Below are 69,995 nucleotides of genomic sequence, written 5' to 3'. Positions count from 1 at the left end.
AGACATCTAGAACTGGATATCCCATCTTAAACTCAACATGCCCCAAACTGAACTCATTCCCTTTCCCCCAGTGCTCTTCCCACTTCTAATTTCCCTATTACTGTTGAGGGTACCACTGTCTTTCTGGTCACTTAACCCAGATGTCTCCCTCTATTCCTCATTCTCTCACCATCTCCAACCCCCACAGCCAAATCTTGCTGATTTTATCTTCCCCAAAACTCACCCTCTTCTCTCCTGTGATCCTTCCATCACTTTGGCATAGGGTTTTTATCACCTCATTCCTGGACTATTGTAATGGTCTCCTAGTTGGTCTGCCTGTCTCAAAGCATTCCTTACCCTAGATCTTCCCCCACTCTGCTATCAAATTGATCTTCCTAAATCCAAAGACTGATCCTATTTAATAAACTCCCTAATACCTTCAAGATTATATATGAAAATCCACTGTTTGCCTTTTAAAACCCTTCATAACCTGGTCCCTTCCTACCTTTCCAGTTTTCTTATACCTTACTCCCACCAATACTCTTCTATCTAATGGTACTGGCCTCCTAATTGCTTCTTATACAAGACTCCCAGCTGCCAGCTCAGGTCATTTTAACTAGTTATCTATCCCTCATACCTGAAATTCTTTCCTTCCTCATCTCCATCACTGTCTTTCCTGGCATCCTTTAGGTCCCAGCTAAAATCCCACCTTCTACAAGAAATCCTTCCTAATCTCCCTTAATGCCAGTATCTTCCCTCTTTTGATTATCTCCAGTTTATCCTGAATATGACTAGTTTCTACATTGTTGTTTGCTAGCTGTGTAACTGTGAGTTCCTTGAGATCAGGGATTGCTTTTCCCCGCTTTCTTTGAATCCCCAGCGCTTAACACAATGCCTGACACATAGTAGGCACTTAATAATTGGTTTCTGTCTTGTTGACTACAGAGCAGGATACACAAAAAAGATTGTACATGAAACTATAAATCTCCATTTCATACATTTTGCTTTAAGAATATAGTTAATTCAATATATTATTTTCAGTTTTGTTTGTTAGCAAGTACTTATTTTCTTCTTTTTTAATTTTTTGATTTTGTTTGACTATTTCTTGCTGACTCATGGAGTTACCTATTTTTCTTTGATCCATTCTAACTTTCAAGGAGTATGTGTCTATTACTTCAGTGAGTTTACTACTTTCTCTTCTAAGTTATTTATTCTCCATACAAGTCTTTCCTCCAGAGCTCTGATTTCATTTTTTTTTTTGTATCTTAGTTCATTTCTTCTAGGTATCTGTGGATAGATGGAACAAATAGAAAAGTTCATTTGTTCCTCTGGGCATCTGGCTTGCAATCACCAGTATCACTGTCTCCTTCTAGGTTGAATCTATTACAATTCTTTACAGTGGTCATATCTTCTTTTTATTCCTATCTCTTGCCTTAGTTCCTGAATTGCGGCTTTATTCCAAGGTCAGACTCTGCACTCTGCTTTGGGTGAAAGGGATGGTTGGCCCTGCTTGGCCTCAAGTTGGGTCATCTGGGTTTCACCTCTGAATCTATAGGTGAAAAGGCCCTCAGATCTTTAAGGTTCAGAGGGTTGGGCCCTTCAGGGCCCACAACAGCTTCTCAGGACATAAGGTTAAGTACCTGCACATGGGGTGTTGTGGTCTCAGTGCTAACATATATGGACAAGTTGCTGAGTTCAAATTAAGTCTCTAACACTTACTACCTGTGTGGCCTTGTGCAAATCACCTGACTGCCCTGACCACTGATTTCCTTACCTGTTTGAAATGAGGTTGTTGGACTAGATTATCTCTGAGGTTGATGAACATGATGGATTGATGATCCTATGACTTTAACTGGAAAAAGAACATTTCCCAGGTACATGCTCCTAGAGTGTTCATACTGATGGAGTACTTCTCACAGCTCTGTCACAACTGATTAAGCTCTTCTGCTCTGAAGCTTTTAGAACCCCACACAATCTGGGCCCAACCAAGTCCCTCTGCTCTGCAGTTGATTTTTCCTTTCTGTCTTCAAAGCTGCCATGTGGCCTCCTCTGCTGAGCTATTTGCTGTCCTATACTAGAGTTTTCCACGATAGGGGCTTCTTCCATGCCTCCTGTATGCCGCAGTTAGATGTCACAGTGGACAGAGTGCTAGACCTGGAGTCAGGAAAATGTGACTTCAAATCTGGCCTCAGATACTTTCTAGCTGTGTGACCCTGGGCAAGTCACTCTGTCTGCCTCACTTTCCAGAAATGTTAAAATTAAAACTGTAAAAATACTTTCCAGAGCTATTGTAAGGATTAAATAATATTTGCAAAGTGCTATATAAATGCTAGCTATTACTGTTAATAATAAGCTAATACTAAGTAAAAGCCCATGGAAACAGCAGAAACACTTACTACATGTCTGTTTCAAGATTTGGATCAAGAGAAATTCTGTGTTGGCATTAATAATATCTGAGAGACGGAAAGATCATTGGAGGAAGAAACTCACCTTAAGGACTGGTACATCCTCAAAGCATGGGTGGGATCAGGGGTTGTGCCCATGGGTTGTGTCCAAGGAGAATCCTCCCTGGGGACAAGTGTTCAAGGACCTCTCCTGCTAAGAGATGGAAAGAAAGCCTCAGAAACCATCTTAAGGAACTGTAAGTCAATAATGTTATCATGGAGTCCCACAGTGCCTCACCCTTGGTGGGGTATGAAAAAAGACCAGGAAGATCTGGTTGTGTTTTGACTTCTGCCCATGTAACAGAAAAGCTAAAGTGGATCAGTACATAGTGCCATGAGCTCAGGATGCCCTTGACTGTTTCCAAATCAGTGGTTTTCAGCATTAGACCTATAGAGGGGATACTAACAGATTTCCATGGTAGAGGAAAAATATGAAGATAGACTCAATATGACCAGCAGGACACTACCAGTATGAATGTATGCCCCCAGAGAATTTTGATGGTTTCTGTCACTTTTCAATGACTTGTGTGGAAGAGTACATGAACTACTTGGATACTGTACCTGTGTACCTGGAAGATCTTATTGTTTTGGTGATGTGGGAAGAATTTGAGAAAAAGAGGGGTAAAAATGTTTGATTGGCTAGAAAACACTGGTCTGAAACTCTTAATCTCAAGTGACAGTTTAATAAAGTCTCTACCAAGGTCACAAAATGTCTGCGAAGAATGTGGACTTCATACTATTGTATGCAACTGTTTTATGACATTATGTGTTACATATTGTATAAGATTTGTTCCCTCAGTCTAATATATCTAATCTTGTCATATATACTTATTATATGCTATGTATTATGGTTTTCCACATGTACTTCAGACTCACAGCATGCAAATATAATTTGAATGCCATGTATAAGTTGGAGGGGGCCCCAGTTCTGGACTTAAGCAAACTGGGTTCAGTCTATGGAAGGAAAAAAAAAACTTGTACTGTGAATTTATTTAGACAATGACTGTCAGAGAAAATTTATTAGATATTTATGAGCACTGCTGCTTGGAAGGAGATCAAACCAGCAAGGTTTCCCAAGCTAATTAGAATTCTCTTTGCCCTAAGCAAAGTTACATTTTATAGTACTACATTAGGCTTACATTTTATAGTGTTCAAGAAACAAAAGACAAAAATTCTTCAGTTAGACAAAACAAAGGTACAAAGTTTAAATTCAGGCTTTTGATTTGCCTAAATGGAACAACAGCAATGTCTATAATGGGGTGCACTAAAAGAAATTTTTTCCCTCAAACCAATTACTACTTCTTTAACCATTCTCTCTAAGGTGTCCCCTTCCATTCTGGTCAAGGGAAACTCAAGAGAGCTCTTAAATTTTATTGAACAAAAACATTCCCACTTTGAGGCTGCTTAACTACCCTAATCTTAAATGTGAAGAATCGGGATTCTTTCCTGAACTTAAGTGATCTTTGTACAAGAATAAATGATTGAGGTTTTGAGAAGAATGAAATCAACAGTTTTGGAATTTGTTATGGTTTCTATTCAACAAAGAGGTTCATAATATTCAGACTTCGCCATATTATTTCTTAATATTTCCTAGACGAAAAAGATGCCTTAGTGGACATGCTTCCAAAGTCCTAGGGGAACTTCATCTCTAATGAGAATGGTCAGACTCTTTCTCATTGTCCCTGCCTCAGATACCCCGACCCTGGGACTCAGGGAAAACCCCTTAAAACTTAGGCACAGCTCATTTCTAGGGTCTCCCCAAAAGGCACTACAAAGGTATTCAGTGTTCAATATGAGCATCATGTATAAAACTTAATTTTCTCTGCATAAAAGTAATGTTTTAAATACAAAAAACTTATGAGGATGCTTTGACAAAGACTTAAACTATGAAATTTCTTCAGCAAGATAAAGCAAAGGTTTTATTGAATTTATTAGGTGATCACTCCTATTATATTTTCCCAGAAGGCTTATATGTAAACAAAACATGAAAGCAATTTCTTTGAGTTTCAAATCTTCCTGTAAGCCAGGGCTGATAGCCAGTTTCTATGGGAAGGGGAGAGTTGTAGAAAATTCCCCCTGCCATCAGACGGACTCTCGGTGCCCTATAGTGCCACTCCCTAAAATTCTTTCTCTTACAATTACTCTTCCTTACTTATATTCAAGAAAAGAAAGGAGCAATGGGGGTCATCAGTAGCCTAAAAGGAGTTACAGACTGCCCCCAGGACACAGACATGCTGTACTAGTTTGCATCTCCAGATGTGGTTGAGTTGTTTCAATTGTTTGGGATTTTCTTGGCAAAGATACTGGAATGGTTTGCCATTTCCTTCTCCAGCTCATTTTATAGATGAGGAGCTGAGGCAAACAGGATCAAGAGACTTGCCCAGAGTCACACAGTTAGTAAGTATCTGAGGCTGGATTTGAACTCAGGTCCTCCTGAGCCCAAGCCTGCTACTCCATCCATTGTGCCACCTAGCATTTCCAGATACCTTTCATTTCAGGAATTGAGAGATGGACAGTAGTAACATCAGAGGCTGGATGACATGCTTTGAAGTTAAAAGAGAAGGGACTTAATAGAGCCCAAGAGCAGGGCAGTCCTCTAGTTTTGGGCCTGTCAGGTCAAACCAGGTGAGCACAAGACCAGTATTTGACTTACACCTCATTTCAGTCCTCGGGGATGGGGGTTACAGGGACAGATCAAGATCCAGCAAAACTGATCTTAAGCAAATTATGTGGAGTTTAGCCAAGGAAAAAGTCCCAGGAAGGAGGAAATCCTGATTCCAACTGCTTCTAGAGCAAGGGGTTCTGAGTCTGGGGTTTGTGAGCTTATTCTGTTTTTTAATATTTTGGTAAATCCATTTCAATAGAGATTTCCTTTGTAATCCTATGCATGCATCTGATTCATTAGTCAGAAAAGGGGTCTGGGTGTTCAGCAGAGACCACTCACTTCAGCCAACAAGGGGTTTCAGCCTTTCAGACAGGATGGGTCTAGGAGCCATCAAATCATAGCTGTAGATCTGGAAGGGACTTCATGGACCCTTTAGTCCACCTCATTTTACAGATAAAGAAACTGAGGCCCAAAGAGGTTGTGATTTGCCCTTGATCACACAGGTAGTAATCAGTCAGTAAGCATTTATTAAGTACCTACTATGTGCCAGGCACTGTGCTAAGTGCTGGGGATACAAAGAAAAGCAAAAGATGGTCCCTGCCCCCAAGGACCTTACAGCCTAAGTATGTATGTAGTATGCATGAGAGACAGTATTTTGTGTGACTGCTGAGAGAACCATTTCCCTTTCTGCTTCATCTAGAATGTGAACCTGGCTTTAGACCCAGTGTTCTTTACATGATACTATACTTTCTCTTAAGCAGAGTATATGATCTATGTCTAGAAGCTGAGAAAGGCTTTTGCTTCTGTTATCATTTTTCTAAATCCACTAAAGGTTTATTACAGGATGTCCTGTAATTAGAGGTGTCAATGAGGAACACAACTAGTGATGAAGGAAAGCAGCCAGGAGGTAAAGACCCAGTCCATTGTTGTGATGTGTAGAAACACTAACCCACCCCTTAGAACAGAATGTCAACTGCCAAGGGATGGATCTGATGGATGGCCAGCTCTCTGACAGTTAGAAAGGGGCCCCAGGAACTTGACTGCACCCTCTGCTTGTTAGGAGGTACGCAAGGTCAAGTGAACATCAAGTCAAATCTATTGTGCCAGGCATTGTTCTAAATCATCCCCACCCTTGAGTAGTTCAGGGATCTAATGAGGAAGCATGGGGTGAAGTTGAGCCCTTGACTGACTTAAAGCACTGGTCACAGTTTTAAGCTGGGCATCTATCACTTCCTACTCAGTTGGAGGCTGGCTCTTACACTGCCTCTGCAGGCATGCTGCTTCTCCTTCCCAAAGCCCCTGGAGGTCTTGCTATGACAGCCCAGAGGCCTGGGGTCATCCAGCCTCTAGCACTCTCTCACTTAGGGAATCTAAGATCAGCTAATTTAACCATCTGTGCTTCAATTTTCTCATCTATTAAGTTGCTAAAATCACTACCTACCTCCTATCCTGGCTCCCTAGGACATCCATTCATTAGAATATACGTCGAATGAGACATTTATCAGCTATACTATATGTTAGATGATAGGGATGAAGATGAAAGAAAAAAAACCTAACAGGCCCTGTCATTCCCACTACTGAGATAAAAAGAAACACAAATCAGAGTAACATATGACAGATTGTGCTAGGGTCAAAAGAAAGTACACTGTAGGAAAACTTGAGGTTAGTTTCAGTGGAAGAATTCAGGAAAAAATTCTGTACACAGCAGTGCTCCCTAAGTTTTCCCTTGCCTTGTAAGGCCTCAGGGAAGAGATGGCATCTGAGTGACACTCTAAAGGACAAGAATTTTAGACATGAGGAGTGTTATTCAGGCATGGGGAACAGCCTTTGCAAATTACACAGAGAGAGGAAGATACGTGATAAGATCAGGAAACAAAACTAGCAGCTGATTATAACTGGAATACAATTTGTGAAGTGGAATAATTTGCAATAAGGAAGAAAAGAAATCAGAGGCGGAGGCTCTTAAAACGTCAGAGAAAGAGGTATTCATTTTATCTTACAAGTTAAACCGAAAGTTGGATAGCAGAATGACATGATTAGACCTCTGCTCTGGCTGGGAGGCTCTCCTTTTCCACTTGGTTTCCTTTAAAACTCAGCTCAAGCACCACGAAGCCTTTCTGATTCTTCCCAGCTGCTGGTGTCCTTCCTTAAAATGACCTCATTTTGTCTATATTCCACACATTCTTTTACATGTGCATGTCACCTCAGGTTAAAATGCAAGTTCTGTTAGAGCAGGGGCAGTTTGACTTTTGCCACTGTATCTACAGCAATTAGCACAGTGCCCAGCATGCAGTAGGTTCTCAATAGGCTTTTTTCTTTTCTTACCTAGTTTTAATCATGGATTGGGCATTACCTCAGTCAAATTGAGACCTGTTAAAGGCCATTAAAAAGACCAAGGTCTCCCAATGCATTGGGGCCATCTCCAGTCATTCTCATCTATATTTTGCCACTGGACCCAGATGGCTCAGGAGGAGAAAAGTGAGGCTGGTGACTTTGCACAGCCCTCCCTCACTTAAATTCAATTTACAGCTTCTCTGATGTCTTGAGAAAGAAGGACAAACAACAATCGGTTTATTGATTAAGATTACTTTGACAGATGTGTGGACAGGAGAGGTGAGATATGGGACCTCTTAACGTTAGGAAACTATTATAATCCAGGGATTGAATTAGGGAGGTGGTAATGAGTGGAAGAGAAGAAATATGGGAAGTATCAAGGAGAAAAATTAGACAGAACTTGATGTAGATGTGGAAGATAAGGGAGAAGGAAAAATCAAAGATGGTGCCAAAGTTTTGAGTATAGATGACTGGAAGGATGGTAGTCTCAACATGAGAAATAGAGTAGTTGAAAGGAAGATCAGGTTTAAAGGGGAATATGGTGAGTTTAGCTTGGGATGTGGAGTTTAAGGTGCCAATAGGGCACTGAGGTGGAGATGCTGGAGCTCAGGGGAGAGATCAGAGTTGAATACATAAATAAGGGAGGCCACTAAACAGAGATGATAGGTGAAGCCGTGGATTGGGAAAAGAAACCCAAAGATACAACTTTGGTAACCAGACACACTTGGGGCGAAGGGGAAGATCATGCACCAGCAAAAGGGAGGAAGCCCTCCTTGGAGATCTGATTAGGAGAGTAAGCTCACAAAAGCAGGGGCACTGTCAGTTTTATAACCATAGCTAATGAAGCGTTATACTTTATGGCTTGCAAAGTACTTCTGTGTCCTCATCTGGTACTACAGCATGACAGATGTTGGCTGAGCTGGGCCATACTATCTATCAGTCATCAGCAAGCACTTCTCAGTCACCTACAAGGTGCTAAGCCTAGGAGGGCCTGCCCCTGCATCCTCTCGGGTGTGGCAACAGGAAGACGTGAAGAAATAAAAGGTAATTTGGGGGGAAGGTACCATTGCCCAGGCCCTGCCCTCCAAGAGCCGACCATAGCAGTGGGCGGACTACAGACTGTTGGGGGAAAGTCCCTTCGAGATCACATTTAGTCCAAAAGTCCCTGCGGTTCAGGTCAGGAAACTGAGGCCCTAGTGGGAAAGATGGCACACTCCCACGGCTAGTGAATGGCAGGGATGAGATTTTCGCTCCATGTGAAGCTGCCACTCTAAGGTCCCAGGAGTCAGGAAAGATTGCAGAGGTCTGGGAGGATGCAAGTGGAGAAGGTTCGGAAAAGAACGGGGAGGAGCCCGCGCCGAGCCCCGCCCCGCCCCGCCCTCTCTGACATCATCGTCCCGCCCCCTCCGAACGGCGGCCGTTGCCCGGAGCCTGGGGCGGCCTGCACAAACGGCCCTCGGCTGGCCGAGGGCGCGAGGGGCTCGGTTCCTGCTAGTACGATCGGCCTCCTGCCTCTCGCGTCCCCAGGGCGGGACCGACCATGTCGGGACTGGTTTCTGGAGGAGGGAAGGGCTGAGGGAGGGAAGAGGGGAAGGCGGGCCGACTGCCCTAGGGATGAAGGCGGCTCGCTTGCCCACGGCCGAGGGCGGGCCTCGACGCCCCAAGCTCCGGCGCCCCAGGTCCCAGCACAGGGACCCCGCCAAGGAGGGGCTTAAGGCCCAGACCCGAGCCAAAACGCGCCCCAAGGGCAGGCCCGGCCACCGTTCCACGCTGCTCTTCTACTGGAGGAAGCAGAAGAGCAAGCCTGGGTCCGGCCCGCAGGAGAATGGGGCGCCCGGGGCCTGCTCGGAGAACACCAAGGAGGGGGCGGGGCTGCGCCCGGAGCCCGGGGCGGTCTCGAAGGCGGGGCTGGGGCTGAAGCTGGGGATGGGGCTGGCGTGGAAGCTAAGGGAGGCCGCCCGCCTGCGCGCCTACAAGGCCGCCTATCCCAGCATTCCTTGGGTGACCAAGATGGCGGCGCCCGGCGAAGGGCGGCGTTTTTCCCCCGCCAGCTTCTTCTCCTTCCTGCCGGGCGGCGCGCGGACCCAAGAGGCCAAGGAGGCGGCGGCCACGGAGACGCCTGAGGCGGCGGGAGAATCCGCCGCGCGGAAGCGGCCCTGCCGGGCCTGCGTCGACTTCAAGACGTGGATGAAGACGCAGCAGGCGCGGGAGACCCCGGAAAGCGAGCCCCGGGTCGCGGTGAGGCCCGGCCGCCTGCAGGGGGGCGGGGCACCGCTGCGGGGGACGAGAAAAGCCCTCCCCCTCGGCCCCCAGTCTGCCGGCTCGTCGGGCCCCACGTCCGGGGCTGCTGAGCCAACCCCGCAGTCAGCGCCTTCCCGAGCCTCCGCCCGTGCCCACCCCCCTCCCCCCAGGGGCCAGCTGCTCCCGTCACTGGGTGCCCCCCTCCCCCCGCTGGGGCCGGCTTCCTCTCCTCCCCACCCACGCGGCGGGGGCCTTCTCAGCCTCGTGGTTTAGAAAAGGTTCGGAGGTTCTTAGTTACCTCCCCTCGCTCGGATCCCCGCCCCGCCAGCCCGGAAAACTCCCGTGTTCTTGGAGCTTCCCCGTGAATCCCAAGCCAAGCAGGCGACGGGAGCTGCGAGAATGAATGAAGTGATCTTGTCCGAAGGCGGACAGAACGCGGGATTTAGAGCCCTGAAGCAGCTGGGCCTGGAGGCGGGAGGGCCCGGGTTCCAATCCAGCCTCGGACATGTGGCCGCTGCGGGTCCTAGGCGGTGCCTGGGGCGGGAGCCGCCGCATCTTCCCCTCCCTGGCCCCCCTCAGTTTACAGACAAAGCGGTGTGCGGTACCGGAAAGCCTTTGAGGCGTGAGACTGAGAAGTCCCAGACTCTCAGAGCCTCAGTTTCCTGTTGTGTAAAGTGAGAATGCGCAGTGACCGCCTGGGTCACGCAGGTTATCGTTACAGGAGAAAAGGAGCTCTGAGGGGGTGCTGCACTCAGAGCCCCTCTAAGATAGCTTGGGGCCACGGAGGCCTCGGGGGCTGCTGTCTCCTTCCCCCTTGTCCCCCCCAAACAGCGGGTCACCGCTGGTTGTGCTTTGAGATCAGCGCCCCCAGTACTCTTTGGGCCGGCTAGTCCCTTGTTCTTTTGGCTAAAATAAGGTAGACTCCAAGAGGCGAGGTTTCCAAGTGATTTGGAGCCTTCTGCCCGTTGCACAAAGGGGGTGGTTGTTAAAGCGTTGGGCCTCTGGGAATCAGCTTGAAATCTCATTTCTAAGCCTGTATCTCCCTTCTTTCCCAGTTGGAAGACAAGTTGCCAGCCGATTGCCCTCTGGATCGGGAGGAGCTGGGGCGGAACAGTTGGGCTTTCTTACACACTATGGCTGCCTATTATCCCGACTGCCCTACCCTAGACCAGCAGGAAGAAATGGCCCAGTTTATACATCTATTTTCCAAGTTTTTCCCATGTGATGAATGTGCTGAAGATATAAGGAGAAGGCAAGTTGAATATGAAATGTGACAGGAAGCTGATTTCCCATCTTTTAAAGGCTAGAGCAGGGGAGAGGGGTTTGGGGAAGGGAAAGGGAAGGGTTACTTATGCATCATTTCAGCTAGTTAGTGAAGTCACACGGAGACAACATTCTAAAACCTTAACCGTAGGGGCCCTGTGAATCTTATGAGGTCTTAGTGCTATGTCTGAAGGGTTCCAGCTCGAACCCTAGCCTAAGAAAGAGTTGAAGTTTATGGGGCCCAGAACCATCATCAGTGGTAGAATTTAGGTCATATATCTTCCCAGGCTTTCCTTTCAACCTTCTGTCCCACCCAGGAACTGGAGGTGGGCTGAAGGGAAGTAGAGGTGGTAGCTTTGGATCACATTTATCAAGGTTTGGCTTCTTCAACCTTGGGATCTGGTTGCCCCTTGACTCTAACTCAGAAGGCAGTGTAGAGGGAAAACTTCTTAACAGTTAGACCTGTCCAAAAGTGAAATGGGCTGTTCTGGAAAAGCAGTGAATTCCTCCCTCATTGAAGATCTTCAGACAGGCTGGCTGCTCACTTGTACACAGTGCTGTAGGAATTCTTGGTCTAGGTCCAAGCTGAAATAGATGACTGCTAAGATCCTTTGTAATTCTAAGATTCTATGTTTCTCTAACCCTTCCTTTATCCTCATAACTGGTGACTATCCCAGAAAATTTCCCAGAGAGGATTTCCCTTTTCATGCCCACTTTGAAAAAGAATGGTGACCTCAGGGGACTAGTGTCTCACTTTTTTGTTTAAGAAGTTATGGATTAAGTCCTAACCTGTTTCATGGTTTTAGCAGGGCCTGAAGTTGTTTCCCTTAGTTTACTTATTTTCTCACTTGGATATGATAACCAGGAGGAGATTTTTGCTCACTTCTTGTGATCCTAAAGTGTTAGAGGCCTGTCTCCCAGGAATAAGACTTTCTAAGCTCAGCTATTGGTAGAGATCTGCCACTGCTACTTATGCTTTTTGTGAAAGAGAATGTAGTTGGCATTGATGTACTGGGGCAGAAGAGAGTTCACAGAGGTTCAGAAAATAGACCTTTGTTCATAGATGTGTGTTAACTTGCCCTATCCCTTCTACTCTCTGCCTAAAGCCCCAGGGAAGAGTTTGCAGGAGGTGCCTTCCTGGAGTTAAGAGCTTATAAAGTTCTGTAATATGAGCTAATGACCTGCCTGAGGCTTCATAGTTCACTTTCCAAGGATTTTATAAGATACATACTGGATATGCTTATTGGATGGAGGTGTTAGGAGAAAAATACAGGTTTCCTAAGAGCGCTCTGCTTTTAAACGCCTATAGGGATATTGAATAGTGTTTTTCCCATAAATCTACCTGATTCTGTTTGCCTTCTTCTGTGTCCGAGGCACCTTCCTCACTCTGCTTTTGTTAAAGTGCCTTCAGGGGAACTGAACCTAATTGTGCAGGGTTCCTCTGTGATGTCCAGGAACTTCTTCTACATGGTTGGCAGAATAGTCTCCGACAACCAGGATTGTTCATCAATCCAAGGAGAATTTGTCTCTTCAGAGTCCCAGGACCTAGCTTTGGGCTGAGCCTGCCCTCTTAGGTGAAAGGTGCTATTCCACACCTAGAACAGGAAAACTTCAGTAATATGGTAAGGGCAAAAAGAGAACTGTTGCTGTCAGAGTATTTCAGTCTGTCCTCTGTCCCCATCAGAGAAAGGGCAAGCATTGTATCTCTGAGGTGCCATATAGACTCCGTTTGGAAACATTTGGAAAGTTGGATTATAGACTAGAGGATCCCAAGAAAAGTGGACCTCTCCAATGTTGTATGGGAACTGAGATTTAGGGCTTTCTTAGAGAATCAGATGGTATGGGTCATGCAGGGTCTGGTGTCTCCTGGGGGGGGGGGGGGGAAGGGGGCAGTTTCATATCCAGGCTACTTCAGGGATTGCATCAGTGGGATCCAGGCTTCCCTCATAGCCACTCTTTCTTGATCCTCCCTATGCTGCCCCATTCTCCTGCAGGTTGAGCAGAAACCAGCCAGACACCACCAGTCGGAACAGGTTCACCCAGTGGCTCTGCCGCCTACACAACGAGGTGAACTTGAAGCTAGGGAAGCCTGCATTTGACTGTGCTCGTGTGGATGAGCGATGGCGGGATGGCTGGAAGGACGGCTCTTGTGATTAGAGTGGCAGGCCCCCAGGGGGAGGAAGGCATAAACTAGATTGTAGCATCCTTCCTCAGGGCTTGCTCGGTGTGAGATTATTAAAGGGCAATGCAGTGAGTGCTGCTGTCAGTGTCTTGGCTGACAATGTCTGTGGACTTCATGGGCTGACAGGCTTCTGAGGAACCTCATTCCCCAAGTCACTTCTTCCTCTTTGGTTCAGGAATGAACCAGTCCTTAGATTTCCCCTCTCTACTGAATCTGGTCTGCTGCTTCATGTTTGTGATAACTTCTAATAAGCAGAGTCCCTTCCCTCAAAGCTCAACCCTCTCCTCTTCTCATCCCCTGTCCACCTCTGAGAGGGGCCACTAGAGATGTCTGTGGCCTTTTTGCCCTTGTATCTCCTATCTGCAGCAGGCACCTGAGGGGACTCTGGGTTGGGGTGAGTATGACTGGCCAGGAGCCTCATCAAAGTCCTCAGCTGCCAGCCTCTGTAAGTGAATTCCCTGGCCAAGCTCACACACATCCTTCCAAAGTTTTTGTGTACCCACAACCCAAGATGATCTTAAGAGGGGCACAGAGCCTGGCCTAAGATACAGCTCCATTGTAGTTTGCATTTTTGGAGAGAAGCCTCAGATAAAAATGTCTCCATTCTGGTTTTTCTTCCTTAAACCATTTTACATTTTTCACGTCATGATTCTCTTGATGTAGTTCTCATTGTCTGCAGAGAGTCTGGCGGTCATGGAGCTGAACATGATATATTTTCTGTAACATGATTAAGGTTTTTGTAGTTTGTATGGGCTGGTGGGTGCCAGGCTCAATTTGGATGTGCCCCCAAGGGCAGTGTCTCTGTGGTAGAGTCAAGAATAAAATCAAAAGTTGCTTTGATTGAGGCTTCTGAAACTACTGATGTGTTATATGACAGCCTGGATTGAGAGCTTTTTGCAGGGGGAACACACATCAAGTTCCTTCCTGTTCTGCAGATATAGCTCTCTATGTGTGGGGGGAATAGAGTCTTTAGATTATTCTGGTAGTAGGGTCCTGGTTAATAGGAGTTAGCCTGACCAGTTGTTCCCCAGGAATTGTCTGCTCCCTCAAGCAGAGTGACTGCTGCTGTATTTCATCACAGGGACTTATAGTCCATAATTGTTTGACTTTCCAGCCCTGGCAAAGCCAGTCTGGTAAGGTCCTGAGTTGTGGCTGAGGTTAGGGTGAAAGTAGAACTTGCCCCAGGTAGCAAAGGGTCATTGATCCCAGCCCCAGCTGATGCCAGAGATCTGGAGAAGTTAGGGTATTATCTCAAGCCCCTCAATCTGCTGTCATCTCTCTTGACTAAAGAATAAATCAAATGCTTTATTCTCTTTAGTTTGGCCTGACTGATGTTGAAATTTTTTATAAAGCTTGGAGAAAGAGGGCCCTGCCAGGAAAGTGACCTATGGCTGTGAAGAGTGTGTGTGTATGTGTGTGTCTGTATGTCTGTATGTGTGTGAGAGAGAGATCAGTTTACAGGAGTGAGGCTGCTTGTACTACCCTCCCCACTGACTGAGGTGGCGGTTGATTTTGTTTTTTTCTTAAAATTTGACTAGAAAATCATGGGAATATCAAAAATTCCAAAAACCTGAAAATGGCCAAGGTCTAGGGCAGAGAGTCTTGATCCTGGGGTAGCTATAGATTGTTCACAGATGGATTGGTCATCTTCATCCCTCCTATGAGTGTCTGCTTCCATGCCCTGCATCCACACCTTCTCCTTTCAGCTTCCTACTTATAGAATCATAGATACTCCCAAATTAGAAGAGACCTTAAAAGATAATCATAATGTCACATTTATTTAGCACTCTGAGGTTTACAAGCTATTTCCTCATGGTGGCCACACTATGAGATGGGGTTGAGTTTGTTAGGGCAAGGAGGAGAGTCTGAGCTGTGGTTTCAGTGGTCTTGGGGGCTCAGTACAAGTCAGAGGTAGGTTTACTAGCACTACTTTTTATGAGGTAGGTAGGGAGAGTTATCCCCTTTTTACAGGTGAAGGAACTAAGCCTTAGAGAAGTTGTGATTTGCCCATATGCAAATTATGCCCAATATGTACATGGGCATAAAAGTATTTTTTGGAGCTGAGATTCAAAGAGACTTCTTAACTCTAAATCCAACATTTCATTTTACACTCCACCATCACCCTCTAATTTGCAAAGGAAATGGGCTCAACAAGTGGGGAAGGCATTTGCCCAAGGTTACCCAGCCAGGTAAAGCTTAGCTGCTTCCTCTCCAGACCTAAGAGAAGCAGAAGTGTGTGGGGGCAGTTTGCATCGATAAATAGATCCATTTTCCTTTCCTCAGTCATATGTAGAGCTCACAGACTATTGTGTCTTCTACTTTCAGAGCCCAGGGATTTCCCACTATATTTCTTTTGGGTGTTGGGGATGCCTTGAGCTCTCAGATGATTTTCAGAAAGGAGATAATAGAGACTTTGAACCTAATAGTAGCCTCAGACCTGTCCCAGTTCAGGTTTTCTCTTAACTCACTCTGACATAGGCTCTTCTTCCGAGCTCCCACCACAGAGTACACTAGATTTGAAAGTAGACAACTTGAGTTTGAGTCTACTAGTTACTACCTGTTTTTTGACATTGACATAGTTACTTTATTAATTTCTTCCTCCTGCTTAAAATTAGGGAATTATATTAGGTGATCTTTAACGATCCCTTCCATCTTTCATATCTAAGGACATGATGAAAAACATTTTTATACATAAGGTAACTAGTAAATTTCCACCCACAGAGTATGAGAACCCTGGCAAGAGTCTAGAGGTCTCAGTTCTTGTGCAGGCTTTCTCACTGCCAGCAATTCACTGTATCTCTTATTTTTTAAATATGTTTTTATTGTTATTTTCTGTTTCTTACATCACCGTAATATCCTGTGTATTTCTCCCCCTCCTCTCAGACAGCCGTTCCATTTGACAAATAGTACTATTTGGAGAGGGGCAAAAAATTAGTATGATTGATACTTTGGAAAAGTCTAAGAACGTGCAGTGTGTAACAGCTGTGGACCTTTCACCTCCACAAAGGAGTGGATTGGGTGTGTCTGCTAATATCTCTACACCTAAGACCTGCTTAATCTTTGCATTTCGTTACATTTATTTACTTTTGATTTAGTGTCATTGTTCTTTTCACTTACACTGTTTAGTTGTTGTGTATATTATTTTCTTGGTTCTGCTTCGCTGTGCATCAGTCCATAAATATATTTTCCATGCTTTTCTGTATTCATCACACACCGTTTCTTACAGCATAGTAATATATTCTGTTACCCATTCACCAGTTAACAGGCATCTACTTTGTTTACAATTCTTAGCTATCACAATTCTTAGCTATCTGCTTTGGATAATTGGAGTATATGAGGACTTTTTTCTTCTCAATGGCTTCTTTAGTGTATAAGCCCACTAATGGAGTCTCTAGTTCCAAGGCTATGGGTATTTTACTTCTTTGTAGACCTCAGTTTTCTTCTTTATAAAACGAAGAGCTTGGAGTAGGTGACCTAAGGACCTTTTCAACTTTGACATTCTGTGATTATTTAGGTTGATCTTCATCCTTATTCTGAGGGCTGAAAAAGGAACTTGGCCTTCATCTACATTCACCTAATGGAACAGTGTGGGAAGACTGGCCCTGTGTGATCCAAATGTGCATCTGATTTTGCATCATGCAACTAACTGGGGCTAGGTTTGTGCCCTGCAGAAAATATTGCGAGATCTTTTTCCTGTAGCTGAAGGAAGAGAGGAAAATCACCTCCACCCAGTTGAATGTCAGGACCCTGTAGAGTCCTGGATATAGGCAGTGTGGTATACAGGAAAACATCCAAGCTAGGAGTCAGGAAGGACCTGAGTGTTGATCCCAGCCCTGATAATCTAGCCTTGGATAAATATTTTTACCTTTGAGCTTGCATTCTTATTGGAAAGTGGGGTTTATAATCTCATCTTGCCTCTCTCAAAGGGCTGTTATAAGGATCACTGTAAATTGGAGCCCTGTGTTCAAAGTAGGCTTCAGCCTCTGGCTGATCTGGGAAGGTCTTAAAGTAGGAGCTATAATTTTGGTGTGAAGGGGAGCTTCCACCCTGCCTCTCCCAGTGAAGTCCTTGACTCCTCCCTGTCTCACACCTCATATCTAAGCTATCACCAGTGCCTGTCAATTTCACTTTTGCAAAATCTTTCAAATATGCCCCTTCTCTCTGACACTGCTACCACCTTGGTACAGGCCTTCAATCACTTCACATCTATACCATTGCAATAACTTGCTGGTGGATCTACCTGCCTAAAGTCTCTCCCCACTGCAATCTAAATTCAGCCACCACAGTCATTTTCCTAAAGCATAGGTCTGACTATATCAGTCCTCTATTCCATTGCCTCCCTATCACTTCCAAGATCCAATATAAAAGCTTCTTTGACATTCAGATCCCTTCAAAATCTAGGTCACCTTGCCTCCCAACTTGCTAGTCCTCTTACACCTTGCACCCGTATTCTATCTGGTCACACTGGCCATCTTGCTGTGTCTTGCACAAGACCCTCCATGTCCTGACTGGACATTTTTTTACTGGTCATCTACATTGTTCTCCCTCTTCCTATCTGCCTCCTGACTTCTTTCAGGTCTCACCTACAAATCCCACCTTCCAGTTATCTGTGTATAACTTGTTTGTACATGTTTGTTTACATGTTGTCTCCCCCCATTAGACTGTGAGCTCCTTGAGGGCAGGGACTGTCTTTTACCTTTCTTTGTATCTCCAGCTCTCAGCACAGTGCCTGGAATACAGTGGGTGCTTAATAAATGTTTGTTGACTGACTGACTCTTGGCAACAGTCCTGTCTAAATTCAAATTCATAGAGGTAATAGATTTTCAGTCTTTGTGTTAAGGACATAGTAAAGCCTAATATGTAATAGAAGCAATATTTATGTCATGCTTTAGGGTTTACAGAGCAACTTTACATAACTCACTTGATGAAAGGTCTGTTTTGGACAGCAGGGTCTTCTTGATTCTGTAGCCATCCTTTTCCCTCCAGTGCCTAGGTCAGCTCACCAGAACAGCTGTCCTGCTGTCCCCACACGTCTTTAGTCTGTATTTGACTGTCTCTCAGCCTGAGCTGTACTACTCAAAAATCATTTCACCCCTTGACTAGACTCAGGTGGGATGTGTGTCCAAGGTCTAGTTTATGAAGTACAAGATTTTTATCAGTTTAACAAAGGTTAAGTGCTTATCACATGAAAGCCTCTGCAAGGCTTTGGGGATACAAAGAAAAAAGGAAACATCCTCTTGGAGCTTACATTGTTGGGAGGTGGGGAGAAGAGGGCAGATACAACTTGATCACAGATGAATAAATGTAAGATAATTTGAGAGAGAAAATACCATCACCATCCTAGAGGGGTCTGGAAAGGCACTGAGTAGGAAGCACCTGAACCATCTTTTGGAGAAAGAGGTTCTTTGAGATGGTGGTGTTAGGTGGGGTGCACATGTGGGCATGAGATATGCAGCAGCATTTGGAATGTTTAGGAAATAACAGGCAGGTCAATTTGGCTTATGTCCACGGGAGAAGATTTAATACATGAAATGTCTGGAAAAGTTCATGGGAGTTAAGATTGTAGTTCATATTTTATTCCAGAGAGACTAGGGAGCCATTGAAGAATTCTGAACAATAAAGTAACATGGTCTGACTCATCTTGGAAATACTCATTTAGCAGCTGTGTGGAGATTAGACTAGAAAGGGGAGAGAGACAAAGTAGGGAGATGCATTATGAGGGTATTGCAATAATTCTGGTGAGAGTCTATGAGATCCTGAACTTAGAGTAGTGTAGTAGTAGCCTTGGGATTGGAGGGAAAAGGGCATGGATGCAAGAGAGAGATGCAAAGGGAACTGACACCTGATTGGATAAAGGGATGAACAGGAAGGGGAAAATGGGCAACACTTAAATTTGCCATCTCTTCAGAAAGCCCTTTTTAAAACTTAAAAGCATAGAAATAGGAGCTCTTACTAGGATCAGGAGGAGAACAAAGTTGCAGTGACTTGTTCAGGTTTCATAGAGAATACTTAGAGCTGTAAAATTAAATTTAGGAATCCAGTGCTCTTCCCACTATATCACAGTTATTAAGGACAGAGCCCGCCTTTTTGCAGCAACCCCCAGAGGTGACCTCCCCACCCCTCAAGGACTCAGATCACTAGCTTTAGTTTCTTTTCCATCCAGGAAAGAAAAGTTGGGACATTCCAGGGCTGCCAGTTCAGGGACAGTCAGGAGGAATTAAAGGTAGCATGAGATGTTCCCATTGGGAACTCAATTGCCTGGGGTCACTGAATGATACTCTTCAGGAAAAGGTGAAAATGTTATTGGATTAGTTCCAACCTTATTGCTAGCATGGAGGAATAAAGGTGCTGATAAGATGCTTGGCTTCAAGGGCCAGAAGGATTGCATGCCATGGCATGGTGGGCTGAAGACCGGCAGGTCCCTGTCCCGTAGAGTGTGCTGTGGAATTCAAGAGCCAGGGATGGCTTCTCTTGGCCAGGATCAATGCAAGTCATATTGATTCCTACCATGGTCTCCAAATTTGCTGACTCTGCTTTTCTTACACTACACCCTTCCCTTTCTCCTCCCAGTGTAGTCTCAGGCTGCAAGGACTCAGGTAAGCTCTGGAAAAACAAGGGTTGAGTAGTTGTAAACTTTGCCAAATGACCAATCAGTTTGTGGAGTGAGTGGTCAGTTTGCAGTGTCCACTTAGCCCTAAGGCTCTAGATCCCTGAAAATCCCCACTCTAGCTTACCTGCCTTTCAGATTCCAGGATGCCAGGATGTCCATCATCTGTTCTGTATGATCTCACCCACTTACCCTAACTCAGATCTACTCCAGAAACATCTTTTATACAACTGGCATAGGGATTACCCATGGCCCTTCTATATATGTATGCATATATATGTGTGGATGGGTGGGCAGCTACATGTGTGTGCTTTAGTCCAGCCCTCCTGCATCAACTGAATTTGTTCCTATCCCTCAGAGATGTGGAAAGTGAAAGATGAACTGAGAGAAAACTTGGAAACCACAACTCAAACCTGTGTCATCCCAGTTCTTTTTCCTGAGACTCTGGTCTGGTCTCTCTATTCCCCTATCTTCCCTCCCTTGGGGAGATGGCTAGTTTCACATCCCTATTTTATTGGATTGTAACTGAACTGGAAGAGGATGCCTCCTGGCCTCAGCCAAACAGAAGGAAGCTGGCTTTACTTGGGGCTGGAATCTCAACATACACCCAGCGCCCACCAGAAGTTACCTCAAAGGTACAAAAAAATCACTGTCATGAGCAATGAGATAAAGCAATTTATAAGTCCCTTAGCCATAGTGGAAACTCCCCCAGTAGGACAGACTTATTTTCCCAGGCACAATTGCACACCTTCCCTGCACACTCGAGACATGTTCCCCACAGACTCACATTTTGTCAGGTGCCATTTCTCCATTGCCATCCATCCAATTAGATCTCCTTTGGCACTGAGAAGTAGAGCTAGGGAGAGAGAATGGGGATCACCCAGGACCGTCCCTTGTGTAACCTGAGAGACCAAAATGGGTCTTCTCTGGACCTCTGCAAACCACTTAGATGAGTCAGTCATGGGACCTCAGAGCTTCTAAGAAATCAGCCCCAAACCCTCATTTGCAGAAGAGGAAACTGGGCCCAAATGACATGCTCAAAGTCATGCAATCAAGATTTGAGTTTAAGCTATCCAGCCCTCAGCTGCATGTAGTGAAACAAGGTTCTGGGCCATGTTGAGGAGACTAGTAGACTTCCAGGTTGGGAGCAGGGAGGCTGGGAGGCACCTGACTGGCTCCAGAAGTAGAGGGTGGTCATCTGATTCTAGATACAGAAGCCAAGTGGTAGGATCCCAAGTAGTTAGGGGTGTAGACTCTAAGGCCTTGCCTTGGCTCCCACAGGGCCTAAGCAAATGTCACTTCATTCCCATGTGAAATGAGTGGAACTTGGGCTCCTATCATTTCCGATACCCCTCTTTCCTCACTGCAGACTTCTGCTTTCCTATTTCCCACCTCACCCTTTTCTGCAGAAAGGTCTCAGTTCTGTCCCTCACCAGCCGGTTCGGAAAGTGACCAGTACTGGCTAAGGCTAGGTGGGGGGCAGGGAAGCGAGTACCTTGACTTCTAAGTAATAGGCAAGCCAACATCTGTAGCTGTGAAGGAGGTTACTGGGGAATGGTTAGTAAGGAATATCCGGGGTCAGTGGGGATCAGTGGGGAACAGTCCCTAAAAGTGTGCCCTGGGGGTGGTCAGGAACAGTCCGGATGACCAGTGGGGGAGGCTCAGCAGAGGTGCTTAGAGGACAAGGACGACCCAAGAAGAATGGACAGCACGTCCGCGGGGCGCTTTCAGCTTCCAGCGGGGCGTAGTTCAGGGAGTGACCCAGCCCTGAGACGGGGTGAGGAGCAGACTGGGGGGGTGCGGGGTGCCTCTGCCTCCGCACGCTCCCGTGGTCTTTGTGCGCACGCCCGCGGGAGGGGGCGCGCGTCAGGTTAGGGACTCGCGCTGCTCGGGCGGCGGCGGCGGCAGCATCAGTGGCGGTGTCGGAGGCATCCTTGGGCGCTCTGTCCAGGGCCGGCGGGACCGACTGACGGACGTACAGAGAGTCGAGATGGAGGGGGCTTCTTTCGGAGCCGGCCGGGCTGGAGCCGCGCTGGACCCCATAAGCTTCATCAAACGTCCCCAGACCATCCTGCGGATCACGGCCTGGGTAAGCGCGCTCGCTGCCAAGCCAGGAGGGCCCCCTGGAAGAGGTGGGGGTAGATGGCCCGGGTGGGGGCGGCGGGGCAGGTGAAGGTGAGCCCAGGGTCTGCCTTCCCCGGGGAAGACCCGGGGTGGGGGAGGAGGGAGTGGTGGCGCGGAGACGGACTCTAGCGTTCCCTTTGCCCCGTAATGCGTAGGTGGGGTGGGGATGGGGTGGGGTGGGCCATTTGAGGGGTCGTTGAGCCTCTAAATGGGGAGTCCAGTGTGAACAGGTACCGAGTCCCTGAACCTGGGGTGGAAGGACACTGAGCGTCCCTCCCTCCCTCCTCCCGCCCCTCTCCTTATTTCCGCAACCCCCTCCCCGCCCAAGCCCTCCTGCTTCTGGATTCTGGGGACTGGCAAGGAAAGGGGGGGCAGTGAAGGGCCGGCAGACATTTTTCTTCCCTTTCCCATCCTGGCCCATGCACACATACATGTGATGAGGTTTGGGGGTGGTGCACCGCATACATGGGTCCTGGTAGCACCAGGTGACTCCCTCACTACCTCCCACCACCACCTCTACACCGAGCAAGAAATGATCCACCTTTCCCCTCTTCCAAGCAAAGCCAGGAATGATGTCCTCACTGAGATCCTAGATCCCTCTGAGACCCTTTGGGAGGGGCCCTCAGAGGTTCTGATGACGTCACCACTCAAGGGCTAGACCCAGGACTTGGGGGCGGGGGCAGCTGCTGATCCAAGGGTGAGCTGTCCACCGACTTCAGGAACAGGAAGAGGAGATGAGGAGGGAGAGGATTTGGAGTCACTTAGTAAGATGCTCTAGGACCCTAAGGAGGTATCTCATTCACCCCTCTCTTAAAACCTTTAATTCCCTCTTCCTAATGAATGGTAGGCATCTTACCACCTCACCACCCTCCACCTCCATCCCCTAGCTGTACTTAGGTTGGTAGGCTCCCTCAGGGGGCTCCAAATTCATGTGTCTGAATCATCTCCTCCCCCCAGCTTTCTGATTTTTTAAGTCTCTCCCGCTGGACAATAGGCAGGTTTCATCTCCCTGAAAGGTGAGCAACCTTCTCCCTCAGGTAAGCCTGAACTGACCTCACTGAGCACTTCAGAGGGAGGCAGAGGAACATGTGACAGCTTGTCCAGTCCCCTCGGTGTTGAGATGAGAGGAGGAGTTTCTAACGCACCCTTCCTCCCCCAAAGGAGTAGACAGAATCCTCAGTATATCTCTTCATTCCCTCCCTCCCCTGTTCCCAGACCATGTGTTAAACATGTATGTGTCCTTGAGTTGCATATATGTGTTCATGCTTAAAGAAAACGGCATTGAGATCCAGAGTAAATTAGGAAGTGGGTAGTTTTTTTCATTTAGCCCCACCCTTCCTCTTCTCTCAAGTTCCTATTTTCTGAGAGCTTTTAAAGGAAATGGAAGCTGGAGGAATATTAGAAAAGTCCCTGAGCTTCCAGGGAAGTGAAATGGGGAAGGTGGCTGATTCTGTCTCTTTTGCAAGATATTTCTGTGTTGAGGTGTCCAGGCCAGGGCTGGAGAGAAGGACAGTGATTGGTAACGTGTATGTTACCTCTTTCCTAAAAGAGGGTGATTCCAGAGGGTCAGGGCCGTGTGTCCCCATCAGAATGAGGATTCCTAAATCTTTTCCTCTTTCCTCTGCATTCCCACCTTCCTACCTCCAACAAGGTCATTCCCATTGAAGTGGGCCTGTCTACAAAGTAAAAAACACAATTCCTTTGAACAAATAGTTATGAAATACTAGGTGCAATGTCCTAGGCTAGATGCTGGAAGGAATACAAAGAGAAAACGGTACATAGTGTACTCCTAAAGTACTTACAATTTAGAAGGAGACATGGGACACACGGATAACCAAAAACTCAACAGTAACCGATCCGTGAGAGTACAAATGGAAAAACATGAGTCATTAAGAAGGGAATAACTTATCATAGCTGGTGGAATCAGAGAAGACCTCTTAGAGGAAGGGACCTCGAAGAAAGGGACTGGGGAAGGATGTGTACAGTCATCAAGGGAGAACAAAATTGGAGGAAGGAAAGCAGCCTGGTTTGACTGGTGTGTGTGAAGAGGGGGAAGGTGATGGGTCTCAAAGGTGAGTTGGGACCTTAAATGCAAGACTAAGGAGTTGGTGCATAATCTTGTAAGCAGTAGGGAGCCATTGAGGAATGTTGAGCAGGGCAGTGATCAGACCTTTGCCTTCAGAAGATTACCCTGTGTTAAAGAAGGATCAGAGAGAAGGATGCTGCTAGGAAACATTACAGTAGTATAAGCAAGGGATAATTAGTGCTTGATTTAGGATGGGGTCTGTGGGAGTGAAAAGATGAAAGAACGCTGCTGGCTCTCACTCCCCAGGACTTCAGATCTGTGCTTTGGGAGCTTCTGGGAAGTGATCAGGGCATTTAGAGGAGGAACCAGAAATATAAATGGCTTCCCTAGCTAGGGACTTAAGAGAAGGGGGTAGCACTAGGACTTTTGAGGGAAGCTACTGTTTTGCTCTGAAGAGAAGGGACATTGAGTTTTGTTGTGCACCAGGTGGTCGGGGGTCAAACTCCAGCATTCATTTCTATCCCCATTCCTTGACCTCTGATTACCAAGGCAGATTTTGCCTCAGAACTACCTCTACCATCTTTGGTTTCTAATATTTTGTGATTTTTGACTGCCGTTTTTCTCAGTCTCCAGGACTCCCCCTGGGGAGTTTCTGGGGAAGATTATCATTTCCCCATTCTATTCTAGTCAGCTAAAGTCAACTGAAGTCCTATCCCAGGGGCCAGTGACTAGATGTTTTGATAGGTCTAGGCTGAAGATTTATATCAGAAGTGCCTGATTTTAGAAGTTCCTGGTTTAATGAATGTTAAAAATAAATAAATAAAAGTTCCTAGTTGGCAAAGGGCCTGATGACATAGCTTTTTCCTATAATGAGACAGTAAAAATGAGGGCATGAAATCCATGTCAGAAGCTAATGCAATTTGGTGGTCAAGGCCCTGGGAGTAGATGCACAGCTATTGATTGAAGCAAAGGAAGGGGGAACAGAGTTCTGAGTTCAACTAGTATGGAATTGCTTGATCAAGGATTAAGCATCAAAGAAGAGAGAGAAAAGGACCTCTCAGGTGAAAGGTTCTGCCTATTTCTGCTGCCTAGGTTGGGGGAGATGGCATTTGTGTCAGACAGGGCAGGGGCCTTCCCAGTCTGGAGCCTGGGCAAGGAAGAACAGGGTCTGAGTTTCCTGGAATCTGCTTTGCTGGGTGTGCTTCTCCCCAAACTGCTCTTGGCTGGTCCAGGCAGGGATACCATCCTACCTTGCCTGGCAACAGGGACAACGTAGGACTTTTCATGTAGGGAGGCTCTGTTTGGGATGAACCTAACCCTAACCCTTTCTACCTCTTCCAGGAAGCCCTCTCAGATCGCAAGTTGGGTTGACAGGCTGGAACATTTTGGTACAAGTATTTTCACAACCAGTTGCAAAGTTTTCTATCTTTTCAAGGGTGGGACCCTCTATTCCAGTCCCACTCCCTCAACCTAATTACTTTGGATTGGGAATGAATGGGAGGGCAGAGCCCTAGGGAACATTGCGCGCGTGCGTGCGCACACACACACACACACACTCACAGTTTAGGACCAGGAATCAGAAGAAAGACCTAATTTCTAATCCCAATTCTGCCACTTTTGGACAAGTCACTTTCCCCGTCCCAGATCTTAGTTTACCTGTTTGTAAAATGAGGGATGTTTTTTCTAACTCAAGCATCCTATGATTCTATAACCATTACCATCAATAAACTGTGAATGAGAGAATGAGCAGAGAGGGAAGGATGAGTGTATCACCCTTTGGAGCCTTCTGGAGACACCAGTTTTGGATAAACCACTTCCCATCTCCCCCCATACCTAAATACTATTTTAGAACTATCCAGTGGTTTCTTTACTCACTACCAAGCAGCATCTGACATATTTGGATGTCAGAGATTAGAAATACAGATCCCAAAGATAGTAAATTCAGTTATTAGAAATGAAAAATCTGTGTGACTGAGATGGTGAAGCAAATTGTTAGCAATGAAGAAGCCAGGTGTCCATCAGGGGCAGGTAGGTCAGATGTCAGATACTAAGCATCCAGAAGTCTGAGATTAGCAATCCAGATGTCCGGGACAAATCACCATCAGCTGCAGGGGAAGGTCATGTGCCACAGCATCACAGAATCATAGAATTAGAAGGAACCTCAGAGGTCAAGAGTACTAACAAATGGTGGGGGTAGGGGAGGAGAAGATGAGGAAATCCTATAGGAGAAGGCACTTGAGTACCTGTGAAGTGCTTGAAGGAAGAAGGGAGGAGAAGTATGTGCGTAGGGGAAGCAGCCAGGATGCCAGATTGGCTAAAAAGAGACAATATATAGAGGGAAGGCGCATGAAACAATGAGAAAGGGAGGATCTGGCTTGGCTGACTTCCGAAAGGCATTAAGTGCCATGTTGAGAATTTTGTGTTTTCTCCAAGAGACAAAAGGGAACCACCGAAGTTGTTTTGAGTGGAGAACTAACAAGACAAGTTGTGTGGAAGCCATCCTTTTTGAAGCCATCTTTTCCTCAAACTAAGCTTCTGTGGCACCTTCTTGAGGCCCTTCTCCATCCTGGTGATCTTCCTGTGGATGCCATCTAACTTCTCAGTGTCAGTTCTAAAATTCAGTACCCACAACTGGATTCAATTCTGGAGGTGTGGCATGACTAGGGCAGAGAACTATCACCTCCCTTCTGCTTGTCACTGCAGCCTAAGATGGCCTTGGCTTTCCTTCCACCTTTTGTTAGCATTGCTATTGACTGATCAGATATTGAGCTCAAGGAAAACCAAAATCCCTAGATTTTTTTTTCAGATGAACTCTTATCTAGTCATGCTGTCTTCCTCTTAGACTTATGAAACCATATTGTTTTAATCCAATGGCATTTGTCCCTATTAAGCCCATCTAATTAGAATTAGCCTATCAAGATTTTTTTACTTCCGACTCTTCCAGTATGTTACTGTTCCCTCTCAGTTTTGTGTTATTAGAAAACACATGCCAGCTGTACCTTTAACCAAGTCATTGATAAAAATGCTAAACAGTGAAGGGTCAAAGTCCTAGGGGCATTCTATTAGATACCACCTTGATATGAATCCATTAATGACCATTCTTGAGGCCTTGTCATTCAACCAGTTCTCCTTATACCTAACTGCACTCTAGTCCACATGGTTCCATCTTGTCCACTGATAACAGCATGAGAAACTTTGTCAGATACTTGGTAAAATCTGGGTAAACTATGTCTCCTGTAATCCAACGGACACATACCAATCTAGTAATCCTGTCAAAAAAAAAGGCAGGAAGATTAGCCTGAAATGATTTTTTTCTTGGAGCCATGAAGGTTCCATTATCATCTCTTTCTCTAGATAAATGTTCAGTAACCATTCCCTTGAGAAATTCATTCTAAAATTTTGCCAGGAATCCTAGTCAAGCTCACTGTCTCATATTTGTGATCTTTCTCTTTCTTCCTTCCTTTTTGCTTCTCTCTTTCTTTCTTTCTTTCTTTCTTTCTTCCTTCCTTCCTTCCTTCCTTCCTTCCTTCCTTCCTTCCTTCCTTTCTTTCTTTCTTTCTTTCTTTCTTTCTTTTCTCTCTCTCTGTCTCTCAAATTGGAACATTTGCCCTTCTTGATGAATCTTCTGGCATGTCTCCCTTACTCTGATTTTTTTTCTTTAATTTTTTTATTAAATCAATTACATCTGTTTTCTCTTCCCTCCAACCCACCCCCACCATTGAAAAAGAGGAGAAAAGAAAAACCAAAACCCTTGTAATATGCCTAGTTATGCATAACAAATTCCTGTGTCAGTTGAGTCTGATAGGTAGGTATGTCTTATTATGCATCCTTGAGTCCATCACCATTCTGTCAAGAGGCAGGTAGCATGCTTCGTAATTAATCATCTTGTATGAATAGTTGTGTTGATCAGAATTCTTACAGCTTTCGAAGTTGTTTATCACTGTATAAATTGTCATCCTAGTTCTGCTCCCTTCATACAAGTCTTTCAGGTTTCTCTGAAGCTGAGCCCTTCACCATTTCTTACAGCACGGTAGCCTTCCATTCCATTCACATACCATAATTTGTTCAGCCCTTTCCCTGTTGACGGGATGAGTTTCCATTCTTTGATACTACAAAAAGAGTGACTATAATACTGCTTTCCAGAATAGCTCCATTTCACAGATCCTCCAACAGTGCACTGGTTACATAGTGTCCAAGATCAAATCATTAGCAGCTATGGGGCCCAGTAAACAGAGCACTGGGTCTGGAAGACCCGGGTTCAAATTTAATCTTGGACACTAGCCCTGGGCAAGTCACTTACCCTGTCTGCCTGCTTCCTCATCTGTAAAATGGGCATAATGATAGCACCTACCTCCCAGAGTTGTTGTGAGGTTCAAGTGAGATAATTGTGAAGTGATGAAATGTGGGTCAGCCTCAGGCAATCCTTCATCTTGTCCATTCCCAGTGCAGAATTTGTAGTGTGCATGTGCCTTTCTCTCTCTCTCTCTCTCCTCCCTCTCTCCCCCCTCTTTCCTTCTCTTTCTCCCTTTCCCCCTTTCCCCCTTTTTCCCCCTCTCTCCCCCTATCCTAGCTAAAAGTGCTTCAGTTACCTCCTTCTCAGAGGTTTCAGGGGCCAAGGAGCAAAACCCAGCCCATGTGTCCATCCCTTGTCAGGAAGCCTTACAAGGGCTAGCAGGTGGGTGGACACCAAGGCTGGACTGAGTATAAAGAGAAGGTACACTGCCATCTTCATCACCCCAAGCTCCCTCTGTACCTCATAAGCTCCATAAGACTCTGAGGGCACCCTTTGGGTTTTTGGGTTATTCTGCACCCAGCCTACTGTGGACCAGGAGCCAGGTGGCAGATAACCCCCCATCTGTCCCATGGGTGTGGGCCTCATCCTCCAGTCAGCCTACTCTCACCCCCAGGTGTTCTCCATTGTGGTGTTTGGCTCCATCGTGAATGAGGGCTATGTGAATAGTGAAAGCTCTCCAGAGCTGCACTGCATCTACAACAAGAATGAAGGTGCTTGTAACTACGGTATTGCCATCGGCATCATGGCCTTCTTTGCCTGCATCTTCTTCCTTGTCCTTGACCTCAACTTCCAGGAAATCAGCAGCGTCAAGGACCGACGGCGGGCAGTGCTTCTGGATCTGGCTTTCTCAGGTGGGAGACAAGAGGATTCACCAGGGATTTCTTTTTGAAGAGGGCACCAAAGGAGCATAAGAGAGTCTTGGGGTGCAGGAGTCAACATGGGATATTTGGATCATGGAAATCAAGATGGGGACTTGGAAGGGATCGGGATAAACATTCTGGGGTTGTGTTGTCATTAGAATGAGGATTTGAATTGGGAGTTTGAGATGGCAGTTTTGGGTTGGAGATAGAGATCTTGGGTCAGATAGTGGGATGTGGGGACTTGTGAGGGGTAGGCATTTAGGTCTGGAATTCAGGGTGATAGATTTGCAGTCATTGAGGTATCTGGGGGATGGTTTGGAAGGGTTAGATTGGAGTGTTCCAACTGGGGCGGGGAACAGAGATTGAGGGATATGACAGGGGAAAGGAAAAGGGATTGTTTATGGAGGAAGCGGCTCCGTCAGCCTCCCCCATCTGAATTGTTCCCCCCTTTGGCTTCAGGGCTCTGGTCCTTCCTGTGGTTTGTATGTTTCTGTTTCCTGGCAAACCAATGGCAGCAGACCAAGAAGAGTGAGGAAGTAAACCAGGGGGCAGATGCAGCCCGGGCAGGCATTGCATTCTCCTTCTTTTCCATCATCACCTGGGTGAGTATGGGACCAGCATGCCCCAGTCTTCTGTCCCTAAAAAGCCAAGGCTGATCTTGGCCCTTTGTGCAGTTCCAGAGATAGGGCCAAGGGCTCTGGGGTAGGGATAGGGGCTTCAGGACTTTCTGGAGTCCATCAGGAAAGCCACCCAGCTTACCCCATAGGAACCAGTGAGTCACAACTGCCTTACCACCATCTCTTTTCCTATTCTCTCCGTCTGTTTCTTGGGTCTCTTGCTGTTTTGTTCTCCTGTTGTCTCTCACAGTTTCTAGTTCTTAGAGAACACCTACTCTAACCCATTGTATAGATGGAGAAATCAAGGGGAGTGATTTACCTAAGACCAAACGACCAGGACTAAATTTCAGATGTGATTACTATCGCCCATCAAACAGTTCTTTCCACTAAATGCTGTCCAATTTCTCTTTTGCTTTCTCCACCTCCTTTTGTTTTGGTCTCTAGTCTGTCTCCATCTCTCATGGTCTCTGTCTCTCTATTTTCCCTTTATCATTATTGACAGCTGTGTTTCCTTTGGCTGTTGTGGGTTTCCTGAAGGGGCTCACTCCTTTCATTGAAATTCTTGGTGGCCCATTTTGGAGTGCTGGCTGCTGCTGTTACATTGACCATCCTCATTCTGGACCTCCCCCACAGGTGGCCCTCATGGTGAAGGCGCTGCAGAGATACCGTCTGGGCACCGACATGTCACTCTTTGCCACGGACCAGCTTAGTGCAGCCCCTGGCACCAGCTACCCTGGATACCCAGCAGGCAGTGGCGTTGAGGGCACTGAGACTTACCAGAGCCCCCCCTTCACCGAGACCCTAGACACCAGCCCTAAGGGCTACCAGGTGCCAGCATATTAGTAGAGCTGCCCACCCTGTGCCAGGGCCTCAGGGTACTGTGAGCATGTTTGGGCTACAGCTATGGCCTGTCCCTGTGGGCCAGTCTTGTGGACTCTGTACAGTGGTCTCGGTTCTCGTGTCACCTCTAAGGGTTAAGCAAACAAAATAATCACACAGTGTTCCCTCTAAGTCTGAAAAGGAAGGAAGGAAAGAAGGGAGTTGGGGAAGGAAAGGGAAGTCAGTGGGTGGGAGGGAGGGAAAGGAGAAAGGAATAAAAATGCATATGAGAAAGAAAGAGGCAGGGAAAAGAAGACTGAGAAAGAAGGCAGGAAAATGTAAAATTAAGTAGGGGAAGGAGAGTTAGGTGCATGCTGGAAGGGAAGAAGGAAGCCAAGTATGTCCCAGGAGGTAAGAGAAGGTGGAAAGAGGGAGAAATGAAGAATCATACTGTGAATGCAGAATGGCTTTAATAAAAATTAAAGTTAGAAAGTGAAGAGGGCAAAAGGGAGTGTTTTGTCAATGTTGAAGGAAGGAAAAATAGGAGAGGATGTTAGCCTGAAACCACGAGCTCTTATTGGGAATTGCTGAGCCCGGAGCTCCCCGATCTTTGTAGGATGGGTGCTACTTGCCTCCCAACCCCACCCACAACTGTGCCCCTCTGGTGGGACAGGCCTTGGAGTCTTCAGTACCTTCTGCTCAGGGCCAGCTTCCACCCACTGGCTCTGAATCAGGACAACTCTGCTAAGTTGGACATTCTGAATTTCCCCAACTCCAGTCCCTGGCTAGAAGGGACTGACCCTTTGTCTCGCACCCTGATTCTATCTCCTTTGGCCTTCTCTAATAAATTTTCAGAATGAGCCAAACCCACCTGGGCCCCCAAACCCTGTCCTGCTGGGGAGAAGGCTGGCTCAGGGTTTCCAGAGTGCTCTGTCCCATCCCTCCCGCATCCTGTGCCAAGCCCCAGGCTTCCCATTCCCCAGTCAGAAGGAAAAGGTCCAGCTGAGGAAGGGGAGCCCCATGACCCCTGCCCAGACAAAACCAATTGCAGCAATATTTTCCTTAGAGGGAACACTGACCCATTTTAGCAGCACAAAAAGTACATGTGTCAATATTTTAGTCAATAACCAATTTAAACAGTTCCTTAAATTGATTGTATGTGTGAGATACTGTCCATTGGGTATACCGTATTTTTCTATCTTGCTCTCCGTATATTACCGTGATCGCAATGGGCTTTCTATGGATGTCTGGGCCATTCTCAGTGCCACTGAGCCCTTGGTGGCTCACTCCCCCAGATCCCCAGGTCACTTGGTAGTGACATAAAAGTTGGGGCTGCTGCAGAAATGAATGCATGCCCCCAGAAAAGGTAGGAGGTTCAGGTTCCTGGGAGGGTATCTCTATTAGTGCCTCAGGGATACCTTCCCCACATCCTTCTTTCCTGGGCCAGGGGTTCTGCTCCCTAACTAGCCTCCCTGCCAAGCCAGGCCTAGGCTGCAACAGAGCTGAGTAATGGGAGGTGGCCAAGAACAGAAGTTGAACATGGTGGTTAAGCACTTTGCCTTCTATCAAGGCCAGTCTGCCTGGGGTAGCACTGAGCTGCCACCAGCCCTCCCTCCACCTACCCAGTGCTTTCCAGGAGAGGGGAATCATCTAGGGCTTTCTGTCTGAACTTAACACCCCTGACCCCTGCAGATGGGTCTGAGCTGACAATATGGCGACATGTACCACAGGCAGCAGTAGCAAGAGCCCTGCCCCTAGGCCTGGCCCAATCCTTACTGCATGACCTGGACAACTCCCAGCCCTAGAGCGTCCAAGTTTCAATCTAGGGGATCCTTTTATCAATTTTGGGTGTGGGTAGTACTGTTAAAATAGTGTCTGTTGTAGTTTGTCTTACGTGCCAGTGGTTTGTCAGGTAGGGTAGTATGTCCAGCGATACGGAATGTAACTTACTATATTCTTATGGACTCATTAGAGAAATCCTAGAGTTGTTGGTGTTATAACTATACAACATGCTTTAGCCTTTCTGTAGTAACTCCCCAGATCCTTGCCTTTCTTCCCCCATTAAGCACCCCTCTCCATTCCCCCAAATACCCTCCATTTTCCCTTGGTCTGTATGGGGCCAGTGTCCATCTTTAGTCAGGGCCCTCCTCTACCATCTAAAGCAAAGCATGTCCATATTGCTGCAATTCTGAGCATCACGCCAACATGTCCATTACTGGCTTCTAATCTCACAAGCTGCCAAGAATCCTCTGAAAGGAACAAGGAGTCAACATTGAAGCAGATATTCCTCTTGCCTCCCTTGACAGCTAAAAATATGTGTCCAAGTCCAGGCTTTCTGGGAGTTAATCACTTTACAGAGGATGCAAGAGGGACCAGAGACCCCTATGGGTGACATACATGCCCCTTGCCTGGCCTGGGTGGGGAAAGTGTATGAATGTTTGTGAAAGGTGGGAGGAAATAAGGACATCAGATTTCAATAATAAATGTGAATCCATCTGCAGGACACCCAAGGAAGGCCCCCTTCCTTTTCTGCTCTCCCGTCTTATAAACAGTGCATGTACACACGAACTGTACCTACCATCCTCCCAGGTTGGTAACCGGGTCCCTGGCTCAGCAGGGTCTCTTGTCCAGAGAGAAGCAAGTATTCACAGAAACTTTCTCAACAGCAGGTGCACAATAGGTTCAGATGATGAACTCTGTTTATGTGAGAATGATTTTATGGGCTAGGTCACCTCATTCCTATCTCAAACAACCCATTTCTACCTTCAACTTCCGCCAACTCCCCCCACAACAGGTGGGCTGGTTGGTCACTGGCAAGCAACCAGGGGGTGCTCCCTCCCAGCCCACCCTCCTGGCCTCTTCCCTCCCTGTTACACACAGAGTTCATCAGAGGGACCACTCACTCCTTGTTGGAGCTCAGCAGCCAGGACTCTGTTGCATTTAACCCTTCCATTCTGTACTAGTTTTTAATATCAAATGGATACCAAATGTGGTTTGCCCATTTAAGTTTTGCAGATACCTCTCTTTAAAAGGCAGGCTGCTTCCCAAAGCTGCTGTTTTAAGTAAAACTATGTACGCTGTAGTCTAGGGTGGACTGTGTATGGAACTGTCAGTAAAAAAAAAAATGTTTACAATTTTTTTGTGTATATATATATATATACATATATACACATATGTGTGTGTGTGTGTGTGTATATATATATATGTATACATACATATATCTCTCTTCTGAAAGAACAATCTGTGATTGTGTATTTTCAGTGTCTGTCTCCCAACTGCAACTTATTTTCAATAAAGAGTGCAAATGAACTCGTGTGGCCCAGAGACACCAGGAAGGCATTTGGCAACCAGGTGAAGCAGCCAAGAGCCCTGGACTGGGGTTGTAGCTGGGGTTCTCACCAGCTAGCTATCCTGGCCTTCATTTAGCAAGACCCACTGGGCAAACTGGGCTCCAAGTTCCCTGTACTCCAGCCCTCAGGCTCTTGATGATACTCAGTGACTCCAGGTAGCACGAGCAGCGACTGTAGGGGTCTGTGGAGCCCCTCCACCGCCACTGCTTCCTTCAGAATCTTTATGGGAGAAGGAGCCTCATGGGCTGAGGCTAGGGTGGCTTCTGAGGGGAGAGCAGGAGGCCCATTTTTTAGTAAATGGGAAGAGATGACAGGGTAATACATTAACTTCCAAGGGAAAAACACCAACATTTTAAAAAAGAAGGTGGCTTTTATAATCAAAAACTAGGCTAAGAAAAACTGGTATTGTCCTAGATAATCTAGAACGGAAGAAACCACAGGAAACAGTGTCCATTTCATGGGAATGATAAGTCTGAGACTGCTGTGACCAAGCATCCTCGTCCTGGTCTGGACCAGGAGACCCTGCTCATGGAGTACTCATCCTTCCTTCCTCTCTACTTGCTGGACTCCTCTTGAACCCCTGAGAGCCTGTAAAAAATGAAGTCTCAGCAAAGTAATGGTCATTAGTGGATACAATGAGCATCCCTCAGAAGACAGCCCAGCCCTGCACCAGGTCTATAGCCAATAGTACATTTCGCACCAAAAGGCTGGAGCTGGAAATGTTGCTGAGGCCTCTCACAGCAGTCTCACACACAATCCCTAATGGCCGAACACCCAGTCTAGAGTGGGGCCTCACAAAATTTGCTACAAATGCCACTGCTCTCAGGGTGGGTAGTCCTTTGTCCTGGCCCAGGAGCCCTAGAGGAGAATGGGTCAGGAATGGCCCTATTTTGATGGGCCACACCTTGGTCTTCTCCAGCAAAGAACCTGGAGTTGACCTGGGGGTGCCTGGGAAGAAGAGCCAGGAGCCACCAGCTCTGCAACCAGGCCTCTTCATCCTGGCACAGACTTTATGACCTGGGAAAACTTCCATCCTCTCCTAGTGAAAAGCAGAGACTAGGACCACCAGGCAACAATGTGCAGCAGTTTTTAATGTTCCAACTCAATCGCATCAATACATCCAATAATCAGAAAGACAGCTGTTTTTAAATACAAATTAAAAATAATCATGACCACTGCTAAGAGAAAAGAGAGGAAAAGAAAGAAAAGCTCAGAACAATATTCTACATGCTGTACTGCAAAATAAATGTATTTGAGGATAAACTGACTTATTATAAAAGGTCAAAAGAGATTTTTCGATCCCGCATTCAGCTAATGCTGTAAAGATTATCCCAATTCAAGTAGCACAATTTTATTTCTGCTTCCCATTCTGAATGTTCTTTAATCACAAAATTACCAACCGTTTACACACCGAACAGTCTCACTCCCTCATCGTAAACCCCACTTCTTTCTCCTCACGGAATCTGGGTGACTGCATGTGGTTCTGGGTCTGCCCCCGTGTGGCAATGACACTGGCTTCAACCCCAGGGAAAGGACCCCAGGTGACAAGAACCATCCACCCACTCCCCACCCCCCCAGTCACTTGATAAAAACAAAAAGAATAAAGAGCAAGATTACCCCCACTCTGGAGGAGGGCAGTCTTTACGTGGCTGAACGGCAGGTGGTGGCATGTGCTGAGTGGGCAGGTAACCTGGAGATGACCCCACCTGGCTGTCCCTCCCCTGCCCAGCCTGCTAACCACACCAGGTGGCCTGCTCTACTTTTCCTGAGGCATTTGGTGCTCTGGCATTTTGGTTTCTGCAAAGGGGAGGAGAGTGTGTGTGTGTGTGTGTGTGTGTGTGTAGGGGGTGTGCATTGGCCCTGTGTGGGACTGTCCCCAGGGACAGCCAGCCAGCCATACCCCTGGCAGCTGCGGCTTACCAGACCTTACTTCAAAAAAGTGCAAATAGGTGGTGTGGAGATGGTTCTGCTGGTCTTGGTGAAAGCTAACTGATAATTCTGCTGATGGCTTGCAAGGAGGGGAACTCTTCATCTTCAATATGCTGGGCTCTGTGGGTGCCCAGGTCATCCTGAGTCAGCACCTGCTGGCAAACGGGGCAGATGCAGCAGTCTAGTTCAGAATGGGTGCTAGCTGGCCACGCACTCTTCTTGTTCTTTCTAGATTTGGGCGTCCCCTGCTTCTCCTGGACCCGGAAATCATTGTGTGCAGACAGCAGTTCCTGCTGCTTGGCTGTGTCAGGCAGGAGCACCAGGAGCTCACTGAAGATTTTTCTGAAGTTCTCCCCAAGGAGGTCCCGGCAGCTCTTATAATACTGTGCTGCAGAAATACGACCCTAAAGTCCAGGAAAAAAAGCAAAACAACCCCATACAATTTCATTGTGTTCTAGATACCAGATCAACCTAATTCCCCGCTTCTCTCCTCCTCCGCCCGCTCACCTGTCGGAATTGCCCCGAATGGCTCTTAAATTTGTTGAATCTAGACTCATCGCTCTGAAGGAGCTCCTTTATGGACTGGATGAGCTGCACGTTCCTTTGTTGGAAATTCTCAGGTTCCAAGTAAGTTCCTTGGCAGGTACCTTGCCTGATGCAGAAAGGGAAGAAGGGGGGAGGAAAGGAGAGGAGAGAGAGGAAGGGAGAAGAAAAAGGAAAGGAAGAGAGAGGAGGAGGAGTAGTAAGTGTTAATCTCTGTCTACTACCCTTGGCCTAACCCTGGAAAATAAATGAAAAGAATCATTTTTTTAAGAGCTGGAAGACCATCTCCTTCATTTTAAGGAGGAGAAGTTATGAGAGGCACAGAGACGCTAGGTGACTGACTCCCCAAGCTCTCACCCAGTGAGTTCGTGGCAAAGCTGGGACTAGAACCCAGGTCTCTTGCTTCCCAGTACGGGGCTCTTCCCCTTCCATGCCATGGCCCTGCTGCGGGGGCCTTGCTGCGGGGCCCAAGGCAGTTGCATCTGTATCCAGCACATCTGTGTCACGGCCTTCCCACCCCACAGTGGTCTGGTGACGACTGAGGGCCTGTGTCCTCCTCTAATGGGAGCAGCTGGTGAGCATTTCCCTGCTGAGCATGCGGGAGGGAGGGCCCGGGGGGGAGTACTATCAGAAGAGTGTCAGCACCTGAGAACACAGCTGCTGCAGCTACTTCTGGGGTATTTCCTTCATCCGAAGGGCGGACCGAGGAGCCAGAAGGAGGAATGTACATCCGGGGCTTCCTCTGAGTCACACAGACCCCACACCAAGAATCACTGAGCAAAATGAAATCGGTCCTCTCCAGGAGAGCTTCCAGCGACAGGGCTGGGGACAGCAACATCCCAAATGAAAAGGTTTAGTGGAAGCCGCGTTCTGACACGGAGCACAAGTCTGTTACAAATGATGGTGAGGGGAAGGAAGTAGGGCCTGTTTGGCAGAGCTGCTGTGACTCCACCTCCCCAGCCCCTACGGGGGGGTTGGCCCTGCCTGGATGACAAGGACACTTCAGACATTCAGAGATGAGATGTGTTCCCTTGGGCAGCAGCAGGCGTTAACACACCTCCGGCGCTCCCTGCCCACTCCTTCATAGTTAGCCCTAAGGTGACCCCATGGTCTCTGTTCCCTGCCCACCTCCTCCCTCCCTGGAAACACAGGCTCAGTTGAATCTAGCATGAACAGGATGAAACACTCCCAACACCTAGAACTTACTCTTTTATGGAGGTGGTGATGGGCTCGGAGATGCTGTTGGATGGGATGACGGTAAAGCCCGGAGGGGGCTTGCTAATGGGTGGTGACAGTCCTGGAGGTGGTGGGGGGCTCTTTAATAGCACCACAGAGTTAAAGCCTAGAAAACCGCAAGAGGAAGACAATATGAAATGCACCACAGGGCATAACTGGGTGGGGATGGGAGTGGGGGGGACATTTGCTTCCCCCTTCCGCCACCTGCTGCCACTAGAGCAAGAAATGCCAGATTTCTAGGATGACTGGTAATAAAGCAGACAGGAACCACTGGAGCCCAGAGAAGGGCCCCTACAGGAGCAAAATGACTATTATTATAAAAAAAGTCCACAAGTAGCACCATACGGTCACAACAGAGACTCATGGATGTTTCCAAGGCAGCTGTGCCACTGGGAAAGGCAGGAAGGGGTGGGACCGTCCTCAGTGTGGTCCTCTACCCCAAGTTCTGACTTATTATGGAATGACAGGGTAGTCGGGCCTCTCCCAAGCTCCATGGGCCAGCTCCGTCCCACCAAGATGGTACAAAGAGCCTCTGCTGTGGAGAAATAGAGGTCAACTCTCTCAAAGACATTCTGAGGATGGCGAAGGCCTCTTCAGCACACAGAGAATGAACCCATCCCACTGGGTGTGGAATGCCAGCATTTTCTTAAGCAAATACCAACTTGTTGTTCTGAGCTGTAGCATGTCCTCAAGTACACAATATTTTTATTACAGAGCATGTGACCTGTGGGCAGTGTCTATGCCCACCTTCCTCACCATGTGGCAGAGCTGCCTCCCTCTAAAAAGGAAAACAGCAACAGACTCAGCCCAGGGCCCAACCTCTCACTATCGCAGAGAGACTCTGTATCTCCAAGTCCCCTCTCCCTCTCACTTAGGGAAGCTTCCATAAGAAGAGGCAGAAATACATGGAACTTGTTTTTCCCACAACTCTTCATTTCCATCAAACAGCCTTTCTTTTTTAAAGTTCCCACAACCCCCCACAAACATCTTACTGCATGCACCCCTACCAGAAAAATTCAGACATGCCCAAAGCCCTCAACCTCACATAAAGGGATCTAAAATCTTACGTATGTGTGTACATGCACATAGGATCATGGAGATGGGAGTGTAACGCATCTCCCTGTGCTCCCTCTTGGCCACACAGCCCTTCCTTTCATGCTGAATTAAAATGGAGAGTTTGGACCCCACTGGACTTCTGCAGCCTGACAAAATGTTCTCCAGCAACCCAGCCATTATAAGCCAATGTGGCTGAAGCATGGAGGTGGTTATAAATGGGAGGTGACCCAGCTTCAGAGGCCACAGAAGGGGTACCCCAAGACATGCCTGCAGGGCATTTTAAAGATGGCAAGAATGTCAGGAGTCACCTGGTCTATCCTCTTCCAGGTGAGGAAACTGTCTCAGAGAAGTGACTCCCCACATCACATTCATTGCTAGATCATCAGGTAAGACTTGTGAGGCCAGAGCATGCCTGTCATTTCTTAGCTGGGACCTACAGGAATTCTCCATCTAGAAAGACCAAACCTGCCATTCTAATGGGACCCAGTAGGTCCCAATGTTCCTGGTTTCAAACATGTCATGGAAAGGAAGCAGGTCTGCTGTGTGACAGTTAGGCACTAATAAATGACACTTCTTGACCCCAGAAGCCAGCACCCTGGAGCCTGACGTCTGGCCCATTCCTCCTTCTCCCGCCCGCTCTTGCCTGACTGCTGTTACCTGGTGGAGGTTGCATTCGGGGAGGCCCCGCACTGCAGAGAGCTGGGAAGTCTTCCTGAGGTAAAGAGCACTGGTTAGTCACTGGTGGCTTTGTAAGCCCTGGAGGCTCTTTGAGGACACTGCCAACACAGGCTGCCTTTTCTGAATGTCCATTCACAACGGCTGCAGGTTTCTCTGCCCCGTTGGCTGTGGCTGCAGGGGCCTTTTCTCCCCATGCTGGCTTGGCGGTCATCTCTGGTACCAGTGGCTGGGGTGGAGGTGACACCGAGCTCTGCTTCTCAGCCCCCATCTTCTTCTTCTTGCTCACCTTTGTAAAAGACTGTGAAGAAGAGGCAGCTAGCAAGGAGGAGACATCAAACATGGTGGGGGCACTCCTGATCTCTTGGGTGGTCAGCCCCATATTGTCATCCTCATCATCAGAGACCAGGGCTTTGTTGCTCTTCTTGCCTGCTTTACCGCTTCCTTTGGTGATCAAAGGTGGTTTCTTTGTGAGCTGGCTGGAAGTAGCCTGGACAGGTGCCGCTGGCCGAACAACACTCTTACTGGAGTTATTGTTCCAGGCTGAAGTGATGCTGGACACAGCTTTGCTGGGCCTCATTTTTGACACGAGAGCTGGAAAGTCCTCTTCTTGGAAGGCTGAGGTCTTCTTGGCAGTGACTGTATAGGTAAGCGACATCCCCGAGGAGACAGTGGGGGCTGAGGAGGAGGAGGAGAGGCTTGGGAAGTCTTCATCTTTAAGTTTGACTGAAGGTGGCTGGAGGGAACTGGGGCAGAGCGAGAGATAAGATGTCACATGACCCACTCAGGCCTTCATCAGGGAAGAGGGAGTTGGGAATAGCCTGAACTTGGTTTGCTCCACAGAGGGGAGGAGACCCATTACAAATCCCTTTTAATGTAAGGCAGCAGGCAGCAGAGGGCATCACCCGTCTAAGCAAAACTTCACTCCCCAGATAGGCCCCTGCAGAGAGAAGAGATCCCAAAGCAGAGACCCCTTGGATGAACTCAGGCGGAAAAAGGGACGTGTGGCTAAAGGAGTCATTTGCAGGTCAGACTTCGCAACTCCTTTAGACATCCTGTAGGAATCTAGTTATTAAACAAAGAGCTCATGTTTGGGTCCCACCCCCCAGCTCCCAGTCAGCTAGAAGATCCCGGTCATTAGAGAGGCAAACCCTTAGAGGAACCAACCCATCCCTCTGTGCCCCCAAGATCTTCACCAATGCTTCTGACAAGCCAGAACAAACTCAAGCTGTCCCACATACCTCTGCAGAGCGCCCCCTGGTGTCAAGCTACACGAGACAAAGTCATCTTGGCTTGCAGGACCATTAGCAGTAGCCTCTTTGGGAGCTAGGATCAAGGACAATGACTTGTAACATGGAATGATGGCGAGTGCCAAAAACCAGAAAACTGTTCTGATGAAAATCTCTGAAGCTGGACACCCTAGCCTTGGGACCGTAAAGTATACCATTTTCCTCAAAGACTCTCAGGCAACAGATGTCAGACTCATCAGGAATCATGACTCAGAAAGGTTCATGAAGAACCTATTCTTAACTTTTATTTCAGGTAGAAAGGTTAAATATATAATCTAATTTTATATTTCATATTGCATTGGTCTTAAAAATAAAAATAAAGGATGGCCATATATTAGACTAAATGTGACAATACCACTTCCTCAGAGAATGCAATTACTTAGCTAAGACTTTTTAAAAAGCCTAAAATTTCAGTTTCACATAATATATTTTCCCATCCTGGATCATGCAACTTGATTGCGCAATTCATTCAAAATCCATTTTCTGCTGCAGAGCAGAAAAGTCATCCCTGCCTGTGGAAAATGTTCCCAACCAAGGGACAAAGCCATGAGTTCTGGTCTTTATGGTGAGAATGCCAGACAGAGGAGGGTGTGGGACAGGAGCTGCCTGCCGGCCACCACTGATCACCTGGGGCCTCCGCAGAAGGCTTGGGGGCTCTCCTGGAGCTCCGAGGGTCTTCTGAGTCCTTCCCCTCATCCTTCTTCACTTTGCTGCCATCCTCTTTATCCTCAACCCATTTCTTTTCTTCTTGCCTAGGGGCAGCTAGTGATGCCCTCACTGCAGCTGCTACATCTCTGTCTTCTTCTTCCCTGAGGTGCAGGAGAAGAAAAAGGAGAGTCCTTTAGGGTCAGGAAAAGAACTTAAGGACTGCTATGAAACATGTCTCAAGTTCTTCAGACAATGCCTGGCCTGTGGCACCATCTGCTGGAAAAGACTGGGAATTGAGGTTCTAACCAACTTCTCAGGTGCTCCCCTGCCCTCCTTCAAAAACATGGGAGACAGGAAAGGGACAGGAACTGGTAGCCATACTTGTGATTCAAGGCCAGACTTCCTTGTGGGTCTGGTCTACTTTTTCTCCCTCTGCCTTAATTCCATCCTTTAGTTAATAACTCCCCAAGCTGCCAAGTGACAGCCCCTTCTGTGTCTCTACCACTGTCGCCAATCCTTGCTCAGATGTCCTTTAGCTCACACTAAAACAAAGATGGGGTTTTTCTCAAAAGGGCTTTTGTAGTCCTTTTGGGGAAAAGTAACACCAGCTCCAAATCCAATGAACCCATGAAAATATACAAATACAAATATACAGAGCCAAGAAGTGCTAAGTTATCAAGGTCTAAATCTGTATCCTAAGCCCCATAAGTCTGGAATGATGGGCTGCACAGACTTCTTAGATGTAGCTGCTACATGCCCCCATGAGAGAACACCACCAGCCCAAGCTTTCCCTAGATGGGCCAACTCTCAGCTCCAGGTATCTCTTTCTTTTCAAAGTTGATGACTTTTCTGCCCCACCCTCAATTCCAGGTGCTTAGGCTGTATCCACACTTCAATGACTTCTCACTCACCTCCCTTACCAAAGAGGTATTTATTTAGCTGAAAATCCTCTACTGTGCAAAACCGTACCTGTGTTAAAATAGGCCCCAAAACCTTTCTCACCAATAATAAGGGAAAGGTTGCATGTACAGGTCCTATACAGAAACGGGAAGGACTGATGGTTAACAAGAGATTTGCACTCCCACAGGTCTGATTCAACAGTCAAGAGTCCAAACCCTCTTGGAGAAGGTTAGGGATTAACCTATGAGTGGTGTCATTTTTTTTGCCTGTAGTGTCTCTTTAGGGTGTTTAGGGAAAAAGAAAGCAGGAGTTTGGATTCTCCTTCTAGGTACACTATACATGGAAGGAGTAATGAGACTCTAAGCTAGACAAGAGGTGCTCAGAAACCTTCCTAGTGGGTGTGCCCATGGGCAGTCTGCACCAACACTAACAGCAACTTATCCCAAGAATGAAGCACTGGGCAAAGAAAGACTCTTGAGGAAATGAGGTACAGTGGACCCAAGCAATGGCTTTGTAAACAAAGAGAAAATGGGTTCAAATCCTGGTTCCATTGGGCAAGTCACAATCTCATCTGTAAAATGAGGGGGAAGGACTGGACAAGATCCCCTCCAGTTACACATCGATAATCTTATGGCCTGAATTCAAATCTTCCTCTGTCACTTACTACTGTGTGACATTTTCTCTCTCTAGGTCTGTTTCTATGAAGAATGAGGGGACTGGATGAGAGACAGGTTTCTGAAGTCCCTTCCCACTCAGATCTACAGTTCAAAAGTCATCAGTCATCAAAAAGCAGTGGTTCTGTGGTCAATGTTCCTGCTTAATTGTTTTTCTTTAACAAAAGGGAGACTTCAACGGGGGCGAAAAGAAGGCATATTTCCAAAAAATTAGTACTATAAAAACAAAGGGAAATCAATAAAACTTAGTTGCTGGTTTTTTTTTTAAGGCAGAGGCTCTATTAGAGACAGAATCTCATATATATGGGAATTTACTAATTACTATGACTCTTTATTCACAAAACTATTGTGGGTTCTGGTCCTGGGCCTGGTTGCTAACTTGCGGTCAAGCCATAGGTCAAGCTATCTCACTTCTGCAAGTTGTTTTCTCATTTACAAAAGGAAAGGCTGCAGTTGGTCTCTACTCCCCGTCCGAGTCTAGGATCCTCTCAGTCTGTACAACTCGGGACAAAGTGACCATTTGGAGTCAAGAGTTCCTGAGCTGGCCCCCACCTCTAGCAGCTCCCCAACAAGACACCCCGTGGGCTGCCAAGAGAGGAACTTCAACAGCAAGCAAAAGCCTTCCCACCTCTTATACCTCCAGCTTCCTCTGCGGTTTTGCTGAGCTCCACGCCCCCCGGGCCTGTTGGCCCGGCTCTGCCTGTTATGCCGGTCCACTTCATCATAGTCATCGCCACTGACGACACCTAGAAGAAGGCAGAGGGCCTGTCGCTTCACCCTGTTCAGAACCAGCCCCTCCTCATCTCCCACCAGCCCCCCAGGAGAGCCCAGCAAACACTGTGTGTGGGCCTGTTTGCTAGGCCTCCTCTCCCTTCCCTCCCTCAGATACTATGTACAACTGGTTCTTTACAATAGTTCCAGGAGAGCAAGGAGATGAAACCCATTCATCCCCAAACAGAGACCAAGGATATTCTGGATCACTGCTTTAGTCTGAGAACATGCTCTCCTGAAGTAGGGCTGATAGGCTGCAAAAAGCCGTAACAGAAAGACGACTGCACTGTTTCTTCCAGTTCATTTTTAAAGGCTTATGAAGACAGTAAACTAAATCTAACTATCTTCCTATGAATACAGCAATGGAAATCTAGGTCTTAAGTAACTATCATGCCAAAAAAATGTAGAACCAGACCCCACACAATAAAGCTCTGATCCACAGTGGGCCCTCCCAAGGAAAGACAGCCAGGCACGCTCACCTTCACCCCTTCGAGTGTGCCTTGGGGCATAGCTAAACTGCAGGTCAATCTGCCGGTTCTGCCTGGCCTCTGCTCGGTTCTTGCTGTGGCACGAAGTTTTATGCGCCTTGTAGTCGATTTCCGTTCGGAAGGCATGAGTGAACTGTTCAGTGCTGCACCTTCCCTCCTCACAGAGAAAGTGCTTCTCACGGAAATGTTCACGAAGGTATTCATAGTCACTGAAAAAAAGTAAAAAATGGGGATGGATATGGTTAATATATCATTCCCCAACAGCACACCATGGTACCAATTAAGGCAACATGGCAAATCTCAAGCAGCACCTGGCAGGAGCTTTTCCTATGAATCCCAAAGGAGTTCTACTCAACTTACCCCCAATCAGAAAGGTGCATTAGTATCCAAATACACTGCACAGGAAGTAATAATAATGATAAGGAGCTTATTCTATCCTCAACACATCATGAAGACCATAAATACTCCTGCAACAGACCAGATGGGACTGGCCAGACCTCTTCTCATCCTCATTGCACATGAAACACTAAACATTTACATAACTTTCCCCCCACCCCCACCCCAAGGACCACAAGCTCCTTATATTCCACAAAGATGTTCACAGAAACAACACTAAATACACATCCACGTGCATCTTCAGGAGGAAAAAGCTTTTTCCTTTCCTCCACTCAAGGCTCTCATGCTGGAGCCAGTCCAACTACATGAATTAATGGAACAATGTTTAATTCTTATTAGTCCTGTTCATAAATCTGAATAGAAAGAAATTTGGTTTGGTTTTTCTTTACACACTAGGAAAAGATGAGGGAGTGACAGAAACTAACCCTGTTCTTTGAACTGACAACTCAGTTACAAAAAGCAGCTTTGGCCTTAAAACATTTTATACTCCCAACAGAAATAAACATCAAAGGATACTGACTTAGGACTAAAGTGGAATCAGTCAGGGATAACTTGGCTCACCTGCTCAAATCCCTCAAGACAAATACTTCAGAAAACACAAAAAGCCACCCACTCTGCTAGGACCCACTCTGGGTACACCAAACAGGAGAGAGGATACAAGGAATGCCAACTTCTCATAACTGGTCTCCAGTGTAGAGCCCTGACACATTCAGCCTATATTCATGCTCCCCCCCCACCCCGCCCAATCCTATCTGTGCTCAGTTAGTCCCTGCTGGGGCATGACTTAAGAGGGCTGCTTTTTCACCAACCTGTAATACTCCTGAGCGCCATCAGAATCACAGAAATGGCAGAAATAGTGGTCTCTCCTCAGATGTTTCAGGAGCTCATCGTTGTCCAAATAACGCTCATCACAAAATTTACACAGAGGATGTCCCCGGTGGGAGGTGTCATCTGGGTCCCCATGGATCCGATGTCGGGCAAGGTCCTTGCGGGAATACCACTTGCGTTCGTAGGTAAAGATCTTAGGGAAGAAACACGCAGGCATGTGAGGGCAGAAAGGATGGGCAATGCTGTGCAGAAGGCATTGCAAGAACCTGCTACGAGGAGCTGAACCATCTCTCACCTTTGCCACTGATTCTTCAAGCTCCAAAGATGTTTTTTTGAAGACTATCATCTAATCTCTGCTCATCATAGAACTGAATATTAGATATAATTTTCTCCGAAAAGTAACCTAGAAATCCCCTCTCTCCAAGCTCCCAGTGTCTGCTGTGGAGCCTAGAGCGGCTCAGGCCTTCGCAACATTCATCTAGATACTAAAGAAATTGTTTTCACCTGAACTGACTAGCTTTAAATCAAGATCATTTTCTGTCAAGCATCTCCCAGTGATCCAGCCCGCCTGCCCCAAAGTAAACTGCCGCACACTCAGGCTGCAACGGCACATTATGGAAAAGGCTGGGTTATAAACTACACTAAAGAAGCACGCACTAATGTAAGAGAGGGATTCTGAATGACAACTACATTGGACTTGAAAAGACCCCCAGTCATCTACCTGGTACATGGCCCACACTCCTGTGTTCCAACTAAATTCATGCTGAGTAAGTAGGTGTAGAGAGGACGCAGAGAGCACCACAGGTGAGACCTACAGGTCCACACCATGACAAAGGAGGGCTATGTAAAACACAAGATCTGCTGGAGCAAACAAGCAGTCACTGCTCAGCAGGTGGCCTGCGTTCACAATGATTTGTCACAATTAAGAAATAATGCACCCCAATTGATAAATGGTCAAAGGATATGAACAGGCAATTTTCAGAGGAAGAAATTAAAGCTATCTATAATCATATGAAAAAATGCTCTAAATCACTATTGGTTAGAGAGATGCAAATCAAAACAACTCTGAGGTACCACATCACACCTATAAGATTGGCAAACATGACAGAACAAGAAAATGATAAATGCTGGAGAGGATGTGGGAGAGTTGGAACACTAATTCATTGTTGGTGGAGCTGTGAGCGCATCCAACCATTCTGGAGAGCAATTTGGAACTATGCCCAAAGGGCTACAAAAATGTGCATACCCTTTGACCCAGCAATATCGCTACTAGGACTATATCCCCAAGAGATCATAAAAATGGGAAAGGGTCCCACATGTACAAAAATATTTATAGCAGCACTCTATGTAGTTGCCAAAAACTGGAAGTCAGGGGGATGTCCATCAATTGGGGAATGGCTGAATAAATTATGGTATATGAATGTAATGGAGTACTATTGTGCCATAAGAAATGATGAACAAGAAGACTTCAGAGAGACCTGGAAGGACTTATATGACCTGATGCTGAGTGAAAGGAGCAGAACCAGGAGAACTTTATGCACAGCAACAACCACAGTGTGTTAGAGTTTTTTCTGGTAGACTTAGATTTTTGTAATAACACAAGAACTTCTGAAAAAAAAAAAAAAATCCCAATGGTGGACCTCAAGGCAAAATGCCTTCCACACTCAGAGAGAGAAATATGGAAGTCACTCACATAATGTAGCAGATCATGTTTGTGTATGTGTATCTGTTTGTGTATCATGTTCTGATTTGTTATACGGATTCTTTCATTTATCTTAGTCTGACTACATAGCATGACTATAGTGAAAATATACTCAATAGGAAAGTATATGTAGAATCTATACAGAATTGTATGCAGTCGTGAGGAGGGAGGGAGGTAGTGGGGGGTGGGTGGGGAGGGATAAAATCGCAATTGTATGGCAGTGATTGTTAAACATTAAAAAAATAAATAAATAAAAAATAAAAAAAAAAAAGAAATAATGCAGTGGAAGTGATGGAGAAAGGGCTTTCTTTGGTCCAAATCAGTCTATCTAATGGGGAATAGCCAGAGATAAGTCTAAAGGTTATTACAATATTCCAGGTAAGAAGAAATAAGCAAGGATTGGTAGTTATGTGAGTGGAGAGAAGAAAATGGATACAAGAAATGTGGGGGAGGCAAAACTGAAAGGATGTGGCAAACAACTGGGTATGGGGAAGTGGGGATGGGAAGGCAGGATTAAGGGAGAATGGAGGGATCTTCAACAAGGAAGTAGGGGAAAGGTACAAGCTGATGAAGATTTCAGTTTGGGACTGGATGATGGGAGACTCAATGGCACAATCAGGTGAAGATGGACAACAGGGCCAGAGTTCAGGGCAGACATCTGGAGTTTTGCACTTTGTGTCTGCCTTATGCTCTTGTAGAAGTATCAATTCATCAAAGAGACAATGTCGTGGTAGGGGTCACTGCAGCCCAAGTCTCCAGGTTCTCTTACCTGCCCTGACCATGAGCACTCACTTTCTTAAGACCAATGTGATCTACTTCTGGATCTACCCCTCAGCACCCACTTCTCAGGGCTGGGGGTGCTATAGGATTCCCCTAAAGTTCCCATTCCCCTTCCAAAACAATTCATCATGAAGCTGGGCTCTCCATCTCTAACGTAACACAGTGTCACTGGCACCCCTTTGTTTCTCATTCAAGGTTCTGATTCTTCTTTCACAGCATGACTAATACGTTTATCATGATTGTACATGCATAAGCTATGTCAGATTGCTTAACTGTCTTGGGGTGGGGGGAAGGAAGAGAGAAAAATTTGGAATGCAAAATCTTATAAAAATGAACGTTGAGTGAGGGGCAGCTAAGAGGCACAATGAATGGAGCACTGAGCCCTGGAGTCAGGAGGACCTGAGTTCAAATACGATCTCAAGACACTTGACATACTTATTAGTTGTGTGACCCTGGGCAAGTCACTTAACCCCAACTGCCTTGCCTTCCCCCTTCCAAAAAGAAAAGAAAAGAAAAGAAAAAAATGTTGAAAAGTATCTTCACATGTAATTAGAAAAAATAAAATACTATTATATTAAGTAGGGAAAAAATAATTGGGAACAAAAATGACAAGCAGGATGGCTCCAGGAAAAACCTGGGAAGACTTAACTGAACTGATGCAAAGCAAAGTGAACAGAACCAGAAGAACATTGTACACAGAAACAGCAATATTGTAATGATGATCAACTCTGGAAGACTTAGTTACTCTAATCAATACAATCATCCAACACAATTCAAAGGACCCACAATGAAAAATGCTCTAGAGAGATCTGATGAACTCTGAGTACAGACTGAAACATAACTTTTTTCACTTTCTTTGTTTCTTACTTTTTATTTTTTTTCCAACGTGGCTAAAGTGGAAATATACTTTGCATGGCTTCCCATGTATAACTGATATCATTGCTAACTTTCTCACTGGGTGGAGGAGGAAATGGGGTAGGGACAGAATTTGGAACTCAAAACTAAAAAGAAAGTTCTACTTTTCAAACAAATTTCCATTCCAACAGTATCATTTAAAAGTTTTATTTTTTTTTAAACCACCCCAAGTTTCTTGCGATAGTTCTAGGATTTGTAGGGAATCTGCAGAATTAACTATCTTGTTCTTTTTTTATTGAGGGTTATGGCTCAGACTCCTTTAAAGCAGAAGGTCTTAATCTGGGGCCCAGGAATTATTGGTTTCTTTTGTAGTTCTGAGCATTTTTTTTATACATTTAAGAACATTATTCTGAGAAGGGGTCCATAAGCTTTACCACACTGCTAGAGGGGTTCAGGACATGAAGAAGGGTTCCAGAAAGTTAAATAAAAATGTTTCCTTTCATGGGGAAATTCTTCCTTATTTTTCCTTGTCTTTTTAAGTTTAGATGCTAGGCCCCTTCCCTTTTCAATACATTTATTTTCTTCTTTGCTTCCCTGAATCCCAAGGACATAGGAGTTCTTCAGGTGGAAGACTCTTCCCTTTAACCAGCTCTGAACTATGGCATCTCTATCCTCCACTGAAATTAATTATTACACACTCAACCTCCTGAGTATAGGACGGAAGGGGGAGAGGTACAATTTTCCACCTCTTTTAGAGCGTGGGGCTGGGGAGTGGGAGTTGGAAAGGGGGAAATACCATGGGGGGAGGGAATTCAACAGAGTTGCTAAGGGGACAGACTAGATGCAGAGGTGGGGAACCTGTAGCCTCAAGGCCACATGTGGCCTTCTGGATCTTCAAGTGTGGTCTTTTGACTGAGTCCAAATTTTATAGAACAAATTCTTTTATTAAGGGGGTTTGTTCTGTGAAGTTTGGATTCAGTCAAAGGGCCGCACTTGAGGACCTAGAGGGCCATATGTAGCCTTGAGGCAGCAGAGGGGGAGCCTGGACTAGAGGCTACCACAGCCCACAGCTTGAAACAATCAAACACAAGCTCATCAGGTAGTCTACTCTACCTGCACCCAGAATGCAAGGTGAACTTGGGGTGAGAAGGGACTTTAGAAATTTTGATTCTTGGCTGTAATTTCAGAGGGTTTTTACCTGGAGGGGAGGTGCTTCCATCATCTTGCTGAAACAACTAAGACAGCAATCTTTTGGAGTATTTCTTTTTTTTAAGGTTGTTGGAGTTGGAGAGTTATGTTGAAAACAACTACTAGGACAGCAATGCTGTAATGATGATCAACCCTGAAAGACTTAGCTACTCTGATCCAGACAATGATCCAGGATAATTCCAAAGGACCCACGATGAACAACACCATCCACTGCAGAGAGCTGATCTATTCTGAGTGCAGACTGAAGCAGACTTTTTTCACTCTCTTTAGGTTTCTTGTGTTTCCGTGTGTTTTCTTTTGCATCATGGCTAATATGGAAGTATGTTTTGCATGACCTGACATGTATAGTTGCTATCACATCACTTATCTTCTCAAGGGGCAGGGGTAAATGAGGGAGAAAGTTGGTGATACAAAATTTTTTTAAAATGAATGCTAAAAAATTTTTTTAAATGAAATTGGGAAATTGGCTAAAAAAAATTTAAAATATTAAAAACTACTAAGGCAACTTGCTAATCGAATGGCTAATCAAATATAGAGAGATTTGGGAGTCTTCTGATGAGAAAAGACTAATGCTGTGGGAAGGGATGAAATCACCAATGGAGAAAATATTTAGAATGACCAAGGCCTTGGGGAGCATTGCTATTTAGGCGGCAGAAGAAGGGGATGAACCAGAGGAAGAATGGTGAGACAGGAAAGGTGAAGATCCAGGAGAGGAGAGAACAGTGTCCATGAATCAAGAAGACAGGATCCAGGAAGGGCAGCGTAACTCTCAGGACCAAATACTATAGGAAGATAAAGACTAAGAAAAGGTGACCAGAGTTAGTCATTGAGTTCACTTTTAATCCTGGAGACTAGTCTTAACAGTGGTCAGGCTAGCCCAGCCCAAGGGGCTGAGAAGTGAAAAGGGAGGAAAGTGGTAGTGGAGAGGGCAAATTACTCTTTCTATAAGCATGAAAAGAAGGAATGGCAGGGTCAAAGGAAAAGGTTTTTCAATAACAGAAAACCATGAGGAAGTTTGTAGGAAGCAGGGAAGAAGCCTGAGAACAATGAGCCTGAAAATGAGAGGGAATGTTCAACAAAGCAAATTCCTGATGATGTGGCGGGTGTGGGAGAGCCAAGAGCTCAAGTAGAGATCTGTTTTGACAAGGAAGAACTTTCTCTTCTGAGACTGGAGCAGAGTAGTAAAAAAAGAGTGAAGATAAAGAAGTTTGAAGATGTGGAAGATGGGCGCTAGGTGGCATAGTGGATAGAGCACTAGAACTGGAGACAGGAAGGCCTGAGTTTGAATCTAATCTCAGATACTCACCTCACTGTGTGACCCCCAGCAAGTCACTTAACCTCTCTGCCTCAGTTTCCTCATCTGTAAAACGGGGATAATAACAGCACCTACCTTCCAGGATTGTTTTGAGGACAAAATGAGATAATACATGTAATAAATGCTGGGTCCCACTCTTATCATGGGAGATGAGGAGGATAACAGAAAGCCACAATTTCAGAAAAGTAATAAACAAGGCATCTACTGAAATGGTTCGGGGCAGGGTGTGTACATGTGCGGGGGCGTTAAAATTTTAAGGAAAGAGGTCTGACCCAACCACCATGGGGAATGTGGATCAGACATGAAATAAAAGATTTCTGGGCAGTAACAAGTGCTCAGCTGGGGTTAGATAACATGAATATGTACTGGACTCAGTCTACTAAGGGCAGCTAGATGGTGTAAGGATAGAGTGCTGAGTCTGGAGTCAGGAAAACCTGGGTTCAAATCCAGCCTCAGATCCTTGCCAGCTTTGTGACCCTGGGCAACTCACTTCATTTCTGTCTCAGGTTCTTCATCTGTAAAATAAGGATAAGAGTTGCACCTACATCTACCTTCCACTGTTATTATGAAGACCAATGAGATCTCTGTATTAGGTGCACTCACCACAGTGCCTGGCATGTAGTGCTATATAAATGTTAGCCACTACTATCATTTTGATTACTACTGTATCATTCTGTACCTTCCCTCAACAGGGTTCAGTGATTCAGGAATAGGAAGAGAGAAGGCAGACAATACAGGGGAGGGTTACAGGAGCTGAAGCTGATAGACTTGGGGTTCAGGGTGCTCAAAGTGACTGGATAGTCAATCACCAAAGATGAAGGCAAATATTAGGATGAAAAAGGAATAATGTAAGACAGGCAGATACTGAACTCATAAAGAAAGCAGGGAGAATGCCTCAAAGATTAGTAGATGACATCAGAGTAAGGGTCTGGACAAGGTGAGAAAGTCAGACTACCTTGCTTTAGTTTTTTTTTAAATGTCTTTTTTATTATTCTTTCATACATAATGATGTTTTTGCTGGTGATTTAAGTTCTCCTTAATTAAAAAAAACCTTAAAACCCTGACCCTACACATTTCTCCTTGCTGAAATTCAACGCATCCTTCAACTTCAAATGCTGCCTCCCTCATGAAGGCTTTCCTGAATTCCAATAGTTGGAAATGATTTTCAGAGGACTTCTCACAATATTGTCAGCACTTCCCTCAGGCATTTAATGATCTATTTTGTATAACAGTTGTGTGTGGCATCCTATTAGACTTGAAACTCAGTCAATAACCATTAATTAAGAACCTACTATATATGAGGAACTATAGGAGGGGTCAGGGATGCAAAGACAGAAATTCATCCTTGACCTTCAGAAGCTAACACTGCATCAAAGAGGACAAGACATACGTACATTATGTATAGGTATGTACAAAATAAATGACAAGGCTATTTCGGTGGAGGGGTATCAGAAGCCAGTGTGAAGTTTAGGAAAAGCCTCATATAAGTGATAGTGTTTGAGCTAAGATTTGAAGAAAAATTATGGATATTTTAAACCTAATTTTTACAGGTAACTTCTGTTTTTATATAACTTTCATTTCTAAATTTATTTCTTCTTACTCTCATAATAAAGAAAACCAACCCTTGTAACAAATATTTAAAAAGAAAAAAAGGCAAAACAAGCTAACACATCAGCTTATGTCTGTAATAGTTCATACCCACTGCCCCCCACCTCTGTAAAGAAAACAGGGAGATGCACAGTCTCAACTCTTCTTCAAGGCCAAATTGGGACATTACAGTCATAGAGTATTCAGTTCCACTTACTACCTTGCTTGAGCTTAGGTGAATCAACTTCCTGTGGCTTTAACTTACTCAACAGCAAAATAATGCTGTAAGAGGGACTTTTCTGGAGTTATTTAGGGTGGCTCGAGTCTGGGTTCAATAATACCACCTTTCTGCACAGGGAGTGAATGATCTTGGGAGGAAGACTCCCTTGCTTTGCTTTCAAGGACATTTTCCTCTTTTCCCTCCCTGCCCTGCCTGTATCATCCCCACTCACCTTCAGGTGTTTCACACACAGCTTACAGCAGAAAAGTTCATGCTGTTTCCTCATGTGCTGCTCTAAGTCAACAAAGAGACTGAAAGGTCGCTGTTCTGGACACTGGGGACATTCATGTTGGAGCAACTTCCTAAAAGGAAAACCAGCACCCATGTCACTGCTTACTAGTCTTACTGACACTAAATAAGATATGGGGAGAGAGGAAAAGGGTGAAGAGGAGGGAAGGGAAAGTTGCTTTATACAGGTCAAAACAATGAAGTCAACGGAACTAGAAGAGACCTCAAAGATCATCTACTCTTGTCCTCTCATTTTAAATTCTGTCTGGAAGGTGAAGTTCTCATTGTGTTCAAGGTAAGGGGGCAACCAGCACAGGGCTTGGAAATAGCCCTTTATTATATAAGGACATGATCTGGATTTTAGTTAAGTGAGGATAAAATATTTTTTTAAAACCCACTTACTGCTTTACTTAGTATAATCGAGAGAATTAGGAGTCACAAGGCCTGCACTCAGTCCCAAGTCTGCCACTGTCACTTTGGCCAAGTTGTATACCTTCTGGGGACCTCAGTTTTCTCATCTGTACAATGTTACACAACCTCTCTATCTCACAGGATTACAGGTAAGAGAAAGTGAAAGTGAATATGCATATAATTTGAAAAATTATAAAATGCCATAGAACATGAAGGACTTTAGAAATTCTAAAGGAGCAAGCAATTTTCATCTCACCTGTATAAAGCATAAACCTTTCCATCAGCAAAATAGATGTCATATTTTTTCTCGTATTGCAATTGGTGAATTGGTATTGTTGCGAATGCTGGAAGCTTCTTTCCAAAGACCACCTGAAAACCACACAGTAGCATGATTATGAAACAAGGACTTATATGCTACACAAGTTCTGGAACAGACTGCTCTATGTAGCATGAGTTTTAATTCTGAAACCAAATTTAATTTATTATAAGTCAAAAAGAGTCAAATTTAACCCCTACGTAGATACTCCCTATCTAGAGGTATTCAGATAGCAGCACAGCAATTCCCCACGACAGTGAGAGGGAGGATTCAGGAATCTTGCCAAGGAATTTCCTCTCTGGGATAAATCCCCCCCTCCCTTACTCCTTCTAGTTCAGCTACTCAATAATGCTTAGAGTCCTCCTATCAAAGCACTGCCTAGCACCTACCTTGCCGATTCCCAACTCAAAGCTGAAGGAAATAAAAATGTTTCATTTTGTTTCCTGCCCCAAGGGTTGGAATAACTGATCCATTCACATATTCTCTTCTTGTCCTACTTGTAAAATGCCTTAGAGAAAAAGCAGAGGACACAGTACAGCCACCTAACCCATCTTCTTGAAGAACTGAACTTTAAGGATGGACTGAAGTCATACTGCTTTCATCAGCATCTGATCTACCAACCTGCCATATAGCTGTTGAAATAAAGAATTTTTAAAAAATGGGTTTGGAAAAAGCAGTTCAGTAAAAATAATAAATTCTAAACCAAGTATGATAGTATAGAGAATTTTTCACATCCACAGCCTCCCACCTCTGCAATACTGTTTCTCCATGTTTGTCCCTTTGTTTTTCCTGCTTATATTTATTTCTATATCTTAAGAATCTGGTGGACCAGAGGTAGGTCCTTGTAAGTAACTCTTACATGGTATCTAACAAAGTGCCTGCTATCAGTGAAGACTCAATGAATAGTAGATATTTCACTCCAATTTGACAAATATATATTAAGTGCTTATTTTGTGCAAAGTTCTGTGCTCAGTGCTTGGTACAAAGACAAAGAAGGCAAGCCCCTCCTGGGACTTAAAATCCAGTACGGAAGAAAAGGCATCAACATAAATAACAAGTAACACAGTATAGAGCTTGAGATGGGGGTAGAGAAGGTTAGTGCCCTGCAGTACCCATGGAAAATGAACAAAAGATCAGTTCTGCCTGAGTGGGAAGGGCCTCATCAGTATCCTCTGCCCCTTGGATTACAGGAAGAACTCTTCCACTTCTATTTAAGGAGGGGGATTATGCCTGACTTTTCCTCAGACAGCTTCTCATTTCCCACCTGGCTGCATTCATTCTGGACTTTCCTGGTTACTCTACTCTCACTCCCCTTTCAGCTTTCTTTCATGTGCTGTCTTCTCCCACTAGATTACAAGCTCCAAGGGGGCAGGGACCATCTTTCTTTTCTATAGTTGTATCCCCAGCACTCAGCACAGCCTGGCACACCGAAGATGCTTAATAAATGTTTAATGACCATTACTAGGAATCCAACCAAAAGAAATGGGAGAAAGCAAAAGCACAAAGGCATTGCAGAATAAATAAGCACACTCCCTCCTCTATCCCCTCCCCAACTTATTAAGTTTCTATGAAGTATCAGGCACTGTGCTAAGGGCTTCACAGAGATTGTCCTATCTGACTCTCAACAATCACCCTATAAGGTAGGTGCTCTCATTATGATCCCAATTTTAAACTGAAGGAAACTTGAAGATCACCATAGTTACAGGTGAACTGCTTTCCAACATGTAAAACCAGAGAAGAATATCACTACTACTTCTAATAGCACAGAAAGCCTGCCTCACTAGTTTTTGGAAAGGGGAGGAGGAGGATGTGTTGGTGGCTCAACATGATAAAATTAGAAAGCCAATGAGTTATACTACATAGTGGCTCTAGGGTCTTAGAATCATGACCCTTCAAGTCATTACTGATTTAACTGACTTGGCGTACAACTCACTGTACAGTTTTGCAACTCATTAGCACATAAGGCTGCCCAACCAGAGCACTCTAGAAAAAAGCAGGAATCCAGACACACCCAACAGTCTCAGTACCCTAGATGTCCATCTCCACTGGGGGGAGAGGGGAAAGGGGAACACAGTGGGAAGACAATCAGAGTATATGCATGGCTGAAAAGCAGAGTCTTTTTGATGAGAGTTGTTACCTAGTTACATTCATTTTCACTAAATTATTATAAAGGCCGGAAAATACATAAATGTAACAAAAATTATAACTATTTGCAGTAACATTAACATATAAACAATAGATTATTTCACATCTCCTTATCTCTTTTTATCTTTTGCAATCTGTACACAGAGTAGTCAAGTTTATAGTCCTAGTTTAAGATAAGTGAGACTTCTGGCCCTGAAGGAATTGACATAGTAGGGTGGATCTGACACATACATAAATAGCTCCAATACAGACTGAAATGTAAATGTGAATGAAAGCTCTGAAGGGGCATGAAAAACTGGGGGCACAGAGATTTCCATCCAGGAGATCAAAAAAGACTTCTAAAGAAAACTGACTTCTTAGTCCATAAAGACAGGAAAAGATTAGAGGGGAGAGAGGGAAGGAACACATTTCAGAAACTGGGGAGAGAATGAGAAAAGGCACAAACAAGAATAAGCAACAAAAAGAACCTGGGATGGTGAATAATCCAGTTTGGCAAGAACAAAGGATAGGTAAAGAGGAGCAGAATGAGTAGTATGAAACTGACTGGCAAGTGTAAGCTGGAAGCAAAGTATGGAGGGCCTTGAAAACCATGCTAAGAAATTTAAATAACTGCCTATGAACCAATGCGAGGAATAATTATTTTCAAAATCCACTTCAGATACTTATTAGCTTTGCCCCCTTAGGCAAGTAATTTAACTTCTCTGAGCGCTCAAGTTTCCTTAATCTATAATCAGTCAACTAGCATTTATTAAAAAGGCAGGCAAAAGGGAAACAATCTCTCTCAGGGAATTTATCAGGGGAGACGATATGTTGTATATATGTAGTCTGTATGTAAAATGAATCCAGAATAATACAAAGTAATTGAGAGGCAGAGACCCTACAAGCTAGAGGAATCAAGAAAAGGTTTCTTTAGAAAAAGGTGGTCCCAGGGCAGGTGGGCGGTGCAGAGGATGGAATTAGAAGGATGTGAAGCCAAATTCAGCCTCAGACACTTACTAGCTGTGTGATCCTAGGCACTCATCCCGATTGTCTTAAAAAAAAAAAAAGAAAGAAAGAAAGACAGGAAAAAGGTGGTTCTTAACCTGAACTCTAAAAGAAGCTGAAAGGATTCTAAGAAGAAAAGGTAAAGAATATATTTCCAGACCTAGGGGTCAGGACAGCCTATGCAAAAGGCAAATAAGCAGGCAATGAAACGTCATGTGGCAGGAATAGGAAGCAGGCCAGTCCAAGAAGAGTAACACCTAATAAAGCTGGGGCCACGTTGTCAAGTGCTTTAAAAATACCAAACAGAGGAATTTAGATTTGATCCTGGAGGTAGTAACAAGTAGACACCAGAGTTTGCCTGTGGATAGCACACCAGTGCAGGTGTCAGGAGGACCTGAGTTCAGAATCTCACCTCAGACACTTGACACTAGCTGTGTGACCTTGGGCAAGTCACTTAAACCCAGTTGCCTCATCCTGGGTCATCTCCAGTCATCCTGAGGAATATCTGGTCACTGAATTCAGATGGCTCTGGAGAAGAAGTGAGGCTGGTGACCTGCACAGTCCTCCCTCACGCAAAACAAAGTGCAAGTCATGTCATTATTTCTCTGATGGCACGGTCTTCTTCAGCAATGAAGGATAAACACACACACTGAGTAGGGAAGTGACATGACCGGACTTAAGCCTTAAGAAAATCACTGGCTACAATGTGAAGGATGGATTAGACCAGGGAGATACCGGATGCAGGGAGACCAGCTGGGAGCCTCTCATTACAATAGTCTAGGCAAGAGGAGTAGTGGCCACGTAAGTCTTGAGAGAAGGGAGTGGATGTAAGAGAATGTATGGAGGTAAACATCATTAAGACTTGAAAAATGACTGGCTATGTGGGGTAAAGAAGTGAAGTCATGGATGACACCAAAGATGTGAAACGGAAAATGGAAGGATGAGGATATCCTCAACAGAAGCTAGAAGGCTAGAAGAAGATATCCTCCACAGAAGCTAGAAGGCTAGAAGAGGCAGAGGTTTGGGAAGAAAGAGCAGCAGCTCTGTTTTGGATGTGCTGAGTTTGACATGCTGACAGGACAACCAGTTCAAAATGTTCAAGAAGCAGTTCAGTTGGTGAGGCAGGGACTGGAGCTCAGGAAGAGAAACTGGGGCCCTTCAACCCGAGAGTCATTGGCACAAATATGATAAGTGAACTGACAGGAGCTAATGAAATCATTGAGAGGGTAGTGAGAGAACAGAAGAAAGCAGAGCCTGGGATGGAACCTTGGGCCATGCCCAAAGTTAACAAGCAGGAGATGGATGATGAGCTAGCAAAGGAGATGGGCAGAGAGTAGTAAGAAAAAGAGAAAGAGAACCAAAAGACAATAGTGTCCCTTAGACTAAAGAGAAGGTGTTCCACAGTGCTGAATGCTGCAGAAAGGGCAAGACAGATGAGGTCTGGTAAAAGATCATCAGAATTCATTTTTAACTTGAAGAGGGCTATTTTGAGTTAAGCAACAGTCACAGGGCTGAGAAGTGAGAGGAAAGGAAATGTATATTACTATTATATATAACTATTAGTATTTTAATCTATAAAATAGAAATAGCAGTACTTACATCAGAGTTGTTATAAAAATTAAACAAAATAATATATTCCTATTGCTCTTAGCAAATCTTAAAGTACTCTCTAAATCTTAGCTACTATAGGCAAATGGGAAGCCCCACAAAGTTTTTGAGCTGGAGAGTAATGGAAATAGAATGGTACATTAGCACAGATTAATCTGGCAGCAGGATAAATATGATGAGCCCTGGGGTGGGTGAAGTGAGTGATGGAATAAATCTCAGAAAGTGGGGGGGAGAGGGGGTCTTATCTCCTCTGTCTCAGGTGATGGCTATACTCATGAACAGCAAAACTTTATGTGCATTTGAAACCTCAGGGGTAGTGATGAAGACTGACCAAAATCAGCTGGATTACTAACCACATTTTCCCTCCCCACAGTCTGTAAAGGCTTCCTCCTGGAACCCACTGGAACAGCCAGTTGCGCAGCTGACCACCAAAGGGTTATCAGGTAGAAACACACTTTCAGTTTTTCCTTGAGTCTTACTCAGAATAGACCTTTTATTTTCTTACTCTGGTCTAGTTAAGGAGAGTCCCCAGTTTGGACACACACCAATTTAACTGGTGTTTCAAATGAACAATTACCAGTACAAGAAACTGACAACCAACACTTTCCAGCAGTTCCCTAATCATCCACATTCTTTACATTCTTATTCCAGTTCCCTAGGGGGCATCTTTCCTCTACTCTCTCCAGGCCTCCTCCAGCCCAGAGCACACCTCCAGTACCGAGTGAATAGAGAGCTCCAGGAAGGGAGGAACTTAATTCCTCCCTGCCTCTAGCAGGCAAATTTTGTGACTGGACTTTCCAACATCTCTCCCTACTGCCTTTAGTCATTTAACAACTTGTACTGTGTACAGATAGTGTACACTACCATACCTTGCTCACCAGTTTGGCCAGCATGAAGAACTGTCACTCCTCCTTATTCCTCATCTTACTCCGGGAAGATAACGAGGGCCCCATTCTTTTTCCTCCTTTACGCAGCAGTCTTGGACCTTACGGATTTCCTCCCTACTTCTTTCTCTCATCCCTACCATTCCTAATCTTGGGTTCCCAGGAGTTCAGACCTCGGTCCTCTGCCTTTCTTTCTGTACCCTCAATCTTCCCTATGGCTACCATCAGTTGTCTCCAATTTCTAGATAGATAATTTCTGACTCTAAAATACGTCTCTGATCCTGATACCACCTCTGAACTGTGAAGTCATATTTCTTAACACTCGGGTGTCCCATCATTACCTCAAATTAGGCATATTGAAGTCTGAAGAACTGACCTTTAAGGTCCCTTCCAATTCTTACTCTATGATTTTTTATCTCAAATTTTCCTCCACCCCAACGCCATCTACGTGCTAAAAGAATGTTCTAAAGGAAAGCAGATTAATCTTAATAGCAGTAATAAAACAAAATCAGGAAACTATATATAGGTGGTAAAATCACAGACCATATTCCAAGGTTAAAAATGTACCTTTTTCATAGAATAGGTTGCTACTTCCTTCAGCTGGCATTCAAGATGGAGATGTATGTGACTTTTGTGGATGACTGTGAGCTCCTACAGGGCAGGCAGGAATCACATCCTTCCTAAGTCAATCAACACTTATACCCAGGTAATGGGAAGAATGTGCAGAAAAGCGAAGACATAGTTCAGTTCCTAATTAAGAGGTCTCTCCACTCAATCAGTAGTGATTACTACTGCTGCCTTTATCATTAAAATGCCATCTTCCTTCTGATCTTCCTCCTAATTTCTGGTCCTTGACTCACCTATTTCCTGCACCAGATCCTGGCCCCTACCATTTACACTGTCAATTCAGTCACCAGAAAAAGAGGGCATCTTCTCCTTGCTCTTGGACATCACCACCATTCAACTCAAATGGCATTTGTCCCCAAGAAAACATGCTTTAGTCTTATATAGCTCCTATTTCCCCAAGATACCTAGCCTAGGGATGGACCACAGTAGACATTCAGTACATATTTGCTGGCTGAATGGATGACACGGTTTAAAAATAGGGATCTCACTCCATATGTACCAAAATATTTATAGCACCACTTTTTGTGGTAGTAAAGAATTGGAAATACAATACATGCCTATAGACTGGGTAACTGTTAAAGGAAATATGGTACATGTGCTGGAAGAAACAGCAAATATGATGAATAAAAAGCATGGAAAGCCATATAAACAACTCGGAAATCAAACAGAAATATATATGTATGTATATAATGACTGCAACAGTCTAAGTGAAAAGAACAAAAATAAAAGAAATTAAATGCTATGAAATTATAATGAACAAGTCTGACCCCAAAAGGATATTAGAAGACTTCTTTGCAGAGGTAGAGGGGCTGCAGATGCAGAACATAGCACAAATATCAGACTTTTTTTTTCAATGTATTGGTTTTGATGAACTTTTTTTTGTTCTTTGTTATAAAGAATAGATCTCTGGGAGGGGTGAGGGACAAGGGATACAGTGGAAAATGAAAGTGATGTAAACAGAGGAGGAACAGAGAAGCACTCTTAAAATTCTGATTTGGAACCAGAACTTTAAAAAGAAAAACAAGACTACATTCTCATCACTAAGAAATATAATCACTAGAAAAATAATATAAATAGAAGATTTCTGGCTTCTCACAAAGTCTGCTTCATAGACAGCCAAAAGTTCATCACATTATGAAACTTAACATAATCACCAAAAAGCATGTAAACAGATTTTACATGGAAGGAATTCTTCCACTGGGAAAAGAAAGTATGACAGCAGCACACTCCTTTCTTAGAACTTTCAATTCCCATCCAGATACATTAGAGCTTGTAAACAATACTGAGACCACTTGGTCTCATCTTTAGTCTTTAAAAATATCTGTCGACAAACAGCTGAAAGAATCTTCATTCTTATCTTCCTAATTAATGCGGGAGCAGAGGAGAATCATTTTCAAAGTGATTTCAGGGAAGGGTGAAGAAAAACATTCTAAATCCTTAGCTCCTTATTTATGGTCTCTCAGTTCTTTTTTTTATTTTATTTTCAGTGCTCCACAATCACTTCCATATAACCTAGATTTTTTTCCCTCCCTCCCCCCCTCTTTCCCTCTCCCATACAATTCTATATAGGTTCTACACATATATTCCCACTAAACACACCCTCACCTTAGTCATGTTGCATAGATGAATTAAAACGAATGGGAGAAATCATAAAACAAACCGAAACATAATACAAAAGAAAATGATCTGCTACATTCTGCGATTGAATTCCATAGTTTTTTCTCTGGATGTGGTAGGCATTTTGCCTTAAAAGACCACTGGGAATTTTTTAAGTGCTTGCATTGCAATGAAGTTCTAAGTCTACCAGAAAAATCCTTGCACACTGTGGTTGCTGCTGTGTACAAAGTTCTCCTGGTTTTGCTCCTTTCGCTCAACGTCAGATCATATAAGTCCTTCCATGCCTCTCTGAAGTTTTTCTGTTGATCATTTCTTAAAGCACAATAGTATTCTATTACATTCCTATACTACAATTTATTCAGCCATTCCCCAATTGATGGGCATCCCCTTGATTTTCAGTTTTTGACCACCACTGGTCTCTTAGTTCTAAGATTCTACTAGAATTCTCTCTCTGCATTCTAATACTGTCTATTCCAGACTGGGAGAAGCTAGTCAGAGGTTGATCACCCAAACTGGGCATTTCTAGGCTTCTTTCTCCACTGCTGTCATTTTAGTAATCTAATTCATTTTTTTTTTTAGACTTGTCAACAGCTTACCTAGTAGCTGGAGTGGAGAAAATACCTTTAAAGATTTAACTTCAATGACTGAAACAACTTGGAAATTAGTCCCCTTAACTCTGTCCTGGTCATCATGAATAAAAGAACTTCCTTTGTACGTGAAACCTCAGAGATGCTTTAGATGATGCTGACCAAAAAAAAACCCTTAAAACCTGACCATTTTTCCAGATACAAAGTCAAATAAATGAGTGTCTGGTACCATCGTATCCTTTGCCCATAGACAGGCAATGGCTGTGCTTCTAAAGAAGCCCAATAGGGTGGCATGAACAAAAAACTTCACTGATGGAAGAGTACTCACATAATACTCTGGTATTTTGTATAGGAAAATAGCCCAAAGAGAGAAGTTCATCAAAGCTACAACTCTGAGAGAAAGAAACCAAGCCAACTAAAGAACATAGAGAATAGCAGTAGAACAGAGAGATCAAAACTAACCAAAATGACAAGCACAAGCAACTGTAGTGTTTGGAGGTGGGGGAAGGGAGACAGCAGACAGGGATTTTTACATAAAGCACAAAACAGGGTAGGGTCTTTTGAAAGTTGAATATTAAACTGAAGCTAATTTGTGGTGGTTATTAAGGCTAACCTGAAGCACCATTAGTCGAATATCTACTTGCTACAAATATTGGAAGGTCCAGCAAAAATTAGGAAAACTTCTTCATGCTAATCAAGTACTGTGTGTTTCTCCCTCCCCAAACTTAATGCGCTAACATACAAAGGTTTGCACAGTACAGTAACATGCACAGTTACTAGATACAAAATGTGGAACAGGAAAATACAAATCTACTATACAATACCTTCTCTCAAACATGGAAAATCTTGTATTTGACAATCTTGGTCTGAGAAGCCAGCCAGCAAAACTGGACTTCTCTGACACTCTTGCCATCCCCTCTTAAATATCTCTGTCCTAGTTCTGCCTCAAAAGGACTCCTCCTGTGAGGTCCCTTTGCTCCTATAAGACTCAAGTCCAATCTCCCTCTTCCCTTTTCCTAAAAGTGATCTCTCCTTCCTGAAATTTCTCCTAGCACTTTGCCCGTCGAGCCTTTCTTTGCACCTATCACTCTCCCTTATAGCATAGCTATTTGTGTCTTCGTCTTTTAGTCCCATAAGGTTGTAAGCTTCTTGGGAGCAAGGCCTGTGGCACACACATCTTTTTATCACCTAGGCCTAGCAGAAAACTTTGCACGTGGCAAGAACTTAATATGTTGTTTTACCAAGAAGCAGAATCAGGTTAGAAAAGGTTGAAATGACAATTCTATCCTAGCACATGTACTGCCCATTTTTGTTTGAGATGTCTTGTCTCCCCACAGGACTTTCCAAAGGAGAGCTCCTTTACCAAAGGTTCCCATAGGACCCTTTCTCAAGGACTGGACTGTAATTTTTACACAGATCATTCCCATATGTACATATCCAGACCTCACCTTTCTCCTAAGGTCCAAGTCTCATATTTCCAAATACCTGCTGAATATCTCTACCTAAGTATCTCATAGTCATCTCAAATTTAACATGCCCAAAACAGAACTCTTATCTTTCCCCCTAAACCTATGTCTCCTCCTAACTCCCCTATAATTCCAATAAGGGCACCACCTTCTTCTAGTAATCCAATTTCACAACCTCAGAGACACCGTCAAACCTTCAAACCACACATTCCCTACCTCCAGTTGCTAAGTATTGTTTTTCCACTTCCTCAACTTCTTTGAAATCAGTTTCTTCCTCTAGTCATGTAACTACTATCCTAGTCTAAGGCTTTTATCACCTCACCTGAACTACTGTAACAGGCTCCTAATTAGTCTCCCTGTATCCTTTTCTCTTCCCTCTTCAATCTATCCTCATGCAACCGCCAAATTTATATTTCTAAAGTACAGACATGACCATATCATTCCCCTCTATTTAAGAAACACTAGTGGTTCCCCTGGGTATTTAGGATTAGATACAAATGCTTCTCTTTACCACTTTTTAGCCCTTCTGACTTTGCTCTGGCCCATCTTTCTAGAAAGGCTGGTAATATATCACTCTGGTTTACAGACACAAAGCTTCAGCCAAATTAGCCTTCTTGCTATTCACTAGTCTTCCTACCTCCACACCTTTGCACGCACAGGCTATATCTCCCATGCCTAGAATGTTCTCCCTTCTTATCCATGATTTTTGGCCCCCCCCCAGCTCCCTTTCTCAGTTCCCCCCAGTCGTTAAATGATACCTCCAATTTTATTTATTTTGAACATATCCTGTATTTACTTATCAGTGAACAGGCTGTATCCTAATAATAAGCTCTAGGAGGGCAGGGGGACCTCCCCCTTCCATTTTTTGTATCCCCAGTGCCTAGCACAGTGCTTAACACATAGCAGGCATTTAATATACTGGCTGGTTGATTGCTGGGCACAAAGTCAGTGCTCAATATTATTAATTCACTTACACACAGACCGTGCCCCTCTTTTAATTCTCTTTCAAGAGTTCCCACATAAAAAAAAATTACAGACGTACCATCTCTGATGAACTTTGTGATGAGAAAGCCTGGGCTGACCTGCTGGGACTCACCCAAAGCTTCCCATTAGTAATAATTGGGAGGGATTTCACAACACTTAAAGTAAAGTACTTTAAAGAACAGTAAATGAGGGAGATCAAATATTTTTTTCCGGCTTAGAGCTTGAACATCCTAGTCATGCTGTGAAAAAGTGGCTGAGGAGCCAGCGCTCGTCATCCCTCTCCACCTCGGAACTGCAGCATCCATGCAAGTCCAGACAGAGGGAGAGATGTCTCTACTGAACTCAGAAACCCGAGGCAGACAGCAGCAAACTTCCGGAACGCTTCGCGTGTACGCAGTCCCCCAAAGCATTCCACTCCTCAATCCTCTCTGCCCACACCTTCGCTGGAGAGGTCAGATCAACCCCTCCCCCCCCCCCACTTTACTGCAGAAAAATCCAGTTTCAGAGAGGTGAAGTAACTTGCCCAAGGTCACAGAATGGCCTAGAACAGGGTCAGAGGAGAGTCGCGAACGCTAAGCCCGACCGCAGACCCAGGTCCCTCCGAGCCGGCTCCTGCTCCCGACCTTCGGCACCGCCGCGGTGCGGCTGAGTCCACCGCTCCTTCGCACTAAGACTTCCTCCTCCCTCGCACGCCCGGGATGCTATCCCTGCTCCTTCCTCCTCCTCCTCCTCCTCCTGCCGGCAGCGGCGAGCTCACTCCGCACACTCACACCCGGACAGTCTGTTCTTGTCCCCTCCCCAAAGCAGAAAGACAGACGGACCCCCTCGCCGCCCGTCCGCTTCTCCAACTTTTCCCCATCAGCCGAGCCCGGCCGACCAAACTTGAGGACCGCGCCGGGCCCCACGCTCAGGTCCCGCGGGCCCCGCCCGGCCCTCCCCCGGCCAGTCCGGACCAGCCCAGCCAAGTCGGGCCGGGGCGGCGGGGAGGAGGGGGGAGTGCCGCGGGCCGCGCCGGCCGGGGTCTGGGGGCCGGGGTCTGGGGCCGGGCCCGGGGCCGGCCGGGCCCCCGCTCACCTGGCGCAGCTCCTCGCGGCACACGGCGCAGTAGCGCTGCTCGCACAGGACTCGCATCTTGGTGGAGCAGCGGAAGCACACCGGGTGGTCGCACTTGCCCAACGCCGTGGCCTCCAGGTCCCCGCAGCACAGAACGCAGCTCCCGCCGCCCCGCTCCGGAGGGGCGGCCGGCGGCGCGGCCCGAGGCCTCCCGGGCCTGGCCGGCGCCGCGCTGCCCGCCGAGGCCGCCATGGTCCCGGAACGGGCGCGTCGGGCGGCGCCGCGCGGCCTCCGTCCCTGTTCCGTTCTGCCCCGTCCCGTCCCGCCCCGCCCCGCCCCGCCCCGCCTGGTCCCGCCTTCTCCGCGTCGACGTCACCGCCCTCCTAGCAACCACACCGCCCGGCGGAACTGCGCCCTGCCCCTTCCGGCTGCCAGCGAGGCGCCGACTCCAGCGGCTCCGAAGCCACGAAAGGCTCGCGGTCGGTCTCCACCCCTCCCTCGAACCGCGGGAGGCCCCGCCCCGCACGTGGGCCCGCCCCCGCACGTGTCCCACCCTCGCACGTGGGCCCGCCCCTCGCACGTGTCCCCGCCCTCGCACGTGGGCCCGCCCCGCCCAGGGGACTGCGGGCCGAGGAGCTGGTTGGCGTGAGCCCAGCCCGCCTGAGCTCCGGGCCCGTGCTCCTGGCCCCTGCTTCTGCAGTCTCCCACAATCCCCATCCCCGTGTCACGATTCTCTCTCACCAGCCCCGCTTAGCCCGCCCTGGGTCCGCAGACGCTGGTGCCCGTGTCGCCCGTGCCTCACGGAGCCGCAGCCCCCGCAGTCCGGACCCCCGTGCCCCGAGTCCACACGTCTCTAACCTTTCCCCTTCTCATATTCCGGCTCTCCGCAGATCGCAGTTCCCACGTTCCGATCACTACAGTCGAGTTCTTGGATCCCCAGTTCTTGCGTTCCAGAATCCCCCCCAATTCCAGGCCTCCCAGTCCAACCTCCGGTGACCCTCCCCAAGTCACAGGCGTGGATTAAGGATTTACACCGTACTGAGTCATGCCAGCCCAGGCAAAGTCCTAGCACTGCAGGACTTACATCTTCATGGGGAAGACACATGAAAGGAAGCTGGAGAGGGGCGGGGGAGCGAGAGATGAAGGTACCCGTGGTGACGCTGTAGAGAAGGTAGAGGACGAGAGCCAGGAGGGAAGCCTGGTGCAGAATGCAGGCAGGGGTAACCTAGGCATCTTCTTAAAGGGAGGTACTAAGAGGAACCAGCCAATCAGAGCGATGGGCCACAGGGTGCCAACAGGGTGAAGTCCAGGGCGGGGGTGACTTCAGGATGCAGAAGTTTCTGGGGCCATTGTAGGGTGGCGGGTTTGTCCTCTGTTCTGGAAGAGGGAGAGGATGACATGACTTAGGACTGATTTTGATTTAAGTGAGGCAGGGCTGTGCAAAGACACCAGCCTCACTTTCTCCTCCAGAGCGATCTGGGTCTTGTGGTCAGATAGGATCCGGACAACTGGAGATGACCCAGAATGCAATGGAAGACCTTGGCCCCAAAGGGAGTCAAGAAGAAGAGTCAGGGGTGAAGCCTTAAGAAGAATAAAGACTACCCTATCAGAGAGAGAGACAGACAGACAGACCTAGTTTCCAGTTCTCCCAATCCTCTTTGGCTCCAAATTGACTACTTCTAATATTGTTAAGTTCAAAATTAAAGTTCTCAAGGGTCCCAAATTCATGCATCTTAGGCAAATGTTAATGAAGATTTCTAAGTGATGGAATGAAGGAACTGTCCTGAGCACAAAAGTGTGACAACTGGTGTTGGCTGGTTCCAGAATTCTTAGGGCAGTGACCAAAATGGTCTTGGATTGTCCTGGGAACAGTGGAAGAGACCATCCTGGGGGAAGAGGAAAGAGGAAAAGAAAGGGAAGGGACCTGGCCTTTGGGAATCCTTGGGCAGGGCCAAGATGGACACCTTTCCTTTCTGGGCACTGTCATGACATCTTGGCTCCACTGCCTCTAGAATCCACAGCTTCCTCCATCCTCAATCCTTTCAAGAGTAAATGACCCAGATTGGTTCTTTCTAGTAGGATGTTTCCATTCCAGAGACAGAATGGAAATCCATCCCACCCTCCACTTCCTGCCGCTTAGCTGGTGCTGAGGAACTGTCCAACTTTGGCTTCACAAGTTAGCAGGAGACAAAAATCTGAAGCCAGAGCCTCTTTCCAAGAGTAGGGACAATCTCTGGACTAGTTTCTGAAGGAAGAAGATACTGATTTCCTTCATGTGTTCTGGAAGCCCTAGAAGAACCACCATCTTGGGTTTAAGGCCAAAGTTCCCCAACTGAATCTATGTCTCTGAATGGGAGCTGAATTGGATACTCATGACACCTCAGACTTGGCAAATTCAAATGTCTCCAGACCTGGGGAGTTGGGAGAAAGGATTGTAATTCAGTTTAGGGGAATTAAGATCAAAGCAGCATTTGGAAGAAGAGACCGCTCAGTGTGCATTGGGTGAAGGAAGGGCATAAAGGACAAAAGTTTGTAAGAGCTGTATTTTTCATCAGGGACATTTTCAAAGAGATAAATTTTATTTTCCAGTGCTCAGAGTCTGAGACTAGTTCCTGAGGTATTAGCCAACCAGTACCAGAACAAGACCTGTTCAGAATTGAGAAGTTAGCCTGGTTTATCTAGGATCCTTCAGTTTCCCCCTTTTTCATCTTCCTTCCTTATATACACATCTGGGGTACCTGATTGAGCAGTTCACCCTACGTATAAATGGTAGGATAGCAATGTGCTTCCTTGTTCCAAATCTCAGAGGGCTTGAATGACCTTATCCATTCTACGTGGGGTCTCACTAAGGAATTCAATTTAATTTGACAGTAATGTATTAAGTGCCTACTAGATGCAGGGGGAAGCCAGGTGGCACAGTGGATAGAGCACCAAGCCTCAAGTGAGGAACTCCTGAGTTCAAATCAAGCCTCATGCACTTACTAACTGTGTGACCCTGGGCAAGTCACTTAACCCTATTTGCTTGTTTCCTCATTTGCAAAATGAGTTGGAGAAAGAACTGGCAAACTCCTCTAGTATCTTTGCCAAGAAAATCCCAAATAGGGTCCTGAAGAGTCAGACACACCTTACAAAATGACTAAATATAACTAAAACAACTAGGTGATGGGTCCCATATACTCCTCCCTCCACCTTTCCAGTCTTCTTACACCTCACACCCCATTCCTCCCATATATTCCAGTGACATTGGCTTTTTGGCTGTTTCTAGCACAAGAATCCACCACCCAATATTTTCACACAGGTTGCTAGGCTGTTTCCCATGCCTGGAATGTTTGCCCTTCTTATTTCTGCCTCCTGGCTTCCCTGACTTTCTTCAAGTCCTTTCCTTCTTAATTCTAGGGCCTTTCCTTTGTTGGTTTCCCATTTATCCTGTATGTAATTGTTTGTATGTTGTGCCACCCAAAAGACTGTGAACACCTGAGAGCAGGGACTGTCTTCCACTTTTCTTTGCATCCCTAGCACTTATCACACAGTACCAGGCACATAGTAATTCTTTAATAAATGCATGTTGACCAATGTTTATTGGTGGCCTGCGTGTTAGGAACTTTTCCCAACTTGGGCCTCAGGAGAATTATGATTGAATTTAAAACTTTTCTTTTAAAATAAACTCCCTAAAGCTGAAGAGAGAAAACCACTAGGACTTTAGTGGTCATTAAATTACTCCTACGCTTAAAATAAGCTAATTATTAATGTAGTCACTCAACAGAAGCTCATAATCTAATGGGGGAAGATAACATGAAAATAAATATGCACAAAGAAGCTATAGATAGGATAAATAGGAAGTAACTGACATAGGGCTCTGTATTCCTGAGTCCTATACTGATACTAAGTTTAATGCGAGGAATCTGGAATTACTAGATTATTACTGTTTAGCAGAAATTTTCATATACCATTTCTTTTGCATTTAAACTGACTTTGACTGCTTGCCTATAGGAAATGAGCTAAGCTGTTTGCATATTTGTTTTATACCTTTGAAGTGAATATTTCTTTGTAAAAGCTAAAAAATAAATAAATAAAAGTTGGGGAGGAGAATCTGGAAAGACTTCCTGTAGAAGATAGAATTTGAAGGAAGCCAGGGAAGCCAGAAGACAGAAATAAGGAGGGGAGAGCTCCAGGCATGGG

At 45.6% G+C, this 69,995-nt stretch overlaps 3 protein-coding genes and 1 long non-coding RNA gene across 7 annotated transcripts; 3 read left to right on the top strand and 1 right to left on the bottom strand.

The window, feature by feature from the left end:
- The first annotated feature begins 8,755 nt into the window (after positions 1-8,755).
- GFER (growth factor, augmenter of liver regeneration) lies at positions 8,756-17,822 on the top strand. Of its 2 annotated transcripts, none has more exons than XM_072599551.1 (3): positions 8,756-9,600; positions 10,659-10,855; positions 12,861-14,365. In XM_072599551.1, the coding sequence occupies exons 1-3, from the start codon at positions 8,977-8,979 to the stop codon at positions 13,021-13,023; spliced, it is 984 nt and encodes a 327-aa protein (XP_072455652.1). In that variant the 5' UTR covers positions 8,756-8,976; the 3' UTR covers positions 13,024-14,365. The 2 variants fall into 2 exon arrangements, with proteins under 2 accessions (XP_072455652.1, XP_072455651.1); XM_072599550.1 differs by lacking the exon at positions 12,861-14,365 and adding an exon at positions 16,563-17,822 and having other exon boundaries at positions 8,757-9,600.
- Positions 17,823-21,452: 3,630 nt separating this feature from the next.
- Positions 21,453-30,860, top strand: SYNGR3 (synaptogyrin 3). Its single transcript, XM_072599552.1, has 4 exons — positions 21,453-21,744; positions 28,713-28,950; positions 29,419-29,561; positions 30,210-30,860. The coding sequence occupies exons 1-4, from the start codon at positions 21,646-21,648 to the stop codon at positions 30,417-30,419; spliced, it is 690 nt and encodes a 229-aa protein (XP_072455653.1). The 5' UTR covers positions 21,453-21,645; the 3' UTR covers positions 30,420-30,860.
- A 3,956-nt stretch (positions 30,861-34,816) lies between these two features.
- On the bottom strand, positions 34,817-66,082 carry ZNF598 (zinc finger protein 598, E3 ubiquitin ligase). Of its 3 annotated transcripts, XR_011965153.1 has the most exons (13): positions 65,838-66,082; positions 53,802-53,914; positions 53,079-53,208; positions 45,160-45,371; positions 43,946-44,163; positions 43,324-43,441; positions 41,101-41,282; positions 40,426-40,510; positions 39,167-39,930; positions 37,424-37,559; positions 36,863-37,039; positions 36,182-36,326; positions 34,817-36,078 (listed from the first exon to the last, which is right to left on the bottom strand). XR_011965153.1 is itself a non-coding variant. In XM_072599545.1 (12 exons), exons 1-12 carry the CDS (start codon positions 66,066-66,068, stop codon positions 35,731-35,733), a joined length of 2,682 nt encoding a protein of 893 aa, XP_072455646.1. In that variant the 5' UTR covers positions 66,069-66,082; the 3' UTR covers positions 34,817-35,730. The 3 variants fall into 3 exon arrangements, 2 of the variants coding, with proteins under 2 accessions (XP_072455646.1, XP_072455650.1); XM_072599545.1 differs by lacking the exon at positions 36,863-37,039; XM_072599549.1 differs by lacking the exon at positions 36,863-37,039 and having other exon boundaries at positions 43,333-43,441.
- Positions 66,083-66,207: 125 nt separating this feature from the next.
- Positions 66,208-67,611, top strand: LOC140498607 (uncharacterized). Its single transcript, XR_011965144.1, has 2 exons — positions 66,208-66,295; positions 66,707-67,611. It is a non-coding gene; the product is annotated as an uncharacterized lncRNA (long non-coding RNA).
- Positions 67,612-69,995: the final 2,384 nt, after the last annotated feature.

Source organism: Notamacropus eugenii, chromosome 1, assembly GCF_028372415.1.
Source record: "Notamacropus eugenii isolate mMacEug1 chromosome 1, mMacEug1.pri_v2, whole genome shotgun sequence".
Taxonomy (NCBI): Eukaryota; Metazoa; Chordata; class Mammalia; order Diprotodontia; family Macropodidae; genus Notamacropus; species Notamacropus eugenii.
Note: the sequence above shows the minus strand (reverse complement) of the source record. Positions and strands in the feature narration are given on the sequence as shown.

Bases quoted from the DNA above. Each gene is read 5' to 3' on its own strand.
- GFER (XM_072599551.1), top strand. From the start codon at position 8,977: ATGAAGGCGGCTCGCTTGCCCACGGCCGAGGGCGGGCCTCGACGCCCC. The intron at 9,601-10,658 runs GTGAGGCCCGGC...CTTCTTTCCCAG, and splicing joins AAAGCGAGCCCCGGGTCGCG to TTGGAAGACAAGTTGCCAGC. The intron at 10,856-12,860 runs GCAAGTTGAATA...ATTCTCCTGCAG, and splicing joins GCTGAAGATATAAGGAGAAG to GTTGAGCAGAAACCAGCCAG.
- SYNGR3 (XM_072599552.1), top strand. From the start codon at position 21,646: ATGGAGGGGGCTTCTTTCGGAGCCGGCCGGGCTGGAGCCGCGCTGGAC. The intron at 21,745-28,712 runs GTAAGCGCGCTC...TCTCACCCCCAG, and splicing joins TCCTGCGGATCACGGCCTGG to GTGTTCTCCATTGTGGTGTT. The intron at 28,951-29,418 runs GTGGGAGACAAG...CTTTGGCTTCAG, and splicing joins TCTGGATCTGGCTTTCTCAG to GGCTCTGGTCCTTCCTGTGG.
- ZNF598 (XM_072599545.1), bottom strand. From the start codon at position 66,068: ATGGCGGCCTCGGCGGGCAGCGCGGCGCCGGCCAGGCCCGGGAGGCCT. The intron at 44,164-45,159 runs GTTGGTGAAAAA...ACTTTTTTTCAG, and splicing joins GGCGCTCAGGAGTATTACAG to TGACTATGAATACCTTCGTG. The intron at 39,931-40,425 runs GTATGTGGGACA...GCTCTGCCCCAG, and splicing joins CCAGGGGGCGCTCTGCAGAG to TTCCCTCCAGCCACCTTCAG.